Genomic DNA, 64,760 nt, shown 5'->3' with positions numbered 1-64,760 from the left:
CATTTTTACTATTTTCAACATTGTAGAAATTAGTGAAGACATCAAAACGATTAAATAACACATATGGAATCATGTAGTAACAAAAACTGTTAAACAAATCTAAATATATTTTAGTTTTCAAAGCAGTCACCCTTTGCCTTGACAGCTTTGCACACACTTTGCAATCTGTCAACCAGCTTCACCTGGAATGCTTTTCCAACAGTCTTGAAGGAGTTCCCACATATGCTGAGCACTTGTTGGCTGCTTTTCCTTCACTCTGCAGTCCAACTCATCCCAAACCATCTCAATTGGGTTGAGGTCAGGTGATTGTGGAGGCCAGGTCATCTGATGCAGCACTCCATCAATCCCCTTCTTGGTTAAATAGCCCTTACAAAGGCTAGAGGTGTGTTGGGTCATTTGTCCTGTTGAAAAACAAATGATAGTGCCACTAAGCGCAAACCAGGCGGGATGATGTATCCTTGCAGAATGCTGTGGTAGCCATGCTGTTTAAGTGTGCCTTGAATTCTAAATAAATCACTTACAGTATCACCAGCAAAGCACCCCCACACCATCACCTCCTCTATGCTTCACGGTGGGAACCACACATGCAGAGATGATCTGTTCACCCACTCTGCGTCTCACTAAGACACGGCGGTTGGATCCCAAAATCTCAAATTTAGACTCATCAGACCAAAGGACAGATATTCACCGGTCTAATGTCCATTCTCCTGTACTGCGGCCTCGTGTAGTGAGACCCATCCTCTGTCGTCTACTCTGGACATGACTCCTGTTTGCTCAGCCAGACTTGTCAGGGCCTCCTCATTACCTAGCAGAACAGGAGGACAGGTAGGGGATAAGTCTCAATAGTCTAACATGGCTTCCTGTCCTTTTCATTAAATGTATATGTGAGAAGTAAAAAATATTTCCTGCTAAACTACAATATTGTTTTTACTTTCCTGAATGACAAGACAAAGAGAGGAATTATATTTAGACTATTGAGACGCATCTGAAGATCAGGATAGCTATTCATCGCTCGGCCCTCCAGTATCTTGCACTGGAACAGCACAAAAGTCAATAGACTTGGCTGTAGCTTGTATGGCACTACTGTCCCTATCCCTCTATCTTATATCCACCTCTGACCCAAGTCCACACACAGGAAATAGGGGCCAGACAATCTATTAGACTGGCGAGGTCATTACATTCAAGGCATGCAGGACCATTGTGGGAAATATGTATAAACACTGAATCACTTGGCCATTCCTCAGCTAATCCATGTGTAATGCACAGAATAAAGTAATAATAATACATGGGACTTATATGTCACTTTACAATTATATAAATGAAAAACATCAGACTAAACAAAACATGAATAAAGATAGGGGTGGGCTCACTGTGACGTATCAGTGTTGTGGGGAGGGTAGGGTTGGGATTTGGTTATGAACCCGGTTCAGGATACGAATCCGGTTTAGGGCAAGGGGTAGGGTAAAAGTTTAGCTTAGTGCTGCTCAGTATGGTGAAGAGAGGAGTGTCATTGGGGAGGCTTAAGGGTAGAGGTGTCAAAGAGGTGGGGCTTTAGGAGGGACTGAAAGATAATGATGGACTCCGAGTCATGGGGCTGGAGGGAGTTCCAGAGCCTAGGAGCATCCCTGGAGAAGGCCCTGTCGCCAAAGCTCTGGAGCTTCGACCTGGGGATGGCAAAGTGGCCTGCTGTAGTGGAATGGAGTGTGCGTGTGGGTTGGTGGGGGAGAAGAAGGCCTGAGAGGTAAGGGGTGGCAAGGTAGCCTAGTGGTTAGAGCGTTGGACTAGTAACCAAAAGGTTGCAAGATCGAATCCCTGAGCTGACAAGGTAAAAATCTGTTGTTCTGCCCCTGGACAAGGCAGTTAACCCACTGTTCCTAGGCTGTCATTGAAAATAAAAATTTGTTTGTAACTGACTTGCCTAGTTAAATAAAAAGGTGGTGAAGGGATTTGTAGGTCAGAAGGAGGATCTTGTAATCAATGCGTTGTGAGTCAGTGGAGTTCACAGAGAACAGGAGTGATGTGCTGCCAGGTCTTAATGTGGGTGAGGAGTTGGCTAATGAGTTTTGAACCATTTGGATCTAATCGAGGGAGCTTGAGTTGATGACAGGGAGTTGCATTAGTCAAGACGGGAGGAGATGAATGCATGTATGAGGGTTTCAGAAGCCGGATGGGAGTTGGAGGACCTGACTTTGGCAATGTTGCTGAGGTGGAAGAATGAGGCTAAAGCCGTGTGAACAGAGTGGATAGTATCTGTTTCACTAGACTCGTTCCGCGATCGTGTCCCTAACGAGAGATAGTACGGAATTACTTTACAGAGCAGGGGTGACGTTTTTTTAGGCGATATCCTGTATGCAAAAAATGGACCTGTAGTACCCCCAGAATGTTTAGAGAACAAAACAATGATTTAAAACAGGAGGGGATGTCTAGACCTATTCTATGCTGGCTGTATTGCCTTTTGATTACCTACAACCTCAGGGATATAACACCTTCTGTTTTTTTTGTGGAACCCTGTATGCATATGTCACCGGTATACCATTGTTTTAAACCCTAGGGGCAGTCTCGACATATTGTATTCTGTCTGAGCTGTTTGACTTTTGCACCCCCACATCCTCTGGGGTGAGATAAATTCGGATTTTAAAGGCTTGTGTGCTAATTAAGCGAAGGTGCAAAGAGCAATTGAAGAGACGCCGACACACTTTTTGATGGGGGGTAGGTAGTTATCTGTACATACAGTTTGCATGATAGTGCAAAGCTTGGTTTCAAACGCCCCATGCAGAGACACACACCCTCACCCCCCTTTGTTTTTGAAACACACACACATACACGCCCGCACACGCACACGTCTTTTTTGAAAGCCTTTTTCTCCGGGACATGCTTGGTGATAGAGTGAAAAGACATATTCCCTTAGTTAAAGGTGAGATACTGCTTTTAAATTCCTTTATTTCATTCTAAATCTTTAGTACAAACCTTTTTAAAACATGTTAGAATTATTTTAACAATTTTACTGCGCAATATTTAAACATGCACAAATGTTTTATGTATTAACATTGTTGTACAACAGTTGTACATCATTACCAGACACAGTACTACAATTTTAATAACCTTTAAATGTTTATGTTTATAACATACTGTTGTAGGAAAGACTGTATTCGTATAAAAGAAGACATTGTTTTGAAACGAGAGATTCCCGTTCATTAAGGGGTGAGATATAGCATTAATCCCCCTTTAATTCTAAATCTTTAGTACATACAGTTTAAAACATGTTATAATTAATTAAACATTTTTACTATTCCTTTCTTACAGATAAAGGGCCTGGTTATAGGTTTTGACATCCTGCCGTTTCCAATTCCACCCCGTGTCAAGACAGCCTCTCTTGCTCGCAGGATATCCCACACCCGCCCCGTCAAGGCTCCGTAAGTTTTCAAGGCACATGTAGTTCACATCCAGACAGCTTGGAAAATACATACCGACGAATAGATTTTGTATCGTTCTACTATATCTGTCATGTTACTGTTGTCTTTTTTTTAAGTCAATAAACATGTGTGTAGAGTGTACACTTTTGGTTCACAGTAGATTTATTTAAGACCACCAAGAAACACCTGATTTACCCCACAGCATTAATTAATAAGATGGTAGAAAATGAATCTGTTTAAGTCATAAGTAAAGGCCTTTCAAAAAGAGGCTGGCATGATTGACTGTGACACCCCCACCCTGGAGAGCAGCTCTCCTTTGATCCCCAACCTGGAAAATCACCTGTTGTTTGGGTATAGTTATGTATATATGCCCTCCTATTGTTGAATTGTTTAGTAAAACATTTTCTTTAAACAACCCTGCAGCACACACACACACACACACCACACACACACACACACACACACACACAACACACACACACACACACACACACACACACACACACACACACCACACACACACACACACACACACACACACACACACACACACACACACACACACACACAAATTGATATGTAGGCCACGTGCCTTTTTTTCTATAGTTCTGTCCTTGGGCTGTTCTTGTCTATTCATGTTCTGTATTATGTCATGTTTCATGTTTGTGTGGACCCCTGGAAGAGTAGCTGCTGCTTTTGCAACAGCTAATACCCCCCCCCCAAAATGAATGAATTACTAATGTATTTCAGTGGAAATAATGTGACATCCCATTGAAAATTCGTTTTAAACCTCTCTTTACTATTTAATTGCAATCACGTCCTTATTTACATGACGGGTCATGTGACATGGCTAACATCGTCAGGTACTAGCCAAGTAGCCTACTCATTCAACAAATCAAATCTATTGCCACCCAACTTATGACATAGCAAGAGGGTTATCAGACCTAATTTGTCACTCTCCATGGAAACAAGTTTTTAAAATAGTTTTTATGGTTAGACCTAGCTAGCAGCCAATGCAATTAGAGAACATACTAACGTAAACTCACGTAAACTCGTACATCGCCTTGGTCCGTACAATTGCCCTTATTTTAGCACCCCAAAAACGTAATACTTCCAGATCAACTGTAATGTCAATACCATTGTAAAGCACAATTTCTCCCCTTTCCAACATTACCAATTACATGACCTAAACGCTGCGCGTTTCTGCATAATTCAAGCAGGCAATGAGCCCCGTCGGGTCTTTTTAAAAATGGCGGGTGGGGAAGCGAAACTAATGCGTGATAGTGAGGAGAGATTGCTTTTTTTCACTCGATCTGTCCAACTTATCACCTTATCGCCTCTAAAATGTAAATAAAACACTATAAAGAGTTTATATAATGTGTCATTACATACCTATTTGAAGGTTTGTGTCGAATTTGAATCGGGTTTTTAGGGCGGTGCTAAAGTGATCTTAGAAGTAAACAGCGGTTTTGAGAATGATGATCGCATGCAATGATGACGCAAAAAATGACTAGGTATTCCCCCTTCCCTGTCCATTTCTTGTTTTTAAACGATGAGAGAAGTGCTACACCTGGTGGAGAGATTGTAAGACAGAAATAGTTGCTTTATGCATGCTGTACGTTACGACATGACACGTCACGATGTAACGGAGGGTCCGTTTTTTCAACTTTTCTACAATACTATAGAGCGAGCCATTACCATGTCGATCAACGCTTGAATAGAAACCTAGTTCACACCCCCGATTTTGAAGTCAACACAGTCGCTACAGTCCCATTAGTTTTCTTTGTAGCCTCGTTTGAATGTTGCGGTTGCGCACATTTGTACGGAATGGGATGAGTTTACGTTAGCTAAGCTAACTTCGGCATAAAACGAAACAATATTATGCATACACAACACCTTCAAAAATAACTGTGCTACCCCCTAACATGTTCATACAGTATAAACAGTTGTTGTAGTTTTAGTATGTTTCTCTGACTCCTTACCTGTAAAAATTGTCATATTATCATTTCTTGAAACAAGCTAAACCGCCTGGCAGCCATTTCCCCAAATGTCAAAAGTTGCTATGGTGACCAAGGTGTCACATGACTGTCTTGTAAATAAAATATGTGCCTTGCAATTTTCCCAGAATAAGTGGGGAAGAAAAAAATAGTTAGCTATTTACAAAATGATGTGCACTCACCTCCACACACACTTCATCTCCTCTTTCAACAGTTTGATCCAATATGGCCCTTAGATATGCAACCTTCCCAGAATGTTCACATCTTTTTTCTTCCAACAACCGAACGGGAACCACAGGGGAAAATTACGTAAAAATTCTAATTCACCAAAAAACTACTTTATTTTATGAAGTTATTTGAACGTTCTCAGAACAATGTGTTTCAAAATAGCAAGATTCCCTTAAAGGTTCTCCTTTGGTTCATAGAAAAACAACTTTCCCACAATGTTCCCAGAATGTTTTGTTAAAGTTATTTTTCTAAGAACCAAAGGAGAACCTTTATGAAACGTTACAGGAGCGTTCTGTGCTAGCTGGGGAGAGACCTTAAAAAATTTGTAAATTATGTAAAATTATTTGTGGCGCCACATCTCCACATACTTCCCATTTTATGCACACATGTACAAGTACATCTTAATTGGATGTTTAATCATGTCATCCTGAGGCAGAAGTACAATGTGTTATACACATTATAAGAATGAATCAGACACATACATCATAGATTTATTTTATTTCACATACTCATTGGAAAGCAGCAACTTTACTGCATTAAGTCAACGCCACATTGAACTGAAAGTCATTGGCATTGCAAGTGTGCAATGCCAATTTTCATTGAGGTATAAATATAAAAACTTTACCTTATATAAAGTTCCTCATATAATAAAGTTGGTACAATATTCAGTGCACTATAACATCCTAAATGTGGATGTTAGGCTGAGTTTAGACAGGCAGCTCAATTCTCATATTTTGCCCAATTATTGGCAAAAGACCAATTAGTGGAAAAATATCAGAGTTAGGCTGCCTGTGTATCATACTGGATGTTAAGTAGTTTGGGAGGACCAATTAATATGTTTGGTATGGCAACCTGTCATCTATTCCAGATAGTTCAGAAGAAGCACAAAACCACCTTGGAGTTCTTCCTCTGTTCCTACTAAAAGCCCAGACATTTACAGGAGCATCACCAATCATGTGTTAACACTAAAATACAACATTCCGGTCACTCCCTTGTACAAAATGGCTGCTAAGTTGTGAACAGCAATTTCAGATCAAACAGGTGTTGGTGAGCAAGATAATTGTGTAGTCAGGTTGGTATTAACCTCATGCATGTTCGCTCACTGTTTACAGTAGAAGCCAAAAAGGTGTTTTCTATACAAAATTGTGCTTAAACATACTGTAGCAATGTGACAAAAATTTGAAGATTGTCCTTTCAGAGGTTTCTTGGCAGTATTATGTTCTCCAGTTCCTGTTTCTATATACTGTATATTACTATCTCAGGGAAATAAAGAACCCAAACGAAGCAGGCCTTGGGAATCAGAGTATGGCCACAGCCCAATCTAAACTACAGTACATCTCTAGAGAAGGGCTTGAGTTAACCAGCTCTCACAGCCACCTTAGATCAAGGGTTTATGAATCCTGATCATTTGTTAAAAAGATATCAGGAAAGCCAGGCTGTCATGTAAGTGTAAAATCTACCTCATGCCTATTGTCATCAGAATCATATGTTATAATTGCAAAAGATTATACAATAAAATATTCCATCTATTATTAAGTAAAGTAAATAAGTCGCCAATCCCCTGCATCTGATCCAGATGATCAAAGAATATATTTATTACAATACAAAAATACTGTACAGATGGGCTTTAAAAAATTATTTAAGAGCTCTATCCAGAAAGCACTTTGCTGTATTCCTCATTAAGAAATTGCGCAGACTAAAATAAAACAGTGATATCTAAATTGTAATGTGTAGCTATATGCTTTTACTAAGATAAGAGTACAAATTCCTTTTAAATCCCAAGAATATGCATCTGTTAATGTCCTGCACCAGAGGTGATCAAAATCATTCTTGATAGTGGAAAGATAATCCTAACCAGAAATGGAAGATCTGCAGAAGTGCTGAGATGCCCAATGTGTATTTGTAAGTGAAGTAAAAACAAATACCTGCTCTGATAATAAAAAAATGGATCACAAGAGAAAATATACAAAGCTATTCCATGGCACCTGCAACTGTATTCAAAGTGTTGCTTTCGAATACTATGGTCCTTTGTTTACCTTTGTTCTACACTACATGGCCAAAAGTGTGTGGACACCCCTTCAAATTAGTAGATTCAGCTATTTCAGCCACACCCGTTGCTGACAGTTGTATAAAATCGAGCACAACCATGCAATCTCCATAGGTAAATATTGGCAGTAGAATGGCCTGTACTGAAAAGGTCTGCGACTTTCAATGTGTCACCGTCATGGGATGCCACCTTTTCAACCAGTCAGTTTGTCAAATGTCTGCCCTGCTAGAGCTGCCCCGGTCAGCTGTAAGTGCTGTTATTGTGAAGTGGAAATTGTCTAGGAGCAAAAACAGATCAGCCGCGAAGTGGTAGGCCACACAAGCTCACAGAACGGGACCATCAAGTGTTGAAGCGCGTAGAGCGTAAAAATGGTCTGTCCTCGGTTGCAACACTCACTCCTGAGTTCCAAACTACCTCTGGAAGCAACCTCAGCACAAGAACTGTTCGTCGGGAGCTTAATGAAATGGGTTTCCATGGCCAAGCAGCCGCACACAAGCCTTAGATCACCATGCGCAATGCCAAGCATCGGCTGGAGTAGACGACTCTGGGCTAGTGGAAACACGTTCTCTGGAGTAAAGAATCACGCTTCACCATCTGGCACAAATCTGGGTTTGGCGGAAGTAAAGACTCACGCTTCCCCCACAAATTCACAAATCTGGGTTTGGCGGATGTCAGGAGAACGCTACCTGGCCAAATGCATAGTGCCAACTGTAAAGTTTGGTGGAGGAGGAATAATGGTCTGGGACTGTTTTTCATCGTTCAGGCTAGGCCCCTTAGTTCCAGTGAAGGGAAATCTTAATGCTACAGCGACATCCTAGACGATTCTGTGCTTCCAACTTTGTGACAACAGTTTGGGGAAGGCCCTTTCCTGTTTCAGCATGATAATGTCCCCGTGCATAAAGCAAGGTCCATACAGAAATGGTTGGTTGAGATCAGTGTGAAAGAACTCGACTGGCCTGCACAGAGCCCTGACYTCAACCCGTCAAATACCTTTGATGACTTGCAATGCCGACTGCGAGCCAGGCCTAATCGCATAACATCAGTGCCCGTCCTCACTAATGTTCTTGTGGCTTAATGGAAACAAGTCCCCACAGCAATGCTCCAACATCTAGGGGAAAGCCTTCCCAGAAGAGTGGATGCAGTTATAACAGCAAAGGGGCTCCAAAATCATATTAATGTCCATGATTTTGGAATACGTTGTTTGACGAGCATACTTTTGGCCATGTAGTGTATATAAATCACATTGCAATGTTTGTCTTTCTGTTAATGCAGTCCCTGATATAAAGAACATTGAGTAACAGGGGAATGTAATCTCATTTTTAAATCAGGAGTAAACTGAATTAGTTATCCGTGTCGTTAACCTCAAATGTTGTGATTTACCTTCTAGAGCAAAATGTATTCAATTCTATTCAAAGAGCCTCAAGGAAATCTTCCTCAAATTGAGCTCAACATCAGTAATCAAAGTTTGAGGTAGCAATGCATCATAGCAGAGATTAATAGCGGTGCAGAGATATTCACAATTCATAGGTCTTGATTGAACAAACTAAATTATAATTGCTTATGTCCAATCACGAAGGGGTCCAGTTGGCATCAGCATAGACAGACACTACATACCTTAGTCTGTGATTAAGCAATACCAGAAATCATCATTCAACATTCTTCTATTAATGATCTAGTAAATCTGGGGAAACCAATGTAAAGAAAATGTAGAAGAAACATAAATTGCATTCCTCACGCTTCTGCACCAGCCTGAGAATCTAGCCTCCGCTTCTCACACCTTGTTCAATGCAGAGGAGAGGCAGAAGGTTCAAGTTTTTTGGAATAGAAAATAAATAACAATATAAAATCAACTCAGAGAAAAAAAAGATTACCAAAAAAAACAAATCTGTTTCAGTCTGTTTCCATGTTGACACAGGAAGTGGCTCTCTCCATCCCATCATGTTTGTGGGAAGTGACATTAGCAGGCTGGGCGGGAGAGGAGGAGCTGTCCGGGGGGGGGGGGTAAGGTGGGCTGACGAATCTTGTCTTGTCGGTGGTAGAACAGGAGGTAGGCAGCATTAGTCTGGAAGGGTAGAGGCAAGGGAGGGGAGATCATGACGACATTGCAAGAAACATTTTTTAAAGAAGGAATTCTAAACTTTTCAGTAGCTAAACTTACCACAATTTGTTCCTCCCTTGCATACGTCACCTTGTTGTCATCGAAGTAATACCATTGTCCATTGTCTTTGTTCCGGGCATAGCTGGTGTCTGTCGAGAGAGCAGAAAAATGTGTTGAACAAAATGAAGACATATGACAAAGTATGACATACAAAATCAAAATCTCACAATGTCCATCTCGGAGTCCGCCGTAGTGGTTGGAAACTGCTATCAGATCATATCGGCTGGGTGGCTCTCCGTTTGTACCGGTCTTCCTCAGCAGAAAACCCGAGAAGTCGAGGTGTCTGCAATAAAGAGAAACGGGTTGGATGAAGATAGCACCTGTGAAAAAGTGCACTAATAACTGGATTGAGTGGAGGTCTGGAAGAGTAATAGTCACACTGACATCCTTCCCACTTAAAAATGTAAATATGTACAGAATGTTTTAAATTACAGTAAAAGAGACAGACATGATATAACCAACCTGAGAGGAAAGTCAACGATGATATCCAACTTCTCCCTGGAGTACTTGGTGTAGGAGAAGCGTTTCAGGTGGATGATGAGAACCTCAGGCAGTGACCACAGGTCCAGTTTCTTAGTGGCCAGTTGGTGTTTCTTACATATTGGGCAGTACCTGCAGCAAACATACGCAACACAACACAGAAGACAATTGCACACAAATCACAGCTACTTAACATAACGCATGAAACACACAGAGATCTCACTGCCGATAGGTACTTATCAGTGGGAGGCCGTTCCTTCTCTTGCCAGAACAAAAGCAGTACCTGCTGCGTGCTGACCTGGTAGCAACCAACCTATTGATTCTCAGCAGCATCGCAACGCTTGTCAGTGGCGAACAACATGACTTTGAGCCAATCAGAGARCAAAAACCCACGTTAGAAAGGAAAACAATATATATTTTTTAAGAGAGCATTTTCCCGTACATCCACGGATGAGCCAGTCACACTTCATATGCAATGTAGGCTATGGGATGGTAGCTAGCTAAGTGCACAGACGCAAATGCACACAACACTATATACTTCCCCAAAGCTAGCTAACCACTGTAGCTAGTATTGACATTATAATTAAATCACAATGGATTACCTAGTTCCCATGAGTTAGCTAGCTAGCTAAGGACACTGCACTATGTTGTGCTAGCTAGTGAATATGCTAGCAAGCTCAAAATCTGGCTATGGACAGGCACTGGCAGTATGGAATTACAGAGAGTGAAATAAATTGTGTCTTCGTCATCTTGCTAGGTAGTTATCTAGCTGTGGCCATCTGGCTAGTGTCAACAAGGACTTTCAAACAAAACAAAAAATACTATTTGCATTGCCAAACAACACTACTGCCACCTTCTGGTTTGGAGTATTTTAAACATGGCTGAGTGTCTGATGACTTCTGAGATCTTTGCTGTGTGAACACAAATGAGATTAACTGCCGACACTGTTCAGAGGTGCCATGTACTGTCGGCAGGCAAACGTTTGACAATCCTACCGGTGAATCTGAGCTTTAACAGTATTTAGCAGTAAGATGTGATATGTTACTAATATTCAAAATTGAGTCTTCAGCTTTTCCTGGGAAAAATGAAATGTTAAAGGCCCAGCGCAGTGAAAAACGTTACGTTCTTGTGCTTTATATACATTTCCACACTATGAGGTTGGAATAATACTGTGAAATTGTGAAAATGCCGTTTTAGTGTATGAACTGACCACCTGACATTTCAGCCTGTTTTGGTGGGATGGAGTTTTGGCCTGCCAGGTGATGTCACCAGGCGGTAAATTACACTGAACAAAAATATAAACGCAACATGTAAAGTGTTGATCCTATATTTCATGAGCTGAAATAAAAGATGCCAGAAATGTTCCATACACACAAAAAGCTTATTTCTCTAAAATGGTGGCGGTGGGATTATGGTATGGACAGGCATAAGCTACGGACAACGAACACAACTATAGATGGCAATTTGAATGCACAGAGATACTGTGCCAATTCATCCGTCGCCAATACCTCATGTTTCAGCATGATAATGCACGGCCCCATGTCGCAATGAGCTGTACTCAATTCCTGGAAGGTGAACATGTCTGTTCTTCCATTACCTGCCTGTTCTTCCATGACCTGCATACTCACCAAAGATGTCACCCATTGAGCATGTTTGGGATGCTCGGGACCGACGTGTACGACAGCGTGTTCCAGTTCCCACCGATATCTAGCAACTACCCACAGCCATTGAAAAGTGGGACAACATTCCACAAGCTACAATCAACAGTCTGATCAACTCTATGCGAAGGAGATGTGTCACGCTGTATGAGGCAAGTGGTGGTCACACCAGATACTGACTGGTTTCCTGATCCATGCCCCTACCTTTTGTTTTAAGGTACAGATGATGTCGGAAGATTACATACACTTATGTTGGAGTCATTAAAACTCGTTTTTCAAACACTCCACAAATGTCTTGTTAAAAAACTATAATTTTGGCAAGTCGGTTAGGACATCAACTTTGTGCATGACACAAGTCATTTTTCCAAGAATTGTTTAGACAGATTGTTTCACCTATAATTCACTGTATCACAATTCCAGTGGGTAAGAAGTTCACTAAATTGACTGTGCTTTTAAACAGCTTGGAAAATTACAGAAAATGATGTCATGACTTTAGAAGCTTCTGATAGGCTAATTTACATCATTTAAGTCAATAGGTGTACCTGTGGACGTATTTCAAGGCCTACCTTCAAATTCAGTGTCTGTTTGCTTGACATCATGGGAAAATCTAAAGAAATCAGCCAAGACCTCAGATTTTTCTTTTTGTAGACCTCCACAAGTCTGGTTCAAATTTCCAAAATGCCTGAAGGTACCACGTTCATCAGTACAAACAATAGTACGCAAGTATAAACACCATGGGACCACGCAGTCTTCATAACGCTCAGGAAGGAGACGCGTTCTGTCTCCTAGAGATGAACGGACTTTGGTGCGAAAAGTGAAAATCAATCCCAGAACAACAGCAAAGGACCTGTGAAGATACTGAAGGAAACAGGTACAAAGGTATCTATATCCACAGTAAAACGAGTCCTATACCGATATAACCTGAAAGGCTGCTCAGCAAGGAAGAAGCCACTGCTCCAAAACCGCCATAAAAAAGCCAGACTACGGTTTGCAACTGCACATGGGGACAAAGACCGTACTTTTTGGAGAAATGTTCCCTGGTCTGAGGAAACAAAAATAGAACTGTTTGGCCATAATGACCATCGTTATGTTTGGAGGAAAAAAGGGGAGGCTTGCAAGCCAAAGAACACCATCCCAACCGTGAAGCATGGGGGTGGCATCATGTTGTGGGGGTGCTTTGCTGCAGGAGGGACTGGTGCACTTCACAAAATAGATGGCATCATGAGGTAGGAAAATGATGTGGATATATTGAAGCAACATCTAAGCATCAGTAGGAAGTTAAAACTCTTGAGATACAGGGGGTGCTGTTTCAACTTCGACATTTTGCGTTCCCAAATTAAACTGCTCCGTACTCATTCTTGCTCGTACATATGCATTTATTATTACTATTGGATAGAAACAATCTCTAGTTTCTAAAACCGTTTGAATTATGTCTGTGGGTGAACCAGAAGTCTTTCTGCAGCGAAATCATGAACAGGAACTGCGAAGGTCTGAAAACTAGGGCTCTGATCTCGGATCAGTTTAAAGCTCTGTATGTGTCTATGGGCTCGAAATGAACTGCACCCGCCTTCGCCTGGATGTTAGTGACACCAATGAGAAGTGGAATGGAGTTCTCTACGTATTTTCAGACTTTATAAAAGGCCATGGAGTGGAAGGTCGTTTTTTTGGACGCTCGTCAAGACGCAAGAGGGACATCAGAATGGCATGCTCAAAAGCTCTCGTTATCGCCTTAAGATATATCCGTCTGTGATTTAATTGATATAGGTGTTAGAAACATCATAACGAAGTTATTTTAAACCGATTTATATCAGTTTATGCGAGTATATTGCTATTTTCGGAATTTCCTTAGTATTGCGTATTGGGGATTTGGACATGTGGTGTGCCACGTAGCTATTGTTAGCTGCTAATTCCGAGTTGAAGAGGACGTTTTACAACAAGCAACGATTCTTTTGGACAAAGGACACCTTGCCCAAGATTCTGATGGAAGCTCAACTAATAGTAAGAACTTTTTATGATGTTAATTCGTTGTTTGTGGAAAAATGTAAAGTATTTTTCGGCCATTATTGCGGACTGGTCTGGCTGTAACGCACACTGTATGTCTAGTACGTTTATTTAAAATCTAACAAGCGGTTGCATTATAACTAATGCATCTTTCAATTGCTGTCCAACCTGTATTTTTTAGTCAAGTTTTTCGATTATTTATTGATTAGATTAGGTGCTTTCCAAGATGGGCCGGCAGAATGCATGCCATGTTTTTTACTGATTACATTTGCATAACCACGATTTGTGCTGCTAAATAAGCACATTTTCGAACAAAAGCTATATGCATTGTGAATATGATGTTACAGGACTGTCATCTGATGAAGTATATCAAGGTTAGTAAAATTATATATTTTGCTGGGTTGTTACGATCGCTAACATTTACTGCTGGTAATGCGGTTGTGATTCTGGCTATTGTGGTAGCTATATAATGCTATATTGTGTTTTCGCTGTAAAACACTTGAAAAATCTGACATATTGGCTGGATTCACAAGATGTTGGGCTTTCATTTGCTGTACGCTGTGTATTTTTCAGAAATGTTTTARGATGAGTAATTAGTTATTTGACGTTGGTCTCTGTAATTATTCTGGCAGCTTCGGCACTATTTCAGATTGCAGCTGCAATGTAGAACTGTGATTTATACCTGAAAAATGCACATTTTTCTAAAAAAACATATGCTATACCATAAATATGTTATCAGACTGTCATCTTATGAAGTTGTTTCTTGGTTAGTGGCTATATATATCTTTATTTAGTCGAATTAGTGATAGCTACTGATGGAGTAAAAAACTGGTGGAGTAAAAAAAGTGGTGTCTTTTGCTAACGTGGTTAGCTAATAGATTTACATATTGTGTCTTCCCTGTAAAACATTTTAAAAATCTGAAATGATGGCTGGATTCACAAGATCTGTATCTTTCATCTGGTGTCTTGGACTTGTGATTTAATGATATTTAGATGGTAGTATTTACTTGTGACGCTATGCTAGGCTATGCTAGGCAGCTTTTTTACTGTGGGGGGGTGCTCCCGGATCCGGGTTTGGGAGGAATTAGAGGTTAAAGCTTGGTCGCAAATGGGTCTTCCAAATGGACCATGACCACAAGCATACTTCCAAAGTTGTGGCAAAATGGCTTAAGGACAACAAAGTCAAGGTATTGGAGTGGCCATCACAAAGTCCTGACCTCAATCCTATAGAAAATTTGTGGGCAGAACTGAAAAAGAGTGTGCGAGCAAGGAGGCCTACAAACCTGACTCAGTTACTGGGCCATTGCTGTCAGGAGGAATGGGCCAAAATTCACCCAACTTATTGTGTGAAGCTTATGGAAGGCTACTCGAAACGTTTGACCCAAGTTAAACAATTTAAAGGCAATGCTACCAAATACTAATTGAGTGTATGTAAACTTCTGACCCACTGGGAATGTGATGAAAAAAATAAAAGCTGAAGTAAATCATTCTCTCTACTATTATTCTGACATTTCACATTCATAAAATAAAGTGGTGAGCCTAACTGACCTAAGACAGGGAATTTTTACTAGGATTAAATGTCAGGAATTGTAACAAATTGAGTTGAAATGTATTTGGCTAAGGTGTATGTAAACTTCTGACTTCAACTGTATCTGTGACCAGATGCATATCTGTATTCCCAGTCATGTGAAATCCATAGATTAGGGCCTAATGACTTTAATTCAACTGACTGATTTCCTTATATGAACTGTAACTCAATAAAATCTTTGAAATTGTTGCATGTTGTATTTATATTTAGTATAGTTAATAGACCAATAAGAGTTCCAAACCTCTCTGACAATAACAGCTAGTTTTCAGTTTTCCCCTCCCTTCTCAGAACACTCCCAGAGAGTCCTAGCTAAATTCTTACTTGAGAACTTGCTCTTTGCTAAGAACCAATTTTTGTTTTCAATTCAAAGGGTCAAAAATAAACAATCACAGTTAGGTACTTAATTGTTACCCAGAAAGGATTTGATATTGAGATAAAAACGGCTGCATTGGACCATTAACTATATTCAGCATAATTCTTGTTAGATACATATAATGAAATGCCAGGTGTGGGACAGCAGTACCAGGGGTTTTCTTCCTCCAGGACCTCCACAGTGGTGAAGAGCTCTATGCACTCCTGCAGCTGCACTGTGGTCTGCTGATGAGGGACCTCCATGCTTTGGTGTTTTACATACTTCTGTGGATGGAAAGATGTCAGGAGTTTTCTAAATGACCAGCAACCAGGCTATGTTCACACTGCTGGCCCAAACACACTTTCAAACTTAAATACTTTACATAAACTTTATTAATGTAAAGCGTGATTCACACATACCTCTGCCTCATTCTCAATGTAGCATTTCTTCTTCATGTCGGGATCCCAGTCAATGGCCACATATGGTTGAGCTGTAAAAGGGACACAGTAATATTAAATTAAATACTCACATGTGGATGCTAACCATCTGTGTCACATACAGCTATTGGCTCTAAAACATATGAAGAGCATATAAGCCTAGCTACAACAGTGACAAAGCAGTTGGCAGTGTGAATGTGATGTGTAGTCAGACTCACAGCTAAAAGAGAAGGCACTGCCGTCCTCTCCCATGCCTCTCTCCGTAGTGCCATTGGAGTTGACAGCGTGGATGGAGAAGAGCAGCTTTCTGCGTCTGGCCTGGTAGCCCTTCCTCTTGGCCTGCCTCTCGTTGGTCTGCGGGGGGCACTCACCCTTCTCCTCCTCAGTCTCACATGGCTGCTGCTGCTGAAGGCCTGCACCCTGCTGGCTGTTTGTTGGAACTCCAGCACTGGCTCCAGCACTGCAGGATGCCGAGGCACTGTCCTCTGTGCTACACCCTGCCCTGACTTCACTACTGGCCCCCTCAGCCTGAGCCTGTTTTCCAGACTCCTGGGTTTGTGCCTGCTCTGGCTGAGTTTGGGTCACAGCAGGGCCGTCCGCTTGGCCATCCCATTGGCCACCATCACAACGGTCATCTCTCTTAAAGTGTCCTGGCCTCATACCATTATCCTCACCGTCATCTGTGGAGACAGACAACATTCTAAAGTGGATACAATAAGTAAAACTCGTAGTTTGTAGAAACCAATTCTGCCCAGTGAATTAACAATTTGCTAAATGAGATCAGATTACCATCGCTGACACCATTGGTCTGGATCTTGTAAAGTTCCTCGTCATCTTCACCCTCCTCATCCTCCTCTRAGGGATCTGGTGGTCGGACATACCGTCTGTGAAAACATGACCACACAATAGGCCTTTCTCTCATTTTTGGGGCAGGACATCTGCTTTGGGGAAAATCTGGGAAATCATATCTCTGGTCTAAGGCGTGTTGTATTGGTATTGTATTTATTCTAGATCCCCATTAGCTGCTGCCAAGGCAGTTTATACTTTTTTTTAAACATTACATTCACAGATTTCACAACACACGCAGTCCCCTACTCCACTACTACCACATATCTACAGTACTAAATCCATGTGTATGTATAGTACATATGTTATTGTGTCTGTGTGTATGCATGTGTCTGTGCCTATGTTTGTGTTGCTTCACAGTCGCTGTTCCCGCTGTTCCATAAAGTGTTTTTTTTATTTTATTTTATTTTTTAAATCTAATTTTATTGCTTGCATTAGTTGCTTGAAGTGGAATGGAGTTCCATGTAGTCATGGCTCTATCAGGGATGCAAACTGATGAGGGCCTAAAAAGTTGACTGAAACATGCAAACAAAATCCATGCTAGGGAGAAATGCAGGTTTTAACTAATTAAACAAAGAATATGATCTACATGATCAGTCTCTGTGTGTAAAATAAAAAGTGGTTAATGTGAACTTAACTCACAGCAATAAAATGTAAAGAAAGCAATCCAATGTTATTTGTTGCATAGACTTTACTGCAAATGACACTCAAGTCTTGAGAAAAAACAATACACTAATATTGCAGTTAGCCATGACAGCCTTTATAATACAATGCTTGTGACCACACACATCTAAATATTGCACTTGGGGGAAAAAACATCTTAAAGTAGATATAGAACAAAACAAACATGCATTCTATTTTCGCTCTATTATAGTGGCCACTATAGACATTGAGCAAGTGCACAAGGCTACCTGTGTGCAAAAATAACATTCACTGAGTAATAACATGTAATAATCCCCCCTCAAACAAGTGTTACTATCAAGTTCAACACAACAAAAGCAATATCTTTGGGCGACACTGCACATTATTACATTGTACACTTTCTGCCTGTGGACATAGATCTGTTCTACAATGTGTCAGCAGAGCATGATACCCTTTGTTGGCATAATTGATCTCTTTCAGGCAGAGAGTACACCTGGCATACCCCTTTTTATCCACTGTATTGAAAAAGTGAGAAAGCGGGATAGTGTGTGGTGTTCCTTTCACCTCTATAGTGGCATCCAGCTAAAGCCAGGCCCAGCTCCAGCTACACTTATTTAACTTTTGGGAAAGGGGGGCAGTATTGAGTAGCTTGGATGAATAAGGTGCCCAGAGTAAACTGCTTGTTACCCAGGCCCAGAAGCTATGATATGCATATAAGTAGTAGATTTGGATAGAAAACTCAAAATTTTCCAAAACTGTTAAAATAATGTATGTGAGTAAAACAGAACTTATATGGCAGGCGAAAACCTGAGACAAATCCAACCAGGAAGTGGGAAATCTGAGGTTTGTAGTTTCATTTAAGTGATTGCCTATCCAATATGCTGTGTCTATGGGGCCAGATTGCACTTCAAGGCTTCCAGCAGTCTTTAGAAAGTTGTTTGAGGCTTCTATTGTGGAAGGGGGTCGAATAAAAGCTGTTTCAACAAGTGGACTAAGCTGTGGCCAATGAGTTGTTTACTGCGCGGTCAAACGGGCGCGCCGTTCCTTCTTTTTCCTCTGTAATGAATACGCTATTGTCCGGTTGGAATATTATTGAAGATTTATTATAAAAAGACCCTAAGGCTTGATTGTAAACATCGTTTGACATGTTTCTACAAACTGTAATGGAACTCTTTTGACTTTTCGTCTGGATTTTGCGCTCGCGCATTGTGCCTTTGGAATAGTGAACTAAACGCGAACAAAACAGAGGTATTTGGACAAAAATATGGACGTAATCGAACAAAACGAAAATTTCTTGTGGAAGTGGGAGTCCTGTAAATTAACTGACAAACTGCCTTTCCACTCTACCGCTGTCTTTCCAGAGCATGCCGTGATGCAGTAACCAGCGTTGCCAACTCCTCAGTAAGGAAAGTAGCTATTGGCTGTCCTAAACGTCGCTAAATGACGTCATCGCCTAATTTGCATAATTGGCCATGTGCATGTAATTGTGATGGACGCTGTAGGAGAGAGGAATAATGTCGTGGGAGAGACAAAAAGTGAGTAAAAAACACCCTAAATATGTTTAGAACTACAGATTAACTTTCTTCTGTCGATTCTTGTTTTTTTTTATGTCACAATTCCAACCCTCCTCCTTTATCCGGGCTTGGGACCGGCGAAAGTGACCCAAAAGAGACACTCTGGCGGAGTTACTTAGTTTAATTTTTTTTGTTTAATTTTTTTACTTTAGTTTTCTTAATTTGGTTTGGTTTTTAACCTTATGGTCTACTTAGGAGCCTACAACAAGTCACAGTAAAACATGAAACATTTTTACATTTTTTTGTATACAATTTACATTAACAATCTAAATGGACCAAAAACAGACAATAGAAAAAACTGTCAATGGCAATGCGAGAAAATGATGGTAACTAGTCTGGCCCTAATTCAGGTTAATAGTTTTTTTAAATGTAAGCCAGGGCGGGATCAGCCAGCGGCGGCTTCCCCAATGCGCAATTCATTTGCAGTCTGGACGCGGAAGGGTGAACATCTCCTGCTCTGACTGCAGCTGGGAGGGACTGCTGCGTGAGGACAGGGCCACCTGAAAGTGCTTTGGGACGGCGGTGGGGCCCACGGCAGCACCCGCTGCTCGTTGAGAAGAGTAAGAACGATACGTGCTTTCACGTCAGAGTCTCAAAGTTTCCAATAACACCAGAAAAAGTCGCTAGATTTGTTGCCAGTCGCTTTTTTGAAAATGTGTTCGCTAGAGGGGTCTGAATACTCGCTAAATATAGCGACAAAGTCACTAAGTTGGCAACACTGGCAGTAACTAGCGAATTGGTTGTCTCTTCTCCATTGGCGTGCTGCATTCTGTTATGTGAACAATTGGCTGAGCCTTGGATACAGCCAGTATTGCTCCAAGCGCACATCACTCATTTGCATACAGCCAGTAGTCATCCAACCCCCCCACCCAAACTTTTCTCATCGGATCTACACAAATCACATAGGTCACCTATTTTGGATTCAAAACGGCGAATTTCGCAGAAAGGTGACTAGTTTGCATCCCTGCTCCATGTAGTACTGTGAGCCTCCCATAGTCTGTTCTGGACTTGGGGACTGTGAAGAGACCTCTTGTGGCATGTCTTGTGGGGTATGCATGGGTGACCGAGCTGAGTGCCAGTAGTTCAGACAGACAGCTCGGAGCATTTAACATGTCAATACCTCTCATAAATACAAGTTGTGAAGTCAATCTCTCCTCCACTTTGAGCCAGGAGACATTGACATGCATATTATTGTAACGACCCAGGGTCGTATTAGCTGTCTGTGTACATCAAAGGGYCAGCCATGCTGCCCTGTTCTGAGCCAATTGCAATTTTCCTAAGTCCTTTTTGTGGCACCTGACCACAAGACTGAACAGTAGTCAAGGTGCGACAAAACTAGGGCCTGTAGGACCTGCCTTGTTGATAGTGTTGTTAAGGCAGAGCAGCGCTTTATTATGGACACTTCTCCCCATCTTAGCTACTGTTGTATCAATATGTTTTGACCATGACAGTTTACAATTCTGGGTTACTCCAAGCAGTTTAGTCATCTCAACTTGCTCAATTTCCACATTATCTATTACAATATTTAGTTGAGGTTTAGCGTTTAGTGAATGATCTGTCCCAAATACAATGCTTTTAGTTTTTGAAATATTTAGGGATCATTTATTCCTTGCCACCCACTCTGAAACTAACTGCAACTCTTTGTTGAGTGTTGCAGTCATTTCAGTCGCTGTACTAGCTGACGTGTATAGTGTTGAGTCATCCGCATACATAGACACTCTGGCTTTACTCAAAGTCAGTGGCATGTCATTAGTAAAGATAGCTTTTTTCAAAGGGCCTAAACAGCTACCCTGGGGAATTCCTGATTCTACCTGGATTATGTTTGAGAGGCTTCCATTAAAGAAAACCCTTTGTGTTCTGTTAGACAAGTAACTCTTTATCCACATTATAGCAGGGGGTGTAAAGCCATAACACATACAGTGGCAAGAAAAAGTATGTGAACCCTTTGGAATTACCTGGATTTCTGCATAAATTAGTCATAACATTTGATCTGATCATCTAAGTCACAACAATAGACAAACACAGTGTGCTTAAACTAATGACACACAAGTTGTTTTTTTGTCTATTTTGAATACATCATTTAACTTCTCTAGGGTAGGGGGCAGCATTCGGAATTTTGGATGAAAAGCATGCCCAAATTAAACGACCTGCTACTCGGGCCCAGAAGATATGATATGCATATAACTGGTAGATTTGCATAGAAAACACTCTAAAGTTTCCAAAACTGTTAAAATAGTGTCTGTGAGTATAACAGAACTGATTTGGCAGGCGAAAACCTGAGAAAAATCCATTCAGGAAGTAGGATTTCTTTTGGTTTTGTAGTTTTCTATTCAATGCCATTGACTTAGGACTCCAATTGCAGTTCCTATGCCTTCCACTAGATGTCAACAGTTTTCAGAAATTGTTTCAGGCTTGTATTCTGAAAAATGGTGTAAGAGCAGTCTGAATGAGTGGACCCTAAAGTGTCACAGAGCTTTTTCATGCGCGACCGAGAGTGTCTTTCTTGTTTACCTTTTATATTGACAACGTTATTGTCCGGTTGAAATATTATCGATTATTTAGGCTAAAAACAACCTGAGGATTGAATATAAACATGGTTTGACATGGTTCTATGAACTTTACGGATACAATTTGGATTTTTGTCTGCCTGTTGTGACTGCGTTTGAGCCTGTGGATTACTGAAGAAAACGCAAACAAAACTGAGGTTTTTGGATATAAAGAGACTTTATCGAACAAAAGGAACATTTATTGAGTAAATGAATGTCTGCTGAGTGCAACCATATGAAGATCAAAGGTAAGGGATTAATTTTATCTCTATTTCTGACTTGTGTAAATCTTCTACTGGTTACTGTTTGTAATGATTTGTCTGCTGGGCTATGTTCTCAAATAATCGTAAGGTATGCTTTCGCCGTAAAGCATTTTTAAAATCTGACACCGTGGTTGGATTCACAAGAAGTTAATCTTTAAACCTATGTAAAATATGTTTTGTTTTCTGAATTTTTTATAATGAGTATTTCTGTATTTGAATTTGGCGACCTGCAGTTTCACTGGATGTTGAAGAGGTGGGACGCTACCGTCTCACGTACCCTAGAGAGGTTAAACATTCACAGTGTAGATTGGAAAAAGTATGTGAACCCCTAGGCTAATGACTTCTCCAAAAGCTAATTGGAGTCAGGAGTCAGCTAAATCCAATCAATGAGACAAGATTGAAAAGGTTGGTTAGAGCTGCCTTGCCCTATAAAAAAAAACTCACAAAATTTGAGTTTGCTATTCACAAGAAGCATTGCTTGATGTGAACCATGCCTCGAACAAAAGAGATCTCAGAAGAACTAAAATTAAGAATTGTTGACTTGCATAAAGCTGGAAAGGCTAACAAAAGTATCTCTAAAAGCCTTGATGTTCATCAGTCCATGGTAAGACAAATTATCTATAAATGGAAAGTTCAGCACTGTTGCTACTCTCCCTAGGAGTGGCCGTCCTTCAAAGATGACTGAGCATTCTGCGCTGTTCTCTATTCTGGGTTAAACTTGGAACATTGTTATACTCAGCAGTATAGTATCTCAGGGGTGAAAGAGACTGTTTTTTACATCAGAAGTTAAATGGTTATCTGTAGGAGCCAGATGGCTTTGGAATGTGTTGGGTGTACGGGAGGAAGTCACAGGATTGCTATATCTTTGGGTTAGGCAAATGAGGGTTCGAGGTCAAGTCAGATCCCCTTAAGGGAGAAATTATGGTTTATTACCCTATTCCTGTCGAACCATAATATATGTAAGGATTGGAGAGAAGGAGGAATGCCTAAATTGGAGTATATATACTTGTGGTGATGGAAACATTTAGTGTGAATGCAGCTGTATTGACACTTTGCGCAGAATAAACTTGGTTAAGCTTTCATAATGCCCGTTGAGTATTTTACTCAGAATTAGAACCGAAGAAGAATCCTAGCGTGTCAGCTAAAGACTTAAAGAAATCTCTGGAACATGCTAACATCTCTGTTGACGAGTCTACAATGTGTAAAACACTAAACAAAAATGGTGATCATTGGAGGACACCACGTAAGATACAACTGCTGTCCAAAAAAACATTGCTGCACATCTGAACTTTCCAAAAGTGCATCTGGATGTTCCACAGCGCTACTGGCAAAATATTCTGTGGACAGATGAAACTACAGTTGAGTTGTTTGGAAGGAACACACAACCCTATGTGTGGAGAAATAAAGGCACAGCACACTAACATCCAAACCTCATCCCAACTGTAAAGTATGGTGCATCATGGTTTGGGGTTGCTTTGCTGTCTCAGGGCCTGGACAGCTTGCTATAAACGACGGAAAAATGAATTCCCAAGTTTATCAAGACATTTTGCAGGAGAATGTTAGGCTGTCTGTCTGCCAATTGAAGCGCAACAGAAGTTGGGTGACGCAACAGGACAACGACCCAAAACACAGAAGTAAATCAACAACAGAAGAAAATACGCCTTCTGGAGTGGCCCAGTCAGTCTTGATCTCAACCTGATTTGTGATGCTGTGGCATGACCTCAAGAGAGCAGTTCACACCAGACATCCCAAGAATATTGCTGAACTGAAACAGTTTTATAAAGAGGAATAGTCCAAAATTCCTCCTGACCATTGTGCAGGTCTGATCCGCAACTATAGAAAACATTTGGTTGAGGTTATTGCTGCCAAAGGAGGGTCAACCAGTTATTAAAACCAAGGGTTAACATACTTTTTCCACCCTGCACTGTGAATGTTTACACGGTGTGTTCAATAAAGACATGAAAATGTATACTTGTGTATTATTAGTTTAAGCAGACTGTTTGTCTATTGTCGACTTAGATGAAGATCAGATCAAATTTTATGACCAATTTATGCAGAAATCCAGGTCATTTCAAAGGGTTCACATACTTTCTTGCCACTATGTTTTTCCAGCAGCAGACTATGTTCAATAATGTCACAATCTGCACTGAAGTCTAAGACAGCCCCCACAAAATAATTGATCATCAATTTCTCTCAGAGCTAGAATCAAACCACTGATGGACAAGATCCATTACAACACCCTAGTGACTGTTTTCAATATGACATTACACAAACTGCCTGAATACAAGTCACCATTCAACGGCTCAGACATAAGACGTATGTGGCAGGGTCTACAGACAATCACGGACTACAAAAAGAAAACCAGCCACGTCACGGACACCGACATCTTGCTTCCAGACAAACTAAACACCTTCATTACCAGCTTTGAGGATAATACAGTGCCACCGACGAGGCCAGGGCCAAAGGACTGTGGGCTCTCCTTCTCCGTGGCCGACATGAGGAAGACATTTAAACGTTGACCCTCGCAAGGCTGCCGGCCCAGACGACATCCCTAGCCGCATCCTCAGCACACGCGCAGACCAGCTGTCTGGTGTGTTTACTGACATATTTAATCTCTCCCTATCCCAGTCTGCTGTCCCCACATGCTTCAAGATGGCCACCATTGTTCCTGTACCCAAGAAGGCAAAGGTAACTGAACTAAATGACTATCGCTCCGTAGCACTCAATTCTGTCATCATGAAGTGCTTTGAGAGACTAGTCAAGGATCATATCACCTCCACCTTACCTGTCACCCTAGACACACTTCAATTTGCGTACCGCTCCAATAGGTCCACAGACGATGCAATCACCATCACACTGCCCTATCCCATCTGGACAAGAGGAATACCTATGTAAGAATGCTGTTCATTGACTACAGCTCATCATTCAACACCATAGAATTTTTTTATTTCATAAACAGATTAAGAAACACCTTATGGAACAGCGGGGACTGTGAAGCAACACAAACATCGGCACCGACACATGCATACACACACGATAACATACACATGGATTTAGTACTGTAGATATGTGGTAGTGGTGGAGTAGGGGCCTGAGGGCACACAGTGCGTTGTGAAATCTGTGAATGTAATGTTTTAAAATTGTATAAACTGCCTTAATTTTGCTGGACCCCCAGGAAGAGTAGCAGCTAATGGGGATCCATAATAAATACAAATACTGCAGTACAGCTTTTGCATGTGCTAGCTAACAGCAACAAACTCAAACGAGCTAAACGTAAATGCATCCAGCAGAGATCAGCTTCTAATTAGCTAGCTAACGTTAGCTATATTAGAGCTATAAAAGCCTTACGTTCTGTTAATGTTTTGAAATTATATTTGATTGTGTATACATTATATACATAATACTAGCAAGCTCTTTTGCAGCAAGCTAAGCTTTTAGCTATAATATAATAGCTATAATATTTACCTACCTAGCTTTGCAAACGTTACCTTAGCTAGCTAACTAGCATCAAGTGTATAGAAAAATTGGACGAATGAATGACGTTATTTATTTTTTTAGACCGGAGACTTACTTTTGATGCACCCATAAAAAATATTTTTATAACGAGCTCCTTGTTCTATCTGTGCCCATAGCGTAGCAGCGAAAAACCGTAAACAGTAATTCCTAGAATGTCCCCTGCGATTTGAACCGTCCTCTTGTGAGAGAAAGGCCTCTCTCTCAGACAAGGCACAGTACAGCATCTTTACAACTTGCCATCACAATTATATTCCATTAAAAAAAAAACTATTTTAGCTGATGTTTGGCCTGTGTCAGTAACTCACGCTAGCCGCTGCAGGAAGAGGTGATAGAGGGCGTTGCGGCTGCACTGGACTCGAGGCACAGCCATGAGCAGTGGGTGTCCGAACAGGGTCGTCCCGCAGCTGCTACTCCCTGAGCCGGAGTCCCTGTAGTGAGAACGCTCCCTCAGGTACAGAGCCAGCACCACCTCATCCCCCTCCTCCTCCTCCACAGAGCCACTGCTCAGCTCATACCTGCCAGGGCAACACACAGACAGGGGTCAGGAGAGATGCTGGTGCTAACAAGCAAACAGGAAAAGACCGAAAAAGTATGTTTTTGGCGTGGAGGTAAAAGCTGGTTTTACATACACAAATATGTCATCCCGGTCCAGGATGCAGCTTAGAGACTCATCAGCATGGTAGATCTTATAGAAGCGGTGGTTGAACACATCAGCCACAACCATCTGAAATAAGAGAGGCACAGGTCAGTATCACCTCAATATTTCATGTGATGAATGACAATAGCTTTTCCACAGCATGCTCTACCACAGAGGCTTTAAAAAGTTCTCTCACTTGATTGACGGGGACGTTGGTCATTTCCGAGAGAACGGAGCACATGTCAAACACTTTTCCAGCTTTGGGTACAACTAAGCGATGCTGGTGGGAAAGAATACAAATAAATCAATACAGATGATTACCTATAAAAAGCATGATGTAGGGCCAACTATAAGAAGATTAATCTTGTACCTGAACAGGTTTGGCCACAGGGTCCAGAGAAACGAAGAAGACCTCCATCACCCGGTCCTTGCTAACAGGCAGGGGCACGCTGAGGTAGCAGAAGGGGTCAAAGGTGACCGACACTTTGCGGCACTCGGGGCAAACCAGGGTGGACTTGAACAGCCCGTGGAAGGTGTCAACAATCACAGAGTTGTTACGTCGCTGGTGGTTATGCCACGCTTCCTCTGCCACTTCCTGAAAGTTGTCAAAGGGTGAGTGTGAGGAAAAATGCAATGCAAATGTACCTTAGGTTTACTTCAGCTTGGAGAGCAATGGTGGTATTTTACAATTCTTCTCCCCATACAATTCTTCTCTTTCTACTACAGGTTGTTACCTGGTCAGGCCTACCATCGGCATCCCTCAGCTCAATGTACTCCTTGTTCTTGACCCGGTTGAGATCCTCATGAAGCCCATCCAGCAGGAAGGAGAGCAGCTCCTGGGAGTCATGCTGCTGGTAGCCAAGAAACTGAGAGGCAAAGTGGCCAACCTTGGTCTGGTAATAAACATAAAACATAAGGTTCTCAAGGTACGCATGGTCAATACTTAAGCATGACTGACTGACAAGTCTCTTTAATCCATTATAAAATTGTGGACTGAGTTTCACACTTCACACGGATAACTACCTTGAAGAGCCGGGGAACTACAGAGTAGTGCCTCCCTGACCACATCTGTTTGATAACATCAGCGTAGGCCTCTGCTATCTCCCCCTTCATGCCCAGAGGGTTGGTGAAGTTGAGCTCCTCCAGATAAGCACTCCGCAGGAAGTACTCAGTCAGTGGAGGGGTGTTACTGAGACACTGTACAAAGCAGGGAAACATACAGTACTCATGAATGATAGTCCATACTAGTCCAGATCCCTGACATTCCTGCAGTCAGCATGCCAATTGCACGCCCCCCCAAAACTTGACACATCTGTGGCTTTGTGTTGTGTGACAAAACTGAACATTTTAGAGTGCTGGGGACTTTTATTGTCCCCAGCACAAGTTGTTCCTGTGTAATGATTATGCTGTTTCATCAGCTTCTTGATATGCCACACCTGTCAGGTGGATTAATTATTTTTTTCGCAAAGTAAATATGCTCATAGCGATATAAACAAATTTGTGCACAAATTGAAAGAAATAAGCTTTTTGTGCATATGGAACATTTCTGTGATCTATTATTTCAGCTCAAGAACCAACACTTTATATGTTGCGTTTATATTTTTTCTCCATGGATGTGTGGGCCAAAATTCCTCCACAGCGACCCGAGAGACTGATAAACAACTACAGGAAGAGTTTGATTGGATTCATTGCAGCGAAAGGTGGTACAACCAATTATTGAGTGTAAGGAGGCAATTACATTTTCACACAGGGGCATTGGGTTTTGCGTAACTTCGTTTATGAAATAAATAAAATAAGTATGTAATTGTTGTGTTACTTGTTCACTCAGGTTCCCTTTACTCCCTTTCTAAGGCACTGTGTCTCAGTGCAGAGGCGTCACTACAGTCCCTGGTTCAAATCAAGGGTGTATCACATCCGGCCGTGATTGGGAGTCCCATAGGGCGCGCACAATTGGCCCAGCATCGTCCGGGTTTGGGTAGGGTAGGCCGTCATTGTAAATAAGAATTTGTTCTTAACTGACTTGCCTAGTTAAATAAAGGTTAAATAAATAAATAAATAAATAATAATACAAAAATCTATTATTAGGTTTTGGTTGAAGATCTGATAACAATCAATATCAAAAATATGCAAAAGTAGAGAAAATTAGAAAGGGGGCAAATACTTTCTCACAGCACTGTACCTGCAGGGCAGAGTTCATGAAACATGTGTTTCCTAGGTTGGTGAGGCCACAGACTCCTGGCTGGCCTCGGTATGATTCCTGCTCCTCCACAGAGTTCCTACTATAAGACATGGAAGCAGAAATATAAATCACCTAACGAACACTACAATAACACAAAAGGTCATTTACAGTACTCTCTCCTTTGTAGTCACACATATGGGAATCACGTTTACCACAAACATTACACTACATCAGCAACACTAATTTTGGTAGATAGTACATTCTCTACACACTGATAAAAAAATAAATAAAAAGAAGGAACCCCCACATGATCTGTGGTCTGGAGCTGGGCCAAGTACCATCTGCATTCCTCATCTCCATGATCACCGTCTGCAATGCAGACAGGTCATGTTAGAACACAGCTGCCATTTAAACACACTATCACTGTATCTCAGGAAGCAGCAGAGGGATGCAAGCAGGTAGGTGTGGGGTAGGGTGGGATAAGGGTCAGAGAGAGAGAACAGACATACCATGCCAGAGCTGAGGCTGGAGTCGAGGACATTGACGTGAACGTTCCGCATCCTCTCACAGCAGGTGTCTGAGCTCTTCATCCACAGCCGGGTCTCTGCTCCCTCGACCACATCAAACTGCTTCATCATCACCTTCTGAATCGTATCTGAAGGGGAAAACATTAACAAACGCACACACACACACACATATATATATATATAGAGAGAGAGATGCATAGTTTGCACACCAACCCATCATAGCTACTATTGCACCTCTTCGATGTGTTTCTACTTACGGATGTGATCTGCACGGCTAAACTGTGCGGTCACAACATTTTCCATGTCGCTATGGAGACACAGGAAGATTTCCACAGGATAGACCTCAACCTTGACTGTGCTGGGTAGATCCACCACCTGAAATAGACGAAGCAATCACATTCAATTAACTGCCAAATACAAATGAAACACTTCAATGGCAGTTGTGTCTTTTCATAGACACAACATTGTCCATCGAATGAGGGTCTGTGGGACATACAACTACACTAGTCAGGTCCACGTTCACATAGTAGTTTGTAGACAGATGTGAATGTACAGTCAGTGCATGATAGGTTGTTTAAAAAACAATTGGATGTGTGACCAACTTCGGGGCAACTCCAAAGGATTTTTTGACAACATAAATGCATTTTCACAATAAGCACTTGTCTCAAATACATCATTACAGTTGTTGGTTTGCTAGCTAAATAATTTTAGCCGTAGTAGCATGAACTAAGTGAAAACAAGACAACTAGCTGAAACAAGCCACCTACGATTCCCCACATGGAAGCTTCTTGTCATTGTTGCTTGCTATCTGACCGTTCAGAATTATAACAACGCACAGCCTTCTGCCACATTGATGCACGTGCATAATTTTCTTAAAAAGTTCCCAAATTTATATTTGTGCTAGTTGGCTGTACCTGCACCAAAACTATTTCCTTCATAGCTTGTTCTCAATTTTTTTTAAATAGAGAGCCAATATGTTTTCATCACTTTTATTTCAATCTGATCAAAACAGACATATGGTGAGCAATATGTTCTGACAATGGAATAACAAAAAAATAATTGTATTGAATCGCAAAACATATACAGTACCAGTCAAAAGTTTGGACACCTACTCATTCAAGTGTTTTTCTTTATTTTTACTATTTTCTACATTGTAAAATAATAGTGAAGACATCAAACCTAGGAAATAACACATATGGAATCATGTAGTAACCAAAAAAAAGTGTTCAACAAATTAAACTATATTGTATATTTGAGGTTCTTCAAAGTAGTCACCCTTTGCCTTGATGACATCTTTGCACACTCTTGGCATTCTCTCAACCAGCTTCACCTGGAATGCTTTTCCAACAATCTTGAAGGCGTTCCCACATATGCTGAGCACTTCTTGGCTGCTTTTCCTTCACTCTGCGGTCCAACTCATCCCAAACCATCTCAATTGGGTTGAGGTTGGGTGATTGTGGAGGCCAGGTCATCTGATGCAGTACTCCGTCACTCTCCTTCTTGGTTAAATAGGCCTTACACAGCCTGGAGGTGTGTAGGGTCATTGCCCTGTTGAAAAACAAATGATAGTGCCACTAAGCACAGACCAGATGGGATATCTCTGCAGAATGCTGTGGTAGCCATACTGGTTAAGTGAATTCTAAATTCTAAATAAATTGAATTCTAAATAAATCCCTGACAGTGTCACCAGCAAAGCACCCCACACCATCACACCTCCATGCTTCACAGTGGGAACCACATATACGGAGATCATCAGTTCACCTACGCGTCTGACAAAGAAATGTCGGTTGGAACCAACAATCTAAAATTTGGACTCATCAGACCAAAAACACAGATTTCCACCGGTCTATTGTCCATTGCTCGTGTTTCTTGGCTCAAGCAAGTCTCTTCTTATTACCTGTTAATTGAAATGCATTCCAGGTGACTACCTCACGAAGCTGGCTGAGAGAATGCCAAGAGTGTGCAACTTTGAAGAATCTCAAATATAAATTATATTTTGATTTGTTGAAAACTTTTTTGGGGTTACTACATGATTCCATATGTGCTATTTCATAGTTTATGTCTTCACTATTATTTTACAATGTAGTAGAAATAAAGAAAAATGCTTGATTCAGTAGGTGTGTCCAAACTCATATCTGCACCTAAGTATTGTCATAATATTGTATCGTAAGGTTCATGGCAATTCCTAACCCTAGTTGTCAGGCAATCAGTCTATGTGATATGACCACAGGGTATGCAAGTTATCTGCATCTCTGTGACCACTCTGTTTTACCTTCCGCTCCAGGGCAGGCTGATCATCTACCATGCCATACCAGGCCAGCAGATTGCGCCATGCTTCGGCAGGGATCAACACAAAGTCCTCATTCTCCACCAGACGCTCCTTCAGATGGTAGGAATCCAGTTCTGTGGGTATCATAATCATCATTTGACAGCTCACTTTTCATGTTGACACAACAGCATATGTGGGGTAGAAGTAAATGAACCAAACATTGAATAATGGGTCTTCTGTTGTTACATGATATCTTTGTGATGTGGCACTTACCCTCAAACAGCTCTGTGTTGTCGATCTGTCCAGGGAAAGATGAGGAGTTCTGGTCTCCTGTCACCACATACTCCTTCCACTGCTCATACCATCGCCTCTCCAGCAGGTACCTGCATGTGTTGGTTAAGAACAACTCCATTGGGGAGGCTTATATGGCTTATATTTTGCTTGCCTACATTAACCAACATCACATTTCCCTAGGCTAGTATTTGATCAGTAACGTTTTCTACGATTGGGGTATTTGGTGTATTTACTGATACAATACTATAATGGCATAACCACAATTGCAGCAATGGATCTTTTATTTGGGCAGCTAGGCTTTGGCAAATTACAGCCAAATGTCTAGTTTCCTTTTTAATTGAGTTTGTTAGGACAAAACTGTTCATAAATGGAATTTCATTCATTCCCACTTCAACTGATATCCTGAACTTTATAACCACAATGGTAGATACGATATCATTTCCTAATCTGGGTGTGACACTGACAAAACGAAACTTTACTGGTCAAAACGAAAGTAGCAGCCAGCTAGCAAGCTAATTTGGTTTAGCGAGCTAACATTAACTATGCAGTTAGCTAGCTAACTTAGATGGCGCTCACTCTGTCAAAAATAATAGAACACAAATAATACACACGTAGGAAAAAAAACTGAATACCAAAAATGTCAAGCTAAACCGAAAAGATTCCTGTCTTGTAGCTAGCTAACTCTGGCGGGCTAGCATGCTGTCAGTATAGCTAACGTTAGTTAATGTTATCTTGCTTGCTAAAGCCAACACTTTGACCAGATGTTCCCCAACTGGGACGTGATGTTAATCGTCATATTAATATCAAAATGTAAGCTTTTCCACAGAATACTCTCCCTAAAATGCTAAAGCAGTGATCAAACGTCATTCGCCAAACACCAGCGCTGAGATCCTAGGCAAGAGGAATGACAACACTCCAACCAATGTTTATTCATTGAATTTGCCAATAAAAATGGTCCTTATCTAAAGATAATGGTATATTATGCTGATTATGATATATGTAATGTACGCAACGGCAAATACAGTCAAGGACTCGTCGCTGTCATTTGTTGTTGTCGTGGTAGCTAGCTATAGTAACTACATCACTCAGTGTGGGTGTCAGTTCAGAGCAGAGGGCGGCAAAAGTCTCACCAAGTATCCCCTGCAAAGAGTTCATGTTCCTGAAGCAGAGACTCGATTTCTTTGCGTTGAGTCTCTAGCCCAGGAGATTCTGTAACCGCGGCTGAAGTCGTAGCAGCCATGATCACTCACAAATATCAGGATTCTGCAAGGAAACCACTGAAGTCAACTAACGTTACCGCATAGAATATGTGATAGGGTAACCGTATCGCTGTAAAGCACTTTCCACTAGCTAGTTACTCTAGCCACAAAGTAACAATTGGCAATATCGTAAAATGTATTAGAACTTCTTTGTCTTAATTTAGGTTAGGGTTAGGCATAAGGCTAGCACTGTGGTTAAGGGATTTTATTAAGATAAATTGTAAAAATATGCTGGGTAACCCTACCAAGCAAGCAAAAATATCTAAGTACTTCCGGGTCATGGATTTTTGGAATCAGCGAAGCGGAGAGCGCGATGGTTAGAAGAGTTCCAGCTTTTCTCAGTGAGATGTTTTAATTTTTTTTATTAACAAATATCAACAAACAAAAGAGGATTAGTCACATGCAAACAAGCATACGTACAAACTATTTACATTGCCAGGAATCCTAAACAAACAAATAATTTTCATTAATAATACAAGTTTTAATTGTCTTTTTGTTTTTAATTTTAGTTAAACTGGTGCCATATTGTTTAAATTCATTTGTAAAGTGAAAAAAGTTAGGTTTTGAATTAGACATTTTCATTTCCATTTTCATTTGTGAATATGAAATGTACCTAGTATTATTAGTATTAATAATATTATATTAAGTAATATTAGTATTACACCAAGTCACTTGGCTCTGTCATATCCTCACATGGTCTCTCCTATCATTGCTATGCAGACGACACACAATTAATATTCTCCTTTCCCCCCTCTGATAACCAGGTGGTGAATCGCATCTCTGCATGTCTGGCAGACATATCAGTGTGGATGACGGATCACCACCTCAAGCTGAACCTCGGCAAGACGGAGCTGCTCTTCCTCCCGGGGAAGGACTGCCCGTTCCATGATCTCGCCATCACGGTTGACAACTCCATTGTGTCCTCCTCAGAGTTGCTAAGAACCTTGGCGTGATCCTGGACAACACCCTGTCGTTCTCAACTAACATCAAGGCGGTGACCCGTCCTGTAGGTTCATCTCTACAACATTCGCAGAGTACGACCCTGCCTCACGCAGGAAGCGGCGCAGGTCCTAATCCAGGCACTTGTCATCTCCCGTCTGGATTACTGCAACTCGCTGTTGGCTGGGCTCCCTGCCTGTGCCATTAAACCCCTACAACTCATCCAGAACGCCGCAGCCCGTCTGGTGTTCAACTTTCCAAGTTCTCTCACGTCACCCCGCTCCTCCGCTCTCTCCACTGGCTTCCAGTTGAAGCTCGCATCCGCTACAAGACCATGGTGCTTGCCTACGGAGCTGTGAGGGGAACGGCACCTCCGTACCTTCAGGCTCTGATCAGGCCCTACACCCAAACAAGGGCACTGGTTCATCCACCTCTGGCATGCTCGCCTCCCTACCTCTGAGGAAGTACATTCCCGCTCAGCCCAGTCAAAACTGTTCGCTGCTCTGGCACCCCAATGTGGAACAAACTCCCTCACGACGCCAGGTCAGCGGAGTCAATCACCACCTTCCGGAGACACCTGAAACCCCACCTCTTTAAGGAATACCTAGGGTAGGATAAAGTAATCCTTCTAACCCCCCCCCCCCCTTAAAAGAGTTAGATGCACTATTGTAAAGTGGTTGTTCCACTGGATATCATAAGGTGAATGCACCAATTTGTAAGTCGCTCTGGATAAGAGCGTCTGCTAATTGACTTAAATGTAAATGTAAATTAGCAGTTTAATTAAATATACTACATCTTTATCTATGTCAGAATTTCTGAAATAAATCATTATATCAAAACCATTAAATAGTATGAATACAGGCAAAAAGCAAATGTAAAATGGTCTCCTCCATTCCATATTTATAGTCAATATACAGTTTGAATCTTTCCAAAACATGTTTCACAGGATAAATTCTATGTAACATTTTAAATGAAACTTCATTTACCTTGTTACTGAAACAATATTTGTTCGCAATTTTCCATGCTTTCCCCCATTGTATATCACCATAGATATTTGACCAAAAKAATCTTGCTGGGGGAATTGTAGTATCACAAACAATATTCCTAATCTGTTTATTACTACATTTATCTTTGATGTTAATATTGCCAATGAATATATTTTCATGTAAATCTATGTTACTTACATCAACCACAAAGGCTTTTGAAAGAGATACAAGCCCCCTTGGAATCGCATCAAAAACAATTGCATATTCTTTCGGGGTTATTGGGGTTATTCGGGGGTTATTGGAATTTTAAACAAGAAATTCCTCATATGAGAGTAGATATCTATCCTCATTCAGTAACTAACTGACCAACCAAAATAATTTTATTCTCAAACCAGTTACAAAAAAAAGAGACTTATTTTTAAATCGTATATCTTTGTTGTTCCATATAAAGTATCTGTGAGGGGAAATTTGTGTTTATACGCTAACATCCAAGCTAAAATCGCCTGCTTTTGGAATTTGGCCAACTTTACTGGGATTTTATCAACATCAAAATTACATCGAAGCAAAAATTCTAAACCACCAACAGAGTCAAATAAATACTTAGGAAAGACATTCCAAATACTGTTCTGGTTCTTAACATACTTCAGAATCCAATTTATTWAAAAATAATTTTTTAGAGTATTGAAATCTAAAACCTCAAGACTTTGTTCTTGCATATTAGTGAGAATATATTTTTGTAGATAGTAAAATTATAAAGAATCTTATCTAAGTCCTTTACAATTTTAGGGGATAATTCAAGTGATAACGTGACATAAACCAATCTGGATAACCCTTCAGCTTTGGACAATAAAACCCGACCGTATAACGAAATATCTCTCAGCAACCAGAGGTTCAATTTCTTCTTTGTTTTCTCAATAATGGGGTTAAAGTTTAAATCACTCGTTTGTTTTTCGTCCTTGCATATAACAGTTCCAAGATAAGTAACCTTATCTTTAATTGGGATACCATATACTTCCTGTAAAACACAATCCTTGAGTGGAAATAAGACTGACTTATTGATATTAATTTTCAAACCCGAAACGAAGGAAAAGTCTTCAATACAGGAAACTGCTTTAGAAACCTTGTTCCTGTTTCTTAAAAATATAGTGGTATCATCAGCCAGTTGACATAGTTTAAATTAATTTCCAAGTGCTGAAACACCTTGAAAATTCCCTTTCTTGATATGAAGAGCCATAATCCAAATAACCAATAAAAAATTAAAATGGACTAATTGGGCAGCCCTGCCTAATGCCACGGCCAATATCAAATCTTTGGGATGTCTAATTTTACAGAGTTAGTACAACCACTATATAAAGTTTGGACTGCTTTTTTTTTAAACTCACCAAACCCCAAAAAACGTATTGCTTTGAACATTAACTCATGTTCTACAGTGTCAAAAGCTTTATAAAAATCAACAAACATAAGAAAACTATCATCAAGGATGAGGTCATTATAGTCAATCATACCTAAGATCAACCTGATGTTATTACTAATGTGTCGACCATGCATAAAACCAGATATTTCTTCATCAATTATATGATGCAAGCCTTGTTTCAACTTCTTAGCAAATACAAGGGCAAATAATTTCCCATCATTATTCAACAGGCTAATGGGTCTCCAGTTGTCTACATAAAGAGTATCCTTATTAGGTTTGGGAATCAAAGTAATTACACCTTGCTTTAAGGAAGCCATTAACTCCAATGTTTCTATTGATTCTTGAAACATAGCAAGAATGAAAGGAATTAATTTATCATTGAATGCTTTATAAAACTCACTTATTAAACCATAATTTCCAGGGGACCTACTGTCCTTAAGGCTTTTAATACAGTATTTTATCTCAGTTTCAGATAACTCATCATCACAAAAAATCCCTGAAATCATTATCTATCTTCTTAGCAATGTTTGCTACATTGTCTAAGAAAAGATCCATATTGGAAGTTGGCTGGGCTGATAGATACAGATTCTGATAAAACTGGGAAACATGCTGAGAGATTTCTTTTGATTTTCCATTGGGGGTATTATTAATCATTAATTTACATATGGAAGTCTTTTCGCCCGCCCTTTTTTCTAAATTAAAGAAATATTTTGTTTTTCTCTCCCTCTTCCATCCATTTTCGTCTTGATCTTACAAACGCTCCCTGGGCCTTTTCCTCGTAGATACAGTCTAACTGCATTTGCAATGATGATAGCTCCACTAATTCCTGATTATTTTTTTTAGAATAATCCATTATTCCCTTTATGATATCATCTTCTTTCTCTCTCTTGGCACGAGCAATTTCTTTTCCCACTGAAACTGCCAAAAGCCTAATATCAAATTTCATTAGCTCCCAGTAACTTCCAAACGTATTCATAACACAGGCACAATTCCACTGTTATCATTAATTCCTGCTACTTCCTTCTTAAATACTTAATTCTCTAGTAAAGTCTTGTTCATTTTACAGTAACCTTTACTAACTTTTTTTGTTGACAAACCATGCATATTTATCTTTATTGAGATCCCTTTGTGGTCTGTTAAAATCAATGGTTCAATCGAGACTGTATCAACTGTCACGAATACCACCGAAGGTGGCTCCCCTTCCTGTTCGGGTGGCGCTCGGCGGTCGTCGTCGCCGGTCTACTAGCTGCCACCGATCCCTTTTTCCTTTTCGTTTGTTTTTGTCTAATTGTTTTCACCTGTTCCTTGTTGGGGTTTTGGGATGGGTGTTATTTAAGTTCGTTTAGCCCGCTGGTGTTTGTGCGGGCTTGTTGTTATTTKACGTTARTGGTGTTTGTGTWCTTTTGGGTTTTCGCTGTCCGGTATTTTGGTAACTATGGTTTTGGGTTTGTTGCGCCTGTGTTTTGGGCTTCACCCATGTTTGTAACTGGTTACTGTGCTAAAGGACATTAAAGCGTTTTTCCCGTCAACCTTCTGCTCTCTGCTTCTGACTCCACACCCATCACTCTCCAGACTTTACATCAACCTTGTCAGCCATATCTTCAGATATAAGCCAGAAATTAATACGGGATTGTATAGATAAATCTTTGGTACTCCATGTTAACATAATCTTATCTCAGTTCTTAAGTCTCCAAATATCTAGAACACCTAACCTTAGACATGTATTCCTTATCTCACAAACATAATTGCTATCCTTAGGAGGCCATCTATCTTCATTTAGTCACTGTGATAGTAAATGTCCATTTCTGTTTTTTCTATTAATGCCAGGGGAATCCGTAATATTTTGAAAAGGAAATCTTTATTTTTGTTTTGTAAGGGTAAGCGTGCCGACTTTTATTTCATTCAAGAAACTCATGCCTGTTCCACAGATACTGCGTTTTGGAAGTGTCAATGGGGAATGATATCTGGTTTTCATTTTGTACTAAATCAGGCAGCAGGTGTCACTTTTAAAAGGCAACTTTAAGGGTCATATATTGAGTCATGAAGCAGGTAATACAGGGAGATGGATTATACTATTGGTAGATGTCAACCACATTCAATTCATTGTTGGAAATACTTATGCTTCCAATAACAAGTCAAGTAACTGTATTTTATTTAGAGACTTTGAGAGGAAAATAAGTAAAATGATTTCTAAATTTCCATTGGCCAAAGTAATATGGGGTGGAGATTTTAATACACTATTACATGATAATCTAGAATATTAAACTTGTATACGTTCACATGAATCGGGTTCTCACAAAAAGAAAAGTTCTTACTAGTTGCAAATAAAAACAGTCCTTTGCACCACGCAAGTGGTTGACCTAAATCATATATATACACTGCTCAAAAAAATTAAGGGAACACTGAAATAACACATCCTAGATCTGAATGAATGAAATATTCTTATTAAATACTTTTTTCTTTACATAGTTGAATGTGCTGACAACAAAATCACACAAAAATTATCAATGGAAATCAAATGTATCAACCCATGGAGGTCTGGATTTGGAGTCACACTCAAAATTAAAGTGGAAAACTACACTACAGGTTGATCCAACTTTGATGTAATGTCCTTAAAACAAGTCAAAATGAGGCTCAGTAGTGTGTGTGGCCTCCACGTGCCTGTATGACCTCCCTACAACGCCTGGGCATGCTCCTGATGAGGTGGCGGATGGTCTCCTGAGGGATCTCCTCCCAGACCTGGACTAAAGCATCCGCCAACTCCTGGACAGTCTGTGGTGCAACGTGGCGTTGGTGGATGGAGCGAGACATGATGTCCCAGATGTGCTCAATTGGATTCAGGTCTGGGGAACGGGCGGGCCAGTCCATAGCATCAATGCCTTCCTCTTGCAGGAACTGCTGACACACTCCAGCCACATGAGGTCTAGCATTGTCTTGCATTAGGAGGAACCCAGGGCCAACCGCACCAGCATATGGTCTGGACACTACGCTGACAGACACAGCAAACCTTCTTGCCACAGCTCGCATTGATGTGCCATCCTCTACCTGAGCCACTTGTGTGGGTTGTAGACTCCGTCTCATGCTACCACTAGAGTGAAAGCACCGCCAGCATTCAAAAGTGACCAAAACATCAGCCAGGAAGCATAGGAACTGAGAAGTGGTCTGTGGTCACCACCTGCAGAACCACTCCTTTATTGGGGGTGTCTTGCTAATTGCCTATAATTTCCACCTGTTGTCTATTCCATTTGCACAACAGCATGTGAAATTTATTGTCAATCAGTGTTGCTTCCTAAGTGGACAGTTTGATTTCACAGAAGTGTGATTGACTTGGAGTTACATTGTGTTGTTTAAGTGTTCCCTTTATTTTTGTGAGCAGTGTATATACAATTATACAATTGCAAATAACATTGTACCATCAAAACGAATAGCCATCAAGCTAACATTAAGTGTCAGTGCAAATTTCCCTGCCATAAAAAAATATATATAAAAACAGTTTGGCTCACACAAACAATGCTCTTTCCTCAAGAAATATACATTTTTATCAGATCAAATAAAGCTCAGTCCTGCACAACTCACTTGATAAACCCAGCAGTCAACAAGCTAGGCGTCACCGTGAATTTCCCTTCCATTAACAAAAGCCTTGGTTCCCGCAAAGTATGCACTTTTCCCTTCCTTCCTTGCTCTCTCAATCATCGGCCACGGACGGTCCCGAGCTTCTTTGTCAAATGCTGTCAGATCCTCCTTGAACCTCAGGTCGTTCTTCTTTAAATAGTAATTTTTCTTTGCATTTTTCCATGTCATATCCCTCGCTGTCCTGGAGATGAATCTCATGATCACTGGTCGTGGTGGCTGGTTGTTTTCCCCATCTCTCAGCCTACCCAGGCGGTGCCTACATCCAGAGAACCTGCAACAACATTTCGCTCCTCCTCCGGGACTATTGCCCTGCAAATGTCCTTCACTCTTGCTTTGATGTTCTCGTCAGATTTTTCTGCTATTCCATAAATTTGAAGAGTCCATCTCCGACCATACCGGTCATTCTCGTTTACCTTTGACTCCATTTCAGTGAGTTTCTTCTCCTGCTTTGCAACCTGAATTTTCAATATTGCGTTCTGCTGCTTCAGAGTTTTTACTTCCTCAGCATTGAAATCAATCGATTTCTTCAGGTTAACGACACTGATAGTGTTCTTTTTCACCAAATTCATGATGTCATCTGCGCTCTCTTTGATTTTAGCCATGAGGATGCGGACAATGTTGTCATGTAGCTGGCTCATTGATGGGTCACATCTCAGCTTCTTTGGAAGTGCTCCTTGGTTGGGGTATTCGAGTATGAATCACATTCATCCCCCTTTTTTACACTGCAAGCATATGTGAGTTTCAACAATGCCTCTTTTCTCCTTGGAAGTTTCAACATCCATTATCTCAGCAACAGTTTGGTCATGTCCTGATTCCATGCTACTAGCTATGAAGACATTAGCAGGCTAACTTCACTACACACGCTGAAACTTTTAGATAGCTAGCTTGTTCGTTGGAAATTGCCAAAAATATATTTCAATGGTTTGATTAATTACACAATTATTCAAAATAGTGAAAAACAAATTGCAACTGCAGTCTAAAACTAGAAACTTTGTGAGAAAACCCTAAAATTGTTCCTCAGCTAGAAATGTTACACCCTCTCATGCCGCCATCTTGAGCGCCCTTTGTATGGTTAGATATCATTTTTTGTGAAAAAACTAATTGCAACTGCAGTCTAAAACTATAAACTTTGTGTGAAAACTCTAAAATTGTTCCTCAGCTAGAAATGTTACACCCTTTGTGCGCCCTTTGTTTCATCACAAAACCGATGAAGTCTGATCTACAGCATGGTCAAGAAAGTTAGCTAATGTTTCCGACATTTTCGGACTACTTAACAACTATTGATTTACTTCAAGTTGCAAAGAAAGCAGGAGCAGCCTCCACTATTCAAGTACCATTTCAACTTTAACATTTCAACATCATAAAATCACCATTCTTAGTCTAATACAGTGACAACTAAAATATACCAAAAACTATTTAGTCCAATGAGTTAAATAATGTATGTTGTGGCTGTCCATGGTACTGATTTCTCTTCATGTGTGTGTGTGTCCCCACAAGAATAGTAAACAAACAATGTGTCCAACTGAGGACATTTTGTTAGTCCCCGCAAGGCCAAATGCAATTTCTAGGGGTTCTAGGGTTGAGGTTAGAATTAGGGTTAGGGTTTGGAGCTAGAGTTCGTTTTAGGGTTAGGGTTATGAGCTAGAGTTAAGGTTAGGGTACGGGTTAGGGTTTTGGGAAAATAGGATTTTGAATGGGACTGAATTGTGTGTCACCACAAGGTTAGTTGTACAAGAGTGTGTGTATGTGTGTATGTGTAGAAAAAAACATTGACCGACCCTACTTGTAGAGAAAAGCCAATCAAATAAAATAAAATTGTATGAATGCTGAATACAACAACCTTACAGTGAAATGCTTACTTACAAGCCCTTAACACTTTTTCTTAAAACTGCATTGTTGGTTAAGTAAAAAAGATAAGTTAAAAATTGAAAATACAAGTAACAAATAATTAAACAGCAGCAGTAAAATAACAATAGCGAGGCTATATACAGGGGGTACCAGTTAGTCGAGGTAATTGAGGTAATATGTACATGTATGTAGAGTTAAAGTGACTATGCATAGATAATAAACAGAGAGTAGCAGCAGCGTAAAAGAGGGGTCTGGTTAGCCCTTTGTTCCGCTAGCGGAACCCCTCGACAACATTCCGCTGAAAAGGCAGCGCGGGAAATTCAAAAATATTTTTTTGAAATATGTAACTTTCACACATTAACAAGTGCAATACACCAAATGAAAGATACACTTCTTGTTAATCTACCCATCCTGTCCGATTTCAAAAAGGCTTTACAGCGAAAGCACAACATATGATTATGTTAGGTCAGAGCCAAGTCACAAAAACACACACAGACATTTTTCCAGCCAAAGATAGGAGTCACAAAAATGTATCACCAACCTTTGATGATCTTCATCAGATGACACTCATAGGACATAATGTTACACAATACATGTATGTTTTGTTCGATAAAGTACATATTTATATCCAAAAATCTCAGTTTACATTGGCGCATTACGTTCAGTAATGTTTTGCTTCCAAAACATACGGTGATTTGTGCAGAGAGCCACATCATTTCATAGAAATAGTCATAATAAACATTAATAAAAGATACCAGTGTTATTCACAGAATTAAAGATAGACTTCTCCTTAATGCAACCGCTGTGTCAGATTTCAAAAAAACGTAAAAAAAAGCATACCATGCAATAATCTGAGCACAGAGCTCAGACGACAAAATCAGCCAAAGAAATATCCGCCATGTTGGAGTCAACATTAGTCAGAAATAGCATTATAAATATTCACTTACCTTTGATGATCTTCATCAGAATGCACTCCCAGGAATCCCAGTTCCAACATAAATGTTGGATTTGTTCGATAAAGGTCGTCATTTATGTCCAAATTCCTCCTTGTTGTTAGCGCGTTCAGCCCAGTAAAAGTCCAAAAGTTCCGTTACAGACCGTAGAAACATTTCAAACGATGTATAGAATCAATCTTTAGGATGTTTTTAACATAAATCTTCAATAATGTTACAACCGGAGAAATCATTTGTCTGTAGAAAAGCCATGGAACGAGAGCTACCACTCACGTGAACGAGCGTCAGACCACTCACTCAAAGAGCACTTATGAGCCCCTCCTTTACAGTAGAAGCATCAAACAAGTTTCTAAAGACGATTGACATCTAGTGGAAGCCTTAGGAAGTGCAAAATGACCCCATAGACACTATGTATTCGATAGGCCAAGCTTTCAAAAACTACAAACCTCAGATTTCCCACTTCTGGTTTGGATTTTTCTCGAGTTTTTGCCTGCCATATGAGTTCTGTTATACTCACAGACATAATTCAAACAGTTTTAGAAACTTCAGAGTGTTTTCTATCCAATACTACTAATAATATGCATATATTAGTAACTGGGACGGAGGAGCAGGCCGTTTACTCTGGGCATCTTTCATCCAAGCTACTCAATACTGCCCCTGCAGCCATAAGAAGTTAAAAAACATATTTCAACCAGGCAGGTGTGACACGAAAGTCAGAAATAGCGATATAAAAAATGCCTTAACTTTGATGATCTTCTTCTGTTGGCACTCCAAAAGGTCCCAGTTACATCACAAAGTGTCCTTTTGTTCTGTAACGATTTTCCTCCTCCTCTTCGTCTGAAGAGGAGGAGTAGGGATTGGACCAAAGCGCAGCATTGTGATATGACATAATATTTATTTAAACAAACCGAAAACACGAAGAACACTAGAGAATTACAAAAACAATAAACGACGTAGACAGACCTAGACTTGAGAACTTACGAAACACGAAGAACGCACGAACAGGTACAAACTACATCAAACGAACGAAAACACGAAACAGTCCCGTGTGGTGCATACAAACACAGACACAGGAGACAACCACCCACAACCAACAATGTGAAACCACCTACCTTAATATGGTTCTCAATCAGAGGAGATGAAAACCACCTGCCTCTAATTGAGAACCATATCAGGTCACCCATTAACCAACATAGAAACACATAACATAGAATGCCCACCCACACTCACGCCCTGACCGACTAACACATACAAAAACAACAGAAAACAGGTCAGGAACGTGACATAACCCCCCCCCTCAAGGTGCGTACTCCGGACGCACCATCAAAAGTCTAGGGGAGGGTCTGGGTGGGAATCTGACCACGGTGGTGGCTCAGGCTCTGGGCGAGGTCCCCACCCCACCATAGTCAATCCCAGCTTCCGTATCCCCCTTCGAATGACCACCCTCCTACTCCACCCACCTAATTTAAGGGGCAACACCGAGATAATGCCCAGCACCGGGATAAGGGGCAACACCGGGATAAGGGACAGCACCGGGATAAGGGGCAGCACCGGGATAAGGGGCAGCACCGGGATAAGGGGCAGCTCCGGACTGAAGGACTGCAGCTCCGGACTGAAGGACGGCTCTGGCAGATCCTGACTGACGAATGGCTCTAGCGGCTCCTGACTGACGAACGGCTCTAATGGCTCGGAACAGACGGATGGCTCTAATGGCGCTGTGCAGACGGATGGCTCAGATGGCGCTGGGTAGACGGATGGCTCAGATGGCTCTGGGTAGACGGATGGCTCAGATGGCGCTGGGTAGACGGATGGCTCAGATGGCGCTGGGTAGACGGATGGCTCAGATGGCACTGGGCAGACGGATGGCTCAGATGGCGCTTGGCAGACGGGCAGCTCTGGCCGGATGAGGCGCACTGTAGGCCTGGTGCGTGGTGCCGGAACTGGAGGCACCGGGCTAAGGACACGCACCTTCAGGCTAGTGCGGGGAGCAGGAACAGGGCACACTGACTTCTCAAAGCGCACTATAGGCCTGATGCGTGGTACCGGAACTGGAGGTACCGGGCTGAGGACACGCACCTCAGGGCGAGTGCGGGGAGAAGGAACAGTGCGTACAGGGCTCTGGAGACACAGGAGGCTTGGTACGTGGCGCCGGAACTGGAGGCACCGGGCTGGAGACACGCACCATAGGGAGAGTGCGTGGAGGAGGAACAGGGCTCTGGAGACGCACTGGAAGCCTGGTGCGTGGTGCCGGAACTGGTGGTACCGGGCTGGAGACACACACCACAGGGCTAGTGCGTAGAGGAGGAACTGGGCTCTGGAGACGCACAGGAAGCCTGGTGCGTGGTGTAGGCACTGTTGGTACTGGGCTGGGGCGGGGAGGTGGCGCCGGAAATACCGGACCGTGCAGGCATACTGGCTCCCTTGAGCACCGAGCCTGCCCAACCTTACCTGGTTGAATGCTCCCCGTCGCCCGACCAGTGCGGGGAGGTGGAATAACCCGCACCGGGCTATGTAGGCGAACCGGGGACACCATGCGTAAGGCTGGTGCCATGTATGCCGGCCCGAGGAGACGCACTGGAGACCAGACGCGTTGAGCCGGCTTCATGGCACCTGGCTCAATGCCCAATCTAGCCCTACCAGTGCGGGGAGGTGGAATAACCCGCACCAGGCTATGAACACGTACAGGAGACACTGTGCGCTCTACTGCGTAACACGGTGTCTGCCCGTACTCCCGCTCTCCACGGTTAGCCTGGGAAGTGGGCGCAGGTCTACTACCTGCACTCGGCCCATACAAAAACAACAGAAAACAGGTCAGGAACGTGACATGTTCGATAATGTCCTTCTTTATATCCATAAAAACTTAGTTTAGTTGGCGCGCTTCTGTCAATAATCCACCCAGTTTCCCTCCATCAAAATGCATACAAAATGAATCCAAAACATTACTAATAAACTTTTCCAAACAAGTCAAACAACGTTTATAATCAAACCTTAGGTACCCTAATACGTAAATTAACTATCAAATTTAAGACGGAGAATTGTTATTGTCTTTACCGGAGAAAAATACCAAAGAACTCGCTCCTCGGGTTTCGCCTGCCATATCAGTTCTTTTATACTCACAGACATTTTTAGAAACTTTAGAGTGTTTTCTATCCAAATCTACCAATTATATGCGTATCCTAGCTTCTAGGACTGAGTAACAGGCAGTTTACTTTGGGCACGCTTTTCATCTGGACGTCAAAATACTGCCCCCTACCCAAGAGAGGTGAAAGAGTTACCATCTCCCGAATTAAACTCTAAAAAGGTCTTTAACTATCACATCCATAAAACAATCAATGTATTAATGATAACCTCTTATCATATCATCATTCTGAACAGTCGTAACCTTGGATCTGCAAAAACCCCAGCCTTAACCATTGTAATACAATTATCTGTTACCTTCTAACAGGATGGCAGCACACTCCCACCTGGAATAATGAAATTGTGCCACTATGAAATAAAACATGTATTAAGAAAACAAATAATGTCCTTTTTATTCTTATCTTTTGTCTCTAGGATGCTTCAGAAAGAAGAACAACAATCTCTGAGATTGGTCTCAGAAACACCTTAGCAGCTCCTGTCACGACTTCTGCCGAAGTCGAAGCCTCTCCTTGTTCTGGCGGTGCTCGGCGCTCGACGTCACCGGTCTTCTAGCCATCATTGATCCATTTTTCATTTTCCATTGGTTTTGTCTTGTCTTCCTACACACCTGGTTTCAATCCCATTCATTACCTGTTGTGTATTTAAACCTCTGTTTCCCTCATGTCTTTGTCAGAGATTGTTTGTTATTTCAGGTTTTGTGTTGTTTGTATTGGTGTGCGACGGGTCCTCGTACCCACTTTGTTTTATTATTCAAAGTTTTGGAGTTATGTTTTGTTTACAGTCATTAAACAACTCCATTTCATTAAGTTTGATTCTCCTGCGCCTGACTTCCCTGCCACCTATACACATATTACTCTGTCAAGTAAGGAGCTGTCAATTTTTTGTTCTACTTTCCTAACCTTTTGTCAGTACTGGGAAAGGTTTTGACCACAAGCCCGACTGGCCAGTCATTTCTGTGTGCCTGACTGTCTTTCAATAAGACAACATCTCCTACTATTACCTTTGGCTTTTCTGCTGTCCATTTTCTGTGTCTCTGCAGCTGGTGTCCGCACCTTCATGGAAGGATCTGGCAACATGAATGAGTCGTGCTGTGGCTCGATTGAGAGCTTTCCAGCTTGAGAACCTCTCAAAGCGATGAGAGCTGAGTTGAGCTCCAGAAACCTTAGTGGCGAAGGCAGTGACGTCTGGTCAAATGTCTGCGTGAGGCTCTACAAGGTCAAAATGTATGTTCTCAGGCTCACTTGAGTTTGTTTGGGTCAGGAAAGGTGGACCTGAGGACCAACTGGTGTGCTTTAAGAGCACAGCAAATATGGGCCTGGTTGCATGGTCTGCTGGATTGCTGTCAGTGTTTACATAACACCACTGATCTGGATGGGTAGACTTCCTGATGCGAGTTACCCTATTGGCAACATACATATAGAATCTTTTAGTGACATTGTGGATGTAACCGAGAACTGTCTTACTGTCTGTGTTGAACTTGGCCGCATTTACATCAATGTCCATTTCGTCTCTGATCAGTTCATACATCTCAACAGCTAGCACAGCAGTTCTAGGCGTGGGATAGTGTGGGCCGGTCGAGGGGCCAATTTTGATTTCCCCATGACAATTCCAACATGGCATTGACCTTCCGAGTCAATAACTCTCAGGTAGGCTACCGCTCCTATGGCTACTGTAGAGGCATCCGAGAAGATGTGTAGCTCTCTTCTTTGAGTGGTAGACAAGGAGACTGGGATTTAGGTCCGCCGAATATACATATGTTCCAACTCCATCAAAGATTCCTTCCACATTTTCCATTTCTCTTCTTTTTCTGTGGGAAGAGGGGCATCCCACTCACTCTGATCAGAAGAGAGTTCTCTGATTAAGGCTTTACCTTGCATTGTTATTGGAGCCACGAACCCAAGGGGGTCATAAAGACTATTCACTGTGGACAGGATGCCTCTCTGTGTAAAAGGCTTCTCATTGTGGGACACCTGGAATGAGAAGCTGTCTGTTTACAGGTTCCAGGAAAGTCCCAGGCTCCGTTGAAAGGGGAGAGGATCCATTCCGAGGTCCATGTCTTTTAAGTCTTTAGCACGGTCCTCCACAGGGAAGGCTTCCATAACTGTTTTGCTATTGGATGCAATCTTGTGTAGTTTCATGTTGGACTATGCCAAAATTGCTTGTGTTTTTTTTATAATGTTGATAGCTTCTTCTGTAGTAGCTACTGATGTCAGCCCATCATCGACGGAAAAGTTCCTCACTACATATTGCTTGGGTTCTGACCCGTGTTCCTTCTCACAATGTAGAGCTGCTCATCTCATGCAGTAGATGGCTACGGCTGGTGAGGGGCTGTTCCCAAATACATGGAGTTTCATTCTGTACTCAGTTATGTTTCTATCTGGGTTGTTGTCTTCATACCAGAGAAACCTTAAGTAATCTCTGTGATCCTCACGTACACCAAAACAGTAAAACATTTGTTGCACATCTGCCGTTATTGCACTGCAATCCTTGCGGAAGCGCATTAGGACGCCCCAGAGTGTGTTGTTTAAGTCTGGACCACTGTTGCAGGATGTCGTTAAGTGACACACCTTGACACTTAGCACTGGAGTCAAACACCACTCTTATTTGTTCAGGTTTTTGTGGATGTTAAACACCAAATATGGGCAGATACCAGCGTTCTTTGTCTCCATCTAGTGGCGGAGAAGTTTTGGCTTGGTCGTTATCCAGCATCTTTTGCATGAAGTCAATAAAATGATGCTTCATGTCAGGCTTTTTGTCTATACCTCTAACCTTCTAACAGGATGGCAGCACAGTGCAAATCACATGTCCAGGGTGAGTACATTTTTATTCATGTATATCAGACATCACACAGGCGTGTCAACTAAAATGTATATCACAGTCCATATTGAAGAATTGGGTCAAATGGACAATGTTCATAGTCTGTAAGTCAGTGCTTTTTCCTGTAGTACTTTGTATGAATTTGAGTGGTTACATATAATACATGTTCACAGAATGGCTGTGAGAGAGAGACTGTTGATGTGCTCCCAGGTAAGGACCTTCCTTCCGGTAGCACTGAAGGCCCCAGTATTCAGTCAGGCAGCTTGAAGAAAATGTGTGTCACCATCCAGGCCAATGTCACGGCATGATAGGGAGATGACAATAAATGCGTCATGTACCTTTCATCGCCAAAGCCGTGTTAGCATTTACTGCAAATGTTTCTGAACAATTCAACCTATTTGTTAGTGTCGTTAATATATGAAGATTCACTTATATTCAGGTCATACGCATTGACTGTAATACCTCTAGGGTCCTTTGGTGAAATGACAGGTGTGCAAAAGCTTTATTCCAGGGCCCGTATTCACAAAACATCTTCAGGGTAGGAATAGTGATCTAGGACCAGCTCTCCTTGTTAATGTAATCATGCACATTTGGAACACCTGCTCTTTCCATGACATTGACCAGATCAATCCAGGTAAAAGCTATAATCCATTTTTAATGTCACTTGTTAAATCCACTTCAGTATAGATGAAGTGGAGGAGACAGGTTAAGTCTTGAGACAATTGAGACATGGATTGTGTATGTGTGGCATTCAGAGGGTGAATGGACAAGACAAAATATTTAAGTGCCTTTGAAGTAGTAGGTGCCAGGCGCACCGATTTGAATGTGTCAAGAACTGCAACGATGCTGGGTTTTTCAAGCTCAACAGTTACCTGTGTGTATCAAGAATGGTCCACCACCCAAAGGACTTCCAGCCAACTTGACTCAACTGTGGGAAGCATTGGAGTCAATATGGGACAGCATTTCCTTCGCTAACTAATGAAACAGAGGTAAATATGCACCAGCCTAATAAGCCAAATTATATCAAAACAACACAGTCTATTTGCAGTAAAATCAGGAGGGGCATTTATCTATATTGCCAACTTTTTCAGTCTCCAATGTATCATTAAATAGGCAGGGGAACAACCTAGTTTGACAAAGTGTTCAATAGTCAGTAACTAGTCTTTGAAATATTTCTAGCAATTATATAGCTTGTTCTTTTCTATAAACCTAGCTATTGTCCACTTAGCTAGTTAAGGTGAACTCAACTCAGACTGATGGTGGGAATTAACGTTAGGTAGCTTTCCCCCAGCAGTTTCAATTGAGTGAACTAGTGTGTGTGTGTTAGACGTAAATTATGTAATTTACATAACACATTTTCAGAATAGATACATACAAATTTCACTTGTAAATATTCAATGCTTTGCATCTATTATGCTACTTTACTATGATAGCTCCTTGAAACCCTCAATCAATCAGAGATGATTAGTAATTTTGGCGAGTTGGGTTGGGGTAATGGGATGGGAGGTTGGGGTTGGAGGCCCACTTGTTTGTTTTTTGTAATTTTTTTTACACTGAATTTATTATTACTTAAACTCTGTATGTATTTATTAATGTTATTCATCTTTTTGAGTGGCAGCCTATGGGTACATGTTTTATAAACGTATACAGTTGTGGCCAAAAGTTTTGAGAATGAAACAAATATTAATTTTCACAAAGTCTGCTGCCTCAGTTTGCATGATGGCAATTTTCAAATACTCCAGAATGTTATGAAGAGTGATCAGATGAATTGCAATTAATTGCAAAGTCCCTTTCTGCCATGCAAATGAACTGAATCCCCCAAAAACATTTCCACTGCATTTCAGCCCTGCCACAAAAGGACCAGTTGACATCATGTCAGTGATTCTCGCGTTAGCACAGGTGTGAGTGTTGACGAGGACAAGGCTGGAGATCACTCTGCCATGCTGATTGAGTTCGAATAACAGACTGGAAGCTTCAAAAGGAGGGTGGTGCTTGGAATCATTGTTCTTCCTCTGTCAACCATGGTTACCTGCAAGGAAACACGTGCCGTAATCATTGCTTTGCACAAAAAGGGCWTCACAGGCAAGGATATTGCTGCCAGTAAGATTGCACCTAAATCAACCATTTATCGGATCATAAGAACTTCAAGGAGAGCGGTTCAATTGTTGTGAAGAAGGCTTCGGGGCACCCAAGAAAGTCCAGCAAGCGCCAGGGCTGTCTCCTAAAGTTGATTCAGATGCGGGATCGGGGCACCACCAGAACAGAGCTTGCTCAGGAATGRCAGCAGGCAGGTGTGAGTGCATCTGCACGCACAGTGAGGAGAAGACTTTTGGAGGTTGGCCTGGTGTCAAGAAGGGCAGCAAAGAAGCCACTTCTCTCCAGGAAAAACATCAGGGGCACTGATATTCTGCAAAAGGTACAGGGATTGGACTGCTGAGGACTGGGGTAAAGTCATTTTCTCTGATGAATCCCCTTTCTGATTGTTTTGGGGCATCCGGAAAAAATCTTGTCTGGAGAAGACAATGTGAGCGCTACCATCAGTCCTGTGTCATGCCAAAGGTAAAGCAACCTGAGACCATTCATGTGTGGGGTTGCTTCTCAGCCAAGGGTGTGGGCTCACTCACAATTTTGTCTAAGAACACAGCCATGAATAAAGAATGGTACCAACACATCCTCTGAGAGCAACTTCTCCCAACCATCCAGGAACAGTTTGGTGATGAACAATGCCTTTTCCAGCACGATGGAGCACCTTGCCCTAAGGCAAAAGTGATAACTAAGTGGCTCGGGGAACAAAACATTGATATTTTGGGTCCATGGCAAGGAAACTCCCCAGACCTTAATCCCATTGAGAACTTGTGGTCAATTCTCAAGAGACGGGTGGACAAACAAAACCCCACAAATTCTGACAAACTCCAAGCATTGATTATGCAAGAATGGGCTGCCATCAGTCAGGATGTGGCCCAGAAGGTAATTGACAGCATGCCAGGGCGGATTGCAGAGGTCTTGAAAAAGAAGGGTCAACACTGCAAATATTGACTCTGAATCAACTTCATGTAATTGTCAATTATAGCCTTTGACACTTATGAAATGCTTGTAATTATAGTTCAGTATTCCATAGTAACATCTGACAAAAATATCTAAAGACACTGAGGCAGCAGACTTTGTGAAAATTAATATTTGTGTAATTCTCAAAACTTTTGGCCACGACTGTACATTGAAATGGATAATGTACCTGTAACTAAGGCTGTGGATGTCTTTAAATTCTGTCAGCCGGTTATTGTCATACAACTTTAGTTGTGAATGATAGAAACCTTAGAATGTCTTAGAAATCAAAACATATATGGACTGCATGATGTGACTATACGCTATTGATGATTTGAGAAAGTTACAAAAAAAGCATGAGCTCTGTTCCTTGCTTCAGGCTGCACACACTGTTCTCTCATCAAGTGATCATCTTTTCACCCATCAGACTGTTCCCAATTGAATCTTGTCTTTATTAATATGTAAAATTTGTTTTGATTTAGAATGGCCCATTATCAAATGGGCAGGGGAAAAAAGTCAACTTTCACACGGGATTGCATATAAAAATGTCTGGGCTTATAAGAACACTTATTTCACCATTGTTCGAGAAGCACGCAGCATCTCGCTGCACAACAGGTGATATCAAATGTTATTTATAACATGTGCCAAATACAAATGGTGTAGACTTTACAGCAGTGAAATGCTTGCTTACAAACATTTCCCAATGATGCAGAGTTTAAAAAATAATAATAACAAATAAAATAGTAACTAACACGAGAAATAAAATACACAAGAATGGAGCTATATACAAGGAGTGTCACGGCAGACTAGGTGTGTTGGTAGGAATCAGGTGCAGAGAGCAGAGAGTTCCAGGGGGAAAATGCACTTTATTCCGGCACCGAAAATAGTAATGCGCAAAACACAGGGCGCAAAACACTGACCAACCCAAACACAGGGTAAACACGGTCCGGAGCACAACAACACCTACGACACAAACGTGAACACAAAATGAATCCAGCACAACAAAGGGCGAGATCCACACGCTTACATAGGGAAGCAAATCAAGAAAACACAAAACGGAACAGGTGCAACTAATAAGACAAAACTAACAGAAAAGGGAAAAAGGATCGGTGGCGGCTAGTAGGCCGGTGACGACGACCGCCGAGCACCGCCCGAACAGGCGGGGAGCCAACTTCGGCGGGAGTCGTGACAGGGAGTACCAGCACCAGATCAATGTGCAGAGGTTCTTGAGGTAGACATGTACAGGAAAGCAAGGTAAAGTGACTAGGCATCCAGATAAATTATGAGAGTAAAATAAAGAACAAAGTTGCAGCAAATTCTGAGTGTAAAAGTGTGAGCGTGCGTGTACACACACTCACACTTTTACACTAAATTTGCTGCTGCTGCTACATTGTTCTTTATTTTACTCTCATTATTTTACTCTCATTAGTAAATTAATGGTACCCAAACTATCTGCACTGACTSTACCTGATGCACACTTACTAAACTTTATATACATACTGACTCACACACTACACTGTCACACACAAAACCCTCACACATTCACAAACACTACACAAACACACATTTGTGAATGTGAGGGTTTTGTGTGTGAGTGACAGTGTAGTGTGTGTGAGTCAGTATGTATATAAAGTTTAGTAAGTGTGTGTGTAGGGTAGAGTCAGTGCAGATAGTTTGGGTACCATTAATTTGCTATTTAGATTAAAAAATAGAAAAAATAAAAATAAAAAATAAATAAATAAATAAATAAAATAAACTTGATTTGATTATTTGGTAGTCTGGTTATTTAGCAGTCTTATGGCTTGGGGTAGAAGCTGTCTCGGAGCCTGTTGGTCCGAGAGCCGATGCAAATGGTATGTAGCAGAGTAAACAGTCATGTCTACGCAGCAGCGCCTCTTCAACCTCAGGAAGCTGAAGAAATTTGGCTTGTCACCAAAAACACTCACAAACCTTTACAGATACACAATCGAGAGCATCCTGTCGGGCTGTAAAATGCGCAAAACACACCGCCTGGTACGGCAACTGCTCCACCCACAACCGTAAGGCTCTCCAGAGGGTAGTGAGGTCTGCACAACGCATCACCTGGGGCAAACTACCTGCCCTCCAGGACACCTACACCACCCGATGTCACAGGAAGGCCAAAAATACCATGAAGGACAACAACCACCCAAGCCACTGCCTGTTCACCCCGCTATCATCCAGAAGGCGAGGTCAGTACAGGTGCATCAGAAGCTGTTTGTCAGTCTCTCGGTCCCCGCTTTATCTCAAGGCCATCAGACTGTTAAACAGCCATCACTAACATTGGGTGGCTGCTGCCAACATACTGACTCATCTCTAGCCACTTTAATAATGAAAAATGTATATGAAAAATGTATGTAATAAATGTATCACTACCCACTTTAAACAATGCCACTTTATATAATGTTTACATACCCTACATTTCTCATGTGTATATACGTACTTTATACCATCTACTGCATCTTGCATATGCCGTTCGGCCATCGCTCATTCATATATTTTTATGTACATATTCTTATTCATTCCTTTACACTTGTGTGTATAAGGTAGTTGTTGTGAAATTGTTAGGTTAAATCAAATCAAATGTATTTATATAGGCCTTCTTACATCAGCTGATATCTCAAAGTGCTGTACAGAAACCCAGCCTAAAACCCCAAACAGCAAGCAATGCAGGTGTAGAAGCACGGTGGCTAGGAAAAACTCCCTAGAAAGGCCACAACCTAGGAAGAAACCTAGAGAGGAACCAGGCTATGAGGGGTGGCCAGTTCTCTTCTGGCTGTGCCGGGTGGAGATTATAACAGAACGTGGCCAAGATGTTCAAATGTTCATAAATGACCAGCATGGTCAAATAATAATAATCACAGTGGTTGTCGAGGGTGCAGCACCTCAGGTTAGATTACTTATTAGCTATTACTGCATGGTCGGAACTAGAAGCACAAGCATTTCGCTACACTCACATTAACATCTGCTAACCATGTGTATGTAACAAATTTGATTTGATTTGTATGGAATCAGGTGAATTAACACTCCTGTTAGCAGGCTCAAGCAAGCAAAAACTAACTAGCAGAAATTGTTAAGACGTTAGAAATGATTTAAACACACTTTGCTGTAGGCTACTATTTACTAGTTAGCAAAAAATCATGTATGTCATAAAATATATTCACCCCACCCAGTATTGTAATCAAAACTTACCAGAAAGCATGTAGTCCTTGGCTCAGACAGTGTAGTAGTGTGGTCTCAATAGCATCTCATTAGTGTGCAAGATCTTGAGAATCAGCTGTACATGTGATGGAAGAGTGCACTGCACATGTGATGGAAGAATGCACTGTGCATGCAGAGGGTTGCAATTCCATTGAATTGGGGATAGTTTAACCAAAATATGCCACAAGACCTAGAATTGCCTTGTGTATCACACAAAAATGGTTCACTGTTATAAGCTAACTTTTTTTGATGAATGTAAGCGAAATTCCCGGGCTTAACTTCCCATGGAAAATGTCCGGAAAATTTTCGACCCTTTTGCAACCCTAAGTGGCAATATCGTTCACTATTATCCTCAGTAATTTTCCATCCAAGTTGTCATACCCAGGTGGCTTGTCATTTATTGATAGACAACAATAATTTGTTCACCTCTTCAAAATTACAATGCTTGTCTTCCATAATTTGGTCAGCTATACTTGGATGTGTAGGGTCGGCTTTTGTTGCTGGCATGTCAGGCCTAAGTTAGCTAATCTTGCCAATGAAAAAATCATTAAAGTATTTGGCAATATCAGTGGGTTTTGTGATGAATGGACCATCTGATTCAGTGAATGGTGGAGCTGAGTTTTCCTTTTTACCCAAAATGTAATTTTAAGGTGCTCCAAAGCTTTATTATTCTTGTAATTTATCTTTGTTTCATAGTATTTTTTTATTCTGTTTAGTCACGTGATTTTTCAATTTGCAGGACTTTTGCCAATAGGTTATGTTGCCAGACTTATTTGCCATTCCTTGTGCCTCATCCCTCTCAACAATAAAATGTTTAAATTCCTCATCAATCCATTGGGATTTAGCTGTTTTTACATTCATTTTCTTAATGGGTGTATGCTTATTAGTAACTGGAATAAGCAATTTCATTAATGTGTCAAGTGCAGCGTCTGGTTGCTCCTCTGTGCCCTCAGGCCTGGGGTGAAGAAAAAGTAAATCCGCTACCTAAGAATAGTAAAGCACCCTTTACTGGCTCAAATAGCTGACCTATCAGCCTGTTTCCAACACTTAGTAAACTTTTGGAAAAAATGGTGTTTGACCAGATATAATGCTATTTTACAGTCAACAAATTGACAACAGATTTTCAGCATGCTTTTTATTTTTTATTAACCTTTATTTAAACAGGGGACAAGTTGAGACAGAGTCTCTTTTACTGTCACGCCCTGATCTGTTTCACCTGTCCTTGTGCTTGTCTCCACCCCCCTCCAGGTGTCGCCCATCTTCCCCATTAACCCATGTGTATTTATACCTGTGTGTTCTGTCTGTCTGTTGCCAGTTTGTCTCGTTTTTTCAAGCCTACCAGCGGGTTGTCTTAGATCCTGGTTTGCCCTCGACTCTCTTTTTCTCGTCCTCCTGGTTTTTGACCACTGCCTGACCCTGAGCCTGCCTGCTGTCCTGTAACTTTGCTCCACCTCTGGATTACAAACCTCTGCCTGACCTGAGCCTGCCTGCTGTTCTGTACCTTGGCCTCTACTCTGGATTATCGATCCCTGCCTGCCTTGACCTGTCGTTTGCCTGCCCCTTTGGTTACAATAAACATTGTTACTTCACACAGTCTGCACTTGGGTCTTACCTTGATTCTTGATATTTACAGTTGTGCCCTATGATACAACAAAAACAACACGGCAATTAATAAGAATTTAAAACGAAACAAAATGAAAACATAGAAAAAGTACAAGATGGAGATTAAAATAAATGTATATAAGATAAAAACACATTACAAAAAGCAATCACAGTTTACAATGTGTTAATGTAATGTGCATTTAAACTGTCTACAGACACACAATATCTAACGAGTTCTCTCTGCAATTCATTCCATAAGTGTGGAGCATGATATTCAAATGCGGTTTTGCCTAACTCAGAGTAAATCCGGGGTATCTTTAGCACTAGCATGTCCTGTGGCTGAGTCTGATAAATACTGTTTGACCACTGGATTTTTGAGTTAAGATAATTAGGAAGTTTATGTAAAACAGCTTTATAAACCAATATCAACCAGTGTCTGGCCCTTCTAAAAGTCAGGGAGTACCAGCCAACCGAAGTGTCCAAAATGATGTGTGCAAAAGTTTGCACCAGTAACAGAGCGCCATCGCTGCATGATACACTGCATCCAATTTCTTTAGTACTGATGCTTATAGGGAAGGACATTCAACAAGCACTTTCACAAATGACTGGTAGTAGATTAGGGGACTGAGCGTACACACGTAATGTATTGTGAAATCTGTTGACTGTATTGTAATGTTTTTTAAATTGTATAACTGCCTTAATATTGCTGGACCCCAGGAAGAGTAGCTGCTGCCTTGGCTGCTTTGGCAGCAGCTAATGGGGATCCATAATAAACAAAATAAAACATTCAAATCTCATGTGAAGTGTTCCAAAAACACGTTTGCAGATTATGTCACATGGGAAATTTCACTTGAACATGATTTCACATTTTAAATGTTACCTGAAGTGTTCCAAAAACACGTTTCACATGTGAAATGTCACGTGAAATATTTCAAAAACCAAGTGAAGTCTTCCAAAAACACGTTTTCACATGATTTAGCATGTGAAATGTCATGTGATGTTTTCCAAAAACACGCTTTCACATGTGAAATGTCACGTGAAGTGTTCCAAAAACACATTTTCACACCCTAGACCAGGGGTGTCAAAGTCAAATGGACGGAGGGCCAAATAAAAAATTTAGCTACAAGCCGAGGGCCGGACTGTTCGAATGTTCATTGAAAATTTTTTAAATGACGCATATAGTCTAGTGAACCTAATTGAACCTACTGAAAACCTAACAAATATATTCCTTTTTCACAAGCTGCTCTTTTAGATTGATGGACAACTGGTCTACTCTCTCGGCAATGGTGTTTCTGCTCAGACTCACATTTAAAAAGAGTTGCCTTTTTTCTGGGCAAACTTCGTCACAAACTTTAATCATGCAGTTTTTGATGAAATCCCCCTCCGTAAATGGCCGGGCTGATTTAGCGATCTCTTCTGCCAAAATAAAACTGGCCTTGACAGCAGCCTGGCCTTGTGATTTGGCTTTTTTGAACAGAGCCTGTCGAGATTTGAGGCCTCGTTTTAATTCCTCTGCCTTTTGTAGCCTTTGTTCCATGTCCATATTCCTGTCTCTTATACACATCTAGATGTGTATAAGAGACAGCATATACTCCGACTCCCACCTTGTTTGAAACCCCCGGTTCTCAGTGTCCACCTTCCGTTTTGCCATTTTTGATGGGTATCTGAAAGTTAATTTTACTGTGATGCTGACGACTGCTGTGCCAATAAATATTGAAATGAAGCAGCCTACTGCTCGGTGCGTCACCGTTGCATTGTGGGAAATGTAGTATTGGTGCGTGTAAAAGATCTGCGGGCTGCCGGCTTGCTGCGGTCTGCGGGCCGGTTCTAATAATAAATCAAGATCATCCCAGGGGCCGTAAAAAACCTTCTCGCGGGCCGGATGTGGCCCGCGGGCCTTGACTCTGACATATGTGCCCTAGACTTAATACTTGGTGAGAGCACCTTTGGTAGCCATTGCAGCTGTGAATCATTTTGAATAGTGTTCTACCAACTTTACACAACTCTTTGGGCAACATATGTACATTTATTTTGTCAAAATTGCTCAAGCTCAGTAAATTTGATGGACAGCAATATTCAAACCTTGTCTCAGATTTTCAAACAAATTTAAGTCTGGACTGAAGTTAGACCACTCAGCAACACTGAACACCTCTTAGAAAGCCATTCTGGTGTGTCTTTGGCATACAAATGTGTATAAGATACTCTATCCAGAGTAATGTTTTCAGAAGACTGAGGCTGGTTTCCCCTTAACTTTTTACCTGGACTTTGCTCCTTTCATATTTCTTTTGATCCTGATCCTGACAAACTTCCCAGCCCCTGCCGATGACAAGCATACTCATAACATGATGCACACACCGCAATATTTGAATATGCAGAGAGTTTCACTCTGTGTTGTGCTGAATTGGATTTGACCCAAATTTGCATTTTTTTATTTAAGCCACAAAGTTAATGTCTTTACCGTGTTGGCTAGCAGAATTCCTTAACGGCCTTGTTGCAAACAGAATGATGATGATTTGGAGTGGAATTTTTAACACCGCCTTCCTTTCTTTTCACTTTGTCATACAGGCAAGTAATGTAATATTGTTAATCTATTTGTATTTTCAAGTATTGTTCATGTATTTTCTACATTGTAGAATAATAGTGATGACATCAACACTATGAAATAACACATATGGAATCATGTAGTAACCCAAAAAGTGTTAAACAAATCAAAATATATTACATATTTGAGATTCTTCAAACTAGCCACCCTTTGCCTTGATGACAGCTTTGCACACTCTTGACATTCTCTCAACCATATTCACCTGGAATCCCTTTCCAACAGTCTTGAAGTAGTTCCCACATATGCTAACCACTTGTTGGCTGCTTTTCCTTCATTCTGTGGTCCAACTCATCCCAAAACCATCTCAATTGGGTTGAGGTTGGGTGGCTGTGTAAGGACTATTTGACCAAGAAGGAGAATGGAGTGCTGCATCAGATGAACTGGCCTCCACAATCACCCAACCTCAACCCAATTGAGATGGTTTTGGGATGAGTTGGACCACAGAATGAAGGAAAAGCAGCCTACAAGTGGTTAGCATATGTGGGAACTACTTGTTGGGTCATTGTCCTGTTGAAAAACAAATGATTGTCCCACTAATTGCAAACCAGATGGGATGGCGTATCGCTGCAGAATGCTGTGGTAGCCATGGTGGTTAAGTGTGCCTTGAATTCTAAATAAATCACAGACAATGTCACGAGCAAAGCACCCACACACCATAACACCTCCTTCATGTGGGAATTTTTATTTAACCTTTATTTAACTAGGCAAGTCAGTTAAGAACAAATTCTTATTTACAATGACGGCCTACACTGCCAAACCCGGACGACGCTGGGCCAATTGTGCCCCGCACTATGGGACTCCCAATCACGGCCGGTTGTGATACAGCCTGGATTCGAACCCGGGTGTTTGTAGTGACGCCTCAAGCACTGAGATGCAGTGCCTTAGATTGCTGCGCCACTCCCAATTACCCGACCTCAACCCAATTGAAATAGTTTGGGATGAGTTGGACCACAGAGTAAAGGAAAAGCAGCCAACAAGTACTCAGCATATGTGGGAACTCCTTCAAGATGGTTGGGAAAGCATTCCAGGTGAAGCTGGTTGAGAGAATGCCAAGAGTTTACAAAGTTGTCAAGGCAAACGGTGGCTACTTTGAAGAATCTAAAAATGTAAAATATAGTTTGATTTGTCTAGCAAAAAATTTTTTTTTTGCTTAATACATGATTCCATATGTGCTATTTCATAGTTTTGATGTCTTCCCTATTATTCTACAATGTACAAAATAGTATAAATAAAGAAAAACCCTTGAATTAGTAGGTGTGTCCAAACTTCTGACTGGTACTGTATATACAGTAGTATTCTAAATACCCATATTCATGTTAAGTTCAAAAGAATACAATATAAAAATGGCTGACACCATTCAAACAAATGAGGGTTTGGAACTTTAAAGCCAATTATCTCAGAATAATCTTTATGCAGATAGAACCTTTTCGTCCCAAGCTCTCGAAATGCACATTTTATAAATCTGCAACATTTACATTTAAGTCATTTAGCTGACGCTCTTATCCAGAGCGACTTACAATTTGGAAAGTTCATACATATTCATCCTGGTCCCCCCGTGGGGAATGAACCCACAACCCTGGCGTTGCAAGCGCCATGCTCTACCAACTGAGCCACACCAACTGAGCAACACAAGTATGATGTGTATAGGGTACCTGTGGAGATGAGATAAGACCAAGAAATCCATTGTAATTGTGGATATGATAAAATAGCCAGTAACTCTACCTCAATAAACACTATATTTAATATTTTTTCAGATTGAGAATATTAATAAATTGTGAAGGTAAGGCAGGGCAGTATAATAACCATTTGATTATTTCAAGAACTACAGGTCCTTTGTCAATGTTCTAAATGTTATTTCCAGAATGAATAGCATAAAGAATGGGAAGAAATTGCATAACATTATGGGTGAGGTAAGCCTAGAGAAAATAATTACTTTATTTTTCCAAAAGGAACTTCAGTTGATATGAGATGTGATGACCCAGCTCATCCATTCTTCAAGACTAACCGAGTAAATATAGCCTATGCACGTTTGTTAACATGATCAAGAAGACTTTACAAATTACCTCAACTAACCTGTACCTCCGCACATTGACTCAGTACCGATACCTCCTGTATATAGCCTTGTTATTGTTATGTCATTCTCGTGTGTTACTTTTTGATGCCATTTTTATACTTTAGTTTATATAGTAAATATTTTCTTAACTATTTCTTGAACAGCATTTTTGGTTTAGGGCTTGCAAGTAAACATTTCACTGTAAGGTCTACTACACCTGTTGGATTCTGCGCATGTGACAAAATACCGTTTGATTTGATTTGATTTAGATACAGTAAGGTTTGTGCATTGGGTCTTGGAGCATATCGGAACATCTTTGCAAATTTTTTATTTTATTAGCTAGACCTACTATTTTAGCAAATCACTCAAATAAAGTAAAGCATGCTTAATGAATGAAAATCAAATAACAATTATGTCTGTCCAATAATCATAAAGGAAAACATTTACTGTTTATCTTGCAAAACAAAAAACAATTAATCAATTACACCTGGATAAATCAAATCAAATCAAATTTATTTATATAGCCCTTCGTACATCAGCTAATATCTCGAAGTGCTGTACAGAAACCCAGCCTAAAACCCCAAACAGCAAGCAATGCAGGTGTAGAAGCACATAAATGAAGAAAACGAATTAAATTAAACTAACGTTTATACTTTACATAAAGCAAATTATTCGTTCTCATCAAATGGCCATTTTATGGTTGCTAGGCAGAAAGACCATTGACACGGAAAACGTCCAAAGTAAAAAAAAAAAGCTTGTTGCACTGGGGAAGTGACGTTCCTGTGTCGTCAGGTCTGTGTTGATTTTTTTGTGGTGACTGGAGAGCTTGGAGGACGGCAAGAGGGAGCAGGTATGTTTTTGTTCATCTATCCCCAGAAAACAAAGCCAATAACAGATTAAATCGATATATTCTGTCACCTACTTGTTTAAGGTCGAATATTGCACAAAAACGGACGTCCCAAACGGCAAAGTAGGCGTAGGCTACATTCTGGAAAGGAAGAATCGTCACCCCTTTTACCCCCTCCCTAACAGACAACCATGACGATTCTTCCAAAGAAGAAGCCGAACTCGAGTGTCGATGTTTCGGACCACCCGGACGAAACTGACAGAAGAAGTGGCTCTGACACGCATCAACATCCTCACGGAGGTCGTACAGGTGCAAGACCAAGGGCCTCGCCGCCGCCGCCATGGTCGTATCATCCCGCTCCACCTTCGACAAGGGAAGATAGACGGAACGAGGCTAGCTCTCGGCCGCAGCAGGCCTCGCCTCCTCCCATGGGTTCAGGCTCTCCTGTTGGACCTGGGGATGGGAATGGAGGAATAACATGCGTTACTGGGACACGCGGGGAACTGTCATGCAGCATTTGCTGTGGTGGAGGAATTGGAAGTTGCTGTTTGGGACCCGGTCTGAGTAAAAGGCGAAGACAAGCAACCTGCACTGGTGTGGCTGGTGGTGGAACACCTGGCGTAGTTGGAGGTGGCGGCGGAGGTCCCAGTGCTGATTCGGAGGAAGGTGCGGGTTACAACAGTGAAGACGAGTACGAGAATGCTTCGAGACTGCAGTCTGAGGACCTAGCGACAGTAGAGCAGGTAAACCAGTGTAAAATGTAGCGTCTTTTAGAATCCTAGAGTGAAAGACTAATCTCTAACAAGTATGCTCAGCATGCCAGAACATCCCATTACAAGTCAGAATGTTGAGTAAACTTGAAAGTAACTGACTTTACTAGGGTATTAGGGGGGTAAACTTAACATTGCTTTTAGAGCAGAACGTGCTGAATAAAACAAGACTCCCAGAAGCACAGTGCACATTGTTTCATTTATGTAGGCTTTACGATTGTTGAGATATTATGGCAGGTAGCCTAGTGGTTAAAAAGCGTTGCCAAAAGGCCGCTGGTTCGAATTCCCGAGCCCACTGTGACAAATTTGTCAATGTGCCCTTGAGCTCCTGTAAGATGTTCTGAGTAACTGTCTGCTAAAATTACTAACATAACAAAAAAMATTGTGTCCAAATTCCGGGTCAAAAGGTCGCTGGAGATAATGCACAGCTAAATGAGAAAAGCCTTTTATTTATTTTGAATGGCACCAAAATGACACATGACACAGGTGGACTCAGATCATAGAAGTGATAGGAATGTCACTGTGTGTGTGGCAGTGGCTAACCTTCCTGAACTACTCTAGCAAAGGTGAGATTGCAAATGTTCATAAATATGTAAACAAATAAATGGCTTTCCAAACATAGATTATTGGTTGGGTCTTTTGCCCATTTATTAGCAGCAAAAATAAAATGTTCCATACAGGCAGATGACATTACAGTAGGTGCATATCTGCAAAAACGGTTTCGACGATTTATGATAATACTGTACATCTCAATTTTTCTTGTTTTTCTCTAAACAAAAAAAAAAAGACAGACATAATTCAAATAATTCATTTATTAAAATGAGAAATTAACAATGCCACTTTTTGTATCAACAAGGCCTATATGTGCAAAACTAACAAATGAACAACATCACTTGCCAGGCTGTCATCATGAAACATAGGATTTTTTTTATAATAATGGAGAGAGAAAAAATGCCTTGTATCCCTGAAAAAGCAATGTGCAAAATAACAAAACAAATACTAAATTGTTGTCAAAGAAATCAAAGTTCCTTTGCTCGTTTCTGAAAAGGAATGACATGCCTGTCTACTGACTCTGGCTTTAGGTGTGCCCTGTGGCATGTTACAATGTTCCCACCTTTGCTGAAGACCGTCTCTGAAGGGCACACTAGTAGGAATGCATAGGTACTTAGCAACATTGTTTTGTCCTGGGAAGTTGGCCTCATGAAGCTTCCACCACTCAAGTGGGTCTGTGTCAAGGGACATCAAGTAGCTTGACAGCTCATTTTTGATGGAGTTCTCCTCTGACTGGCAGGCATACGGCACTGTCTTTTTTAAGAAGTTTGCAAGTGTTTTCTTGTTCTTAGCCACAGGTTCAGCTTCTTCTTGGCGCACATGCAAAGCTGTGCCAGGCTAAGGTGTACTTTTCTCAGCTAGCAGAGACTTCAGCTCCAAAACCGCTCTTCGTTTGATGCTCTCAATCTTGTCTGCTATGTATTTTTGTCCTGAACCGGGGATCCATCAAAGACGCCATATCCAGGAGGTCAACTGTGGCAAGCTGGATCGTACTTCACATTTAGATACTCCAGTGTGATGCTCTTGATTTGTTTTGTGAGATCGTTCTCACCCTCCTTTGACCTGCGGCTTGAGGTAAGAGACACTGACGTAGTCCTCACCAGACAGCGTGTCATTGAATTCTTGTAGTAGGCTTATGGCCGTGTTCACTGACTCCAACACAACGCTATCCTGTTAGCTGGGCACCAGGTGCCTGCTTTTCTTCTCTGAGCCCAGAACCCGGGCTATGCCACTTTCCTGCTCCAGGTACTCGTTCAATCATCTTCTCTTCTGAACCCCACCTGGTTGGGGACTCTGTGATGAGCTGGTGAGTGGGTAGAGTGTACCAAAACTGTATCTCGCCTCTTCTTCCAGCTGGAAGAGAAGCTGCGGACAACCTTTTTGCATACCTCGATGGCAATGTCAATCCGTGAGTCTTTCAGACCATAACATTTT

At 41.2% G+C, this 64,760-nt stretch overlaps 2 protein-coding genes across 3 annotated transcripts in view; one reads left to right on the top strand and one right to left on the bottom strand.

The window, feature by feature from the left end:
• Positions 1-6,119: 6,119 nt before the first annotated feature.
• On the bottom strand, positions 6,120-33,196 carry LOC111966178 (ubiquitin carboxyl-terminal hydrolase 11-like). Its single transcript, XM_023990611.3, is given in 22 exon segments — positions 6,120-9,686; positions 9,688-9,747; positions 9,844-9,932; positions 10,011-10,126; positions 10,306-10,455; positions 16,094-16,206; positions 16,342-16,412; positions 16,578-17,039; positions 17,149-17,243; positions 26,052-26,261; positions 26,376-26,470; positions 26,580-26,663; positions 26,754-26,978; positions 27,118-27,276; positions 27,407-27,580; positions 28,563-28,662; positions 28,870-28,931; positions 29,072-29,217; positions 29,347-29,464; positions 31,362-31,492; positions 31,632-31,741; positions 32,783-33,196. Coding segments are annotated over 22 exon segments (2,991 nt in total). The 5' UTR covers positions 32,893-33,196; the 3' UTR covers positions 6,120-9,575.
• Positions 33,197-61,980: 28,784 nt separating this feature from the next.
• The window catches only part of LOC111966062 (OTU domain-containing protein 5-A), a 58,053-nt gene continuing 55,273 nt past the window's right edge, over positions 61,981-64,760 (top strand). For both annotated transcript variants that reach the window (XM_023990493.2, XM_023990492.2), the window contains exon 1: positions 61,981-62,747. In XM_023990493.2, coding sequence (XP_023846261.1) covers positions 62,196-62,747 — 552 coding nt within the window. In that variant the 5' untranslated portion in view covers positions 61,981-62,195. The remainder of the gene's footprint in view (positions 62,748-64,760) is intronic.

The sequence above is a fragment of the Salvelinus sp. IW2-2015 genome, linkage group LG7, assembly GCF_002910315.2.
Source record: "Salvelinus sp. IW2-2015 linkage group LG7, ASM291031v2, whole genome shotgun sequence".
Taxonomy (NCBI): Eukaryota; Metazoa; Chordata; class Actinopteri; order Salmoniformes; family Salmonidae; genus Salvelinus; species Salvelinus sp. IW2-2015.
This window is presented reverse-complemented; position numbering and strand designations above follow the sequence as displayed.